At 40.9% G+C, this 72,089-nt stretch overlaps 2 protein-coding genes across 5 annotated transcripts in view; one reads left to right on the top strand and one right to left on the bottom strand.

Moving 5' to 3' along the window:
- The window catches only part of rmdn3 (regulator of microtubule dynamics 3), a 49,968-nt gene extending 44,726 nt beyond the window's left edge, over positions 1–5,242 (bottom strand). The window contains exons 1-4 of the mRNA XM_030405040.1: positions 4,624–5,242; positions 3,126–3,315; positions 1,854–1,997; positions 60–402 (exon numbers count right to left, since the gene is read on the bottom strand). Of these exons, the coding sequence (XP_030260900.1) occupies positions 60–402; positions 1,854–1,997; positions 3,126–3,315; positions 4,624–4,819 (873 nt within the window). The 5' untranslated portion in view covers positions 4,820–5,242. The remainder of the gene's footprint in view (positions 1–59; positions 403–1,853; positions 1,998–3,125; positions 3,316–4,623) is intronic.
- Positions 5,243–13,716: 8,474 nt separating this feature from the next.
- LOC115574058 (uncharacterized) lies at positions 13,717–69,165 on the top strand. Of its 4 annotated transcripts, XM_030405254.1 has the most exons (23): positions 13,717–14,113; positions 14,390–14,476; positions 15,020–15,143; positions 15,235–15,337; positions 26,761–26,874; positions 26,956–27,072; positions 35,451–35,611; positions 35,723–35,869; positions 38,006–38,108; positions 40,636–40,764; positions 42,929–43,111; positions 43,947–44,200; positions 44,971–45,882; positions 52,935–53,031; positions 53,168–53,275; positions 54,621–56,048; positions 58,898–59,020; positions 59,102–59,230; positions 64,960–65,152; positions 65,379–65,503; positions 65,986–66,176; positions 66,821–66,954; positions 67,085–69,165. In XM_030405254.1, exons 1-23 carry the CDS (start codon positions 14,002–14,004, stop codon positions 67,315–67,317), a joined length of 5,307 nt encoding a protein of 1,768 aa, XP_030261114.1. In that variant the 5' UTR covers positions 13,717–14,001; the 3' UTR covers positions 67,318–69,165. The 4 variants fall into 4 exon arrangements, with proteins under 4 accessions (XP_030261114.1, XP_030261116.1, XP_030261117.1 ...); XM_030405256.1 differs by lacking the exon at positions 26,956–27,072; XM_030405258.1 differs by lacking the exon at positions 44,971–45,882 and having other exon boundaries at positions 13,719–14,113.
- The last annotated feature ends 2,924 nt before the right edge of the window (positions 69,166–72,089 follow it).

Genomic DNA, 72,089 nt, shown 5'->3' with positions numbered 1-72,089 from the left:
GTTAGTTTTAGCTCTAGTTTAGCATCACATAAACAGTCAGTCTCCATGGTGTCCCTCACCTCTGCTTTGTTGTCCAGCAGCAGACGGAAGCCCTCAGCCTTTAAATTGGCATCTCCTGTGTGAAGGACATCACTCTGAGCCAGGAGGAGAGCCAGTTCCCCACTGGGAGCTTCAGTCACCAGCTGCAGCCTCCCCTCATCTTCCTCCTCCTCATCTTCCTCTTCCTCCTCTAGCCCCCTCTCCTCCACCTCCTCTTCCTGGGAGTCCTCCTGGCGCAGAGTAAGGACAGTGGCACAGCTTCTGTCCTCGTCTTCCTCTGACTCATGTTCAGGCTCCCGCTCACCCTCCTCTCTGTCTGTGTCACGGTCTGTGTAGTCCGACTCCGCGTAGGCCGTCGAGTACCTGCAACACACATGGAGGATCGGTAGAGAATCATGAGTTGAGGTGGATTCTTACAGCACTGAAAAATACTCTGCAGGGGGCTATTCTTCTCTATGAAACTATTCAAAATGTTTATGACACAAGCTGAGGTCTTACCCAGACCCTCAGTCTCTGAATCAAAATCCATCACAAAAGGCGAGAGAAATTATGTATTTTTTTAAGGATGCACAATCAACCAAAATATGATCAAAACTGCATCATGGCCAAGTGCAATATCCAATCTACAGAAGCTGTAATTTTTTGATAAAGTGTGAGACAAACAGCATTATAATAAAATACTGTAGTGCTGCAGAGACGTCCACTCTGTCGAGTTAGAATAAAATTGCAGTGAAGAATTAAACATATGAGTGCTCCCACAGAAACATGATCGAGTTGACATCATCACTGTTTGAAGAAATATTTCAGTTCAGTGGGGGCACCAGTGGGCTGAAAAAATTCAAAAGTTCCGCAGAAACATTTAACCTGGCTCAACTTTTACTGCAGCGCAACGTAGCCTTGTCCAACAACCACACACATCCCATTACATGGCTATGAGGTGAATACTGCTACAGATTACCTCAGGATCTTCAAGACGAAGGTTAAAATAGTCCCATTATGATGACTGTCCAGAGCAGAAAAAAACTTCATCACATTATTTCAATTACTTTAAACTCTCATAAGACTTCAAACTCATCGATCTGTTACTCTAGTCGACCTTCGTGGATTGTATTTCAACCTGAAACATGCCAAAACCAACTGAGACACTTGGGCGTATTTGTGTTCTAAACACTAAGTCAGTCAGTCAGTCAGTCAGTATTAGCCACACATGGCACGAGTTAACAGTCTATAATTGTCTTAGCAGGGATGATCTGATGGGGCCTGTTAAGAAGTTTTAAAATGACCATGGTTGTATCAGACCTGGACGTGGTCCTGAACACTGTTAGATCACTAATGGACTCTTCAGTCTGCCTAATTTTGGGTATTAAGATGGCAGAACACTACTCAAAATGAGTTAGGGATATTCAGATATGGGTGCATATATGCATTTGCATGGATATGCAATAAAAGTCTAATTATATTTGTCGCATCATTTTTGGGGACCTAAGATATTCACAAAACACAAAATAAAAATTCAGAAATGTCACAGAAAAAACAATCAAGTGATCACAAGACCCTGGCTTTACTGCTGAGCCATAGCTGCCCCTATATCCCTCAGTAATTCTGAATAGTGTATTTCCATCTCCCACAAACCAAAGACACCAACCGCAACAACAACAACCCTTTAAAATGTTGATGAGTGCAGCTTTAAAGTGAGATTGGATCAAATGACTGTGAAACAGGAAAAAGGACACATAATATTAGGTAAACTGCTGACACAGCTTTCTTTACAGAGTGTAGTATAATGTATGATATGGTGTCTCAGAGACACTTACCCTCCTTCGCTGGTCTCTTCATACATACTGGCCATGCCCTGACTGGCTGTGAAGTAGATGGAGCTAGAGCTAGTTGAGTCGGTGCGCTCCCTGTGGACAACATGGCGGCGTCTACGAACCCGCTGACTTTCCTCCACTCCCTTCCTAAAAATGAGCAACAAGGAACAAACATCAGCCATCATGCATGGAGCCAGGCCCACTTTGAATGTTCACTCTCTACTTTTTGACCAGGTGCCGGTTCAACGCTGCACTCTCCTTAGACAGGACATGCAGCTGCTACAGCTGAATCTGTGGCTGTCAGTCAAAGACTTTAAGGAGCTCCTGTAGACGTGCAGACTGAGACTTATCAGTTCTTATTGTGTTAGATAGTAGCAGCCATATTTAAAACCCTGCAGCCTGGTGTAATTCTATGGCTTTGTCATTTGAATGTAGTGTTGAAGCTACACTCCAACTTACTTATAAGCGGTTGCACCATATGATGCAGTTACATTTTTAATGTAGAGAGATATTCACCTGAGCAGATTAAAGCCGCTCCTTCTTAACTGTGGCCATGATGGAACAGGAGAGACTGATGAGAATGATCTGCCATATTTACATGTGTGCACAGTCTGTACAGTTACATCCTGACACTGACGTACATGCTCCTGACTGTACTGTACAGTTACTGTTAATCATACCAGACTTCATTCTGCACTCACATGAGATGGGAAATCCTGCAGGCTCGAGATGCAACAGAAACATTTTCCGATTCTATTTATCTGAATCTATTCATCTATTCATGGCCCATTCTCACTGATGGTCTTTTCAGTACGTAGGCCATATAGAGTTATCAGCATTAGACTGACGCCGGTCATAACCAGTTTGTGGGGTATTTCAGTGTAAACCACCAGACAAAAATATTTCCCTTTAAATACATTAAAGAACAAAACAACCTTTGGTTTGTTCACCAGTGCTTTCAAATGTTCTAGTTACATACAAATATGCTTTAAAATAAAAAGTCCATAGTTTGACCCACTCTCACTGTTTGGTTCGTTTAGACATGTTTTAAAGATATATCATGATTATATTGATAATGCATTTCCGAGTGATTAAGCCTAATACAATTTCAATCACTTGAGTCACAAGAGTACTGGGTTTAGAATCATGTTTGTCCACACAAGATGATTCAGTTATGATGCCCCCCAAAATGGATTACTATTAGGTTCAGTACATACTGTGTCAAGGTTCAGTGGGGCAGATAAACGCTCTACAACTAAGCACACTCTCACTCACTTCACATCCTGGATGATCTGCACGGCGATGTCCTGCAGTCCGCCCCTCAGCTCCGCCACTTCAGAGCGCAGGGAGGCCACACAGTTCAGCACCTGGTCCAGTTGGTTCCTGAGCTCCAGCTGCTGTTCTGGGGACAGGCCCTGCACCACCGCCTCTACCGCTGCCAGCGCCTGCTGCTGGACCTCCAACTCTGGAGGAAGGAACAGCGCCATACAGCATGTAAGTCATGTGAGAACTGAGACTTGAACTAACCCCAGCAGGACAAAGACACAGCTCAAACAACAGTCTGGCTTTAAGCTCACTCAGCAGTGGAGAGAAGATGGCAAGTCTTAGAACAAGTTATGATGGATGTAGAAGCCATTTGAAACTTATTTGAAGAGTTTATATTTAAGTCAGCAAATTAAGGCTTTAGTTTAAATGATTAATCATAGGGATAAATTTTGTTTAAATGTATTAATTTTAATATAAGTAAGTGGGTTGTTTATGTTAATTCATAGATTTATCTATACCTGTCCGGAAGATGTGTGGCTATGGGTGGAGTCTTAGTTATACAGGTAAGCGAGCGCAGGTGCGCAGCGCGGCCTTTGGCTTTTGTTCAGGTTGAGACAAGCCAGACGCATAATGTTTTTTGACCGTGAAATGAAGAACGTGAACCCGGGATAAGTTTTTCTTGTGTTGATGTTAAATTATGGAATCCTCATCAGCCAAAATAAATGGGACATCAACTGCAGACCTTTGAGTAATGGAGTTATTTAATGAATGAAAGTGGACACGCGTCAGATCTCCAGTCAAGCTCGTATCATTCAGGTGGCTTTTGAAACACTGGAAGAGGAATCTGCCACTACAGGATTCTATGACAGCAATAAAAACTTTGGAGGTGAAAAGGCTACCGCTCTAAACTTTCTTTGGGGGGGCGGGGTCATAAATAATAAATACCTGCGATAACAGACATAAACATCTGTGATGTCAAGGCCATGACTCCTTTATGGATGATCTGGATAATCCATCATCTACCTGCAAATAGCTCAAGTACATGTGTTTTGCTTATGATACTGCCGAGAAGACCCATGTGTTAATGGGTTAACACAACAGGTGATAACAGGTGATAATAGGTGATAATGGTTTTGGCTCAACTTCTGAGGGGGAATCAGGCCCTTCAAGATCTGGGTCTCACGATGCAGGGAGACATACACACCAAGAGACCAGGATTACACATTATAATCACATTTTCCCCCCTCCTATTTACAGACTTGATTATTTTTGGTGCTGAAAATGACTCCTTGACAGCGAAATAATTACATATTTTAACCTGAAGTGACCATTTCCCCCTGAGCCTGGGCCCAGGCCTGATTATCAGTATAGTCCTAAAATATCGTTCTGCAAGTCCCCTGCTTTCCCTTTCCCATAAATCACCGCCCCTTTAATTCAACTGGATAACACACACACACACGTTCCTGATAAACTGGTGTCAGTATCAGGCGTAGCAGAGTTAACCCACCCTGAGCATCAAGCGTCTCCTGCAGCAGCGCTGCTCCGTCCGCCCCGTCGAACAGCCGGGCAAGTGTCTGGGCCTCCAGCACCACGCTCTGGGACTTTCTCCTTCTAATCTCTCGGTAGATGATGAAGGCGATCAAGCCCAAACCTGCTGTGGCTCCTACAGCCAGACCGATCAACCCGTTCCTTCCGAGCGACATGTCTCCACACTCCGCAGACGGACAGCTCGTTAAAAAACGATCGTTAATGTCACTTCCTTGTAAATACCACCTTCATATGTCACCAACCATGTCTGCCGTAATGCCCCTCAGGATGTCATGGACTCTACGAGCCTCTTCAGTTTAACGGTCCTGCTTCGGTGACAGCAATTAGCAAGTTAGCCTAATGTCATTAGCCTTTCGCTCCAGCGCTCAGTGGCTAATAACACGGTGCTAACTGTTAAAGAGCGGAATGCTAGTGTTTAATGTTGTCTTGACCTTCACCTTATATTAAAAAGACGACACGCTGTAACCAATCTTAGCAAGCTTAACATGGAGAAGCGAAGGTGTCGTCGGCTGGCAGAAGTGATGCTGTTAAACATCATCTGTGCCAGGCTATGTGAGGCTGGCGCAAGGGCACTGTACTTCCGGTTCCTTACAAAATAAAACGTGAAAGTGGACTGTAGCGTTTGTAGGACCATTTCCGCCACGAGAATGTGTTAAGCATCATAATAAAAATACCTCATTCGTATTTGTATTGTTTTGCATTGATTTATTGCTATTGACATTCATTAATATTACTAAGGAATGACTCAGTAATGACAGAATGACATGTGGCGCTGTGACTATGACTGTATATTGGCCAAAGTGTTCAGGGCTGGACTCTTATCAAACATGTGAAGTTTGGTCCAGATAGGAATGAGGAAGTTGTTCTTTTATGACTTAATGGCCTGCTCCTGCTGGTATTAAATAATGTAGGAGACTCTGGGGTAAGTTGAGCCAAAGGGTAAACTTGAGCCAAGTTGTTGCTGGGAAACGGTAAAAAAAACATTGATCATGTGACCAAATATTTAGGAGGAAGGCATCATTTCATAGAGTCTGTGAAGGTAAGAACCACATGGGTACAGTGGTTTGACATTTATTTCCAAAAGAACATTTTTCATTCTTGAAAGTGAATTTAGTCTATCATAAGTTTCATGAGAAATGTGTTTTATACATCAATTGTGTCATCTATGAGCTACAACATGAGGTCATAAACCTAGCATAAAAGTGCACCATTTTAGCTGTGGGGACTAATAAAGTCAAAATGGTAGCTCTGGGGTAAGTTGAGCCATTTGGCCAGGGGTAAGTTGAGCCACCCAGCAGAGGTGGGAGATGGATGGAACGAGGGAGAGATGGGGAGAGATGGAACAAGAGGAAATTCAACGAAGATGGAGAGGAGAGGATAGATAGAGGAAGGAAGGAAGGATGATGAGAAGATGAGTGTGTCAGTTTAGATTGTTCAGATGTGTTACTTGTTTATAACTGACCTTACTTTCAGCAAGGACACCAAGAAACTATGATTCTGGACCAAGAATTCAGTTCTTATGTTTTCTTCCCAAAAACACAGCTGTTAATGTTCTCTTCCCAAGCGCACTTTAAGGTATTTTCATGTTAATATGTTTTTTTTTTTTTTTTTTACAAAACAGCTGTGCAGTGCCCGTAGGAAATATGTATTCCTATAGAAAAGTTGGAGGTAAAGTAGCTTTTTTTTAATGGATGGCCAAATGAGGCTGTGTTTGAAGGTGGGACATCAGGGATATTTAGGTTTGTTGTGAAATCCGATATTCCAGGTATAATTGGCCGTGTTTGACTATTTTTGATTTTGCCATTAAATTTCACCTTAAAAACTATTTACTTGGTGTCATTATCTTCAGCACAACCTCACATGTGTGACTGTACAGTTATTTTTTTATTTTGACATACTGTATTAACACAATGGACCTAAAACTACAAAAAAACATAAAATCTGAGTAGAAAAAGTTAGATTTTTTTACTGTGAAAACCACAAATATGTTTAACAAACCATTTTTTATTACTTATAGTGCAAATATAAATAGTAAATACGGCTCAACTTACCCCGCTCCTATGCTCAACTTACCCCATACACAGGGTAAGTTGTGCCACAAGACCACTTTTTTTGGACATGCTATATTATCGAAACAGTTATGTTTACACTAATTCTGTTTGTTTGAAGGGATGCACAACATCCTGAAATATATGCAGATATATTAGTTAGTGACAAAACAATGATTGCCTTGGTGTAGTGATCCTAAATATGAAAAATGGCTCATCTTACCCCAGTCTCCCCTATGCTGTAGTCCGAATAACTCTCTGCAATTTACATAAAAACAAAATGGACTACAGGTGAAAAATCCCTTAAACGAATTTGTGGTCAGTTGCGTTTTGATTATTGATTGGCGGCGATGCTGTCAGAGGGTGTGCTCACCTTTTAGTTGCATGTCATCTTGTAGTGTAAAATATGGAGGAAAAACCTATAGATGTCATGTAGATAGGATACTTGTCTGAATTCCTGTGTCCAGTTGGTCACACTATGGATATGACACAGTACTGGGCGACATGTATTCAGGGCGACATCATATACATGTGTACATTGGAAATTGTATGTTAAAGTTATAAGGACTTGATGCTTTATGGCGAAGCATGAGAATGGACCGCACCATGACACCCACCATGTATGATGTAGGCAAAAGCTTTTGATTACTTTTCATGTTCAAGGTCTGAGGATAATACTGAGTGAATTGGAAGTCTGCGCTGTTCAATCTGTAGGAGTTCATTTAAGTACGAGGCATGGAAATGGAACAAAATGGGGGTGAAATGGGAACTTTGAATCAAAATAGCCGACTTCCTGTTGGAGTGACAGTTTGGTACCCCTAATTTTTTTGTGCGATACCCTATATCACCATTTGTATCATATTTAATACATACGTTTCTGAGACTTCAATCAACACAATCAGTACTTTCCTTAAAAACCTGTTGTATATCACCTGATACATGTATTCTACATGTACACTGCAGGCAGTGGAAGGGCTTCTTTTGGCTTTTAAAATGGTCGCTGTCATTAAATCATTCACACACTTTTGTCAGGAAAATCTTTGCTAATTTTCAAGAAGTTACAGTAAGAATAACATTTAAATTGTAACTAATTTTTTCAAGTAAATATTCTGTATTGAATCGATGCAAAATTACTTAATGATTCATTCCTTATATTGCAGTTAAACTGTTAAAAATGTGTGTATCAAATTCGATACTGCAGGTATATAAGGTTATTATCCCTGAATGGTCATGTCACATTTTTGTAATGTAATCTACATCATGCCTACCACAATACAAGCACACACTATTTTGCAAGCACTGCACCAGCAATCACTTCTCACATGTCTACTGTAAAGTTGTAAGGTGCATCATTGCCTGAACAAGGACAGAAAATGTTTTTGTGCCGACCACAAAGTGAAAGAAAAAGGCTGTGAAAAGTTTTATGTACAAAAAAAAACAATGAGAGAAACTGCCTGAAATGTTCTATATTTTCAAAATGTTATTTGCGTAATTTGTTTTGTATCTAAAATCAACAAAGCTGTGAGCAAAAAGTTTATGTATCAAATGTGATATGAAAAAATATAGCATAGACAAAATGATATGGCTAAATTTTTGGGACTGATTTTGGTTTTATAAACATCCCAGTTCCAAAAAATGTGAATTTTCTGGCAATTTTTTGATGTGTCAAGCTTTACAGGATTAATATTCCAGGGGGCACTATAGAGTCCGGTGGTAACCTTTCGTCAGCTTTCGTCAGGAGGGCACTGGCAATAATTGTACCAAGTTTCGTGTTAATCTGACCTACCAAAGTGGAGATATAAAATAATTAAATCCAAAGAGCGCCACCAAGTGGTCATCGGCCAGAATTTTGCACAGAGCCGCATGGATGTAAGGTTTTTGAATGTGCGATAAAGTATATGGGAGTTATAAGGCAAAACGCAGTTTCCTAGATTATAGAGCCATCTAGTGGTGAAAATTCACAATGACAATAGGTTATAAAATCTTCCGGCAGGTTTGTTGAGTTTTTGGGTATGTTCAGGCAGTGAAAAATGCAGTGAAAAATGCGATCATTTGGGACAAAATAGTCATCACTACAAAAACAATAGGGACCTCACTGGTTGAGACCTGCCTGGGCCCAAATTATTGTGTTGTCAAATCTGTGACCAGAGTCAGGTTGGAGTACAGAGCAAGTTAAAATAACTATTCAAGTCACAGCTTCAGGTTCGGCAATGCATCTTAAGGATCTATATAGGATGTATATTGAGGAGGTTGTCAGTGTACTCTTTTCCACTGCACATCAGATTTGCGTGAAGTCTGTTGAGCACCTTCATGCTGGCCTTTCCTTTAGTGCCACTTACAGGACAACAAGGACCTAATACATTATTTCCCTCTCACCTTCTGTTGATCTACTTTCTACTTTCTTTTTCATATGATCTTCTTCAATGCCTCAGAGTGGCTTCTCATTTCTCATTTCTGCTAGGCCCTGTTTCCTCTTTGAAGCTGACCCAGTACTGTGAGAAAGAAAGTGGCTGAAAATGAGTTTGTTGGTTTTTGCTGCAGCTGAAGGAAGCCTGCCAATAATGTGTCCAGCTGAAAAAACAATGTAATTCATGAAGAGGTGAAGTCAGCATGACATAGGCCTGCAGGGAGGTCACAGAAATCTTCAAGAGTCAAGGTGTAACACAAAGTTGAGTCTTGAAACTTAGTCTGAATCAAATTGACCACTAAACGATCAGAGTGCGCATATAAACCTCAATGATCGCTGATCTTGGCTTTGATGACTTCAAAATTTAGCTTAATTTGTACTCAAGTGTAGTTGATGCTGTAGTAAACTGAGATTTTTCTCTTTTCCAAATCCCTCAACTACTCATGCAGTGTGAAATATGCTGATTTAAGACAGAAGGCAGATAAACATGGTCTCTGTAAAGCCATTCAGCTATATGATTTAGTTTAGTTGAGTACATTGAAGATGAAAGTGATTTTATTGAGGTCACTAAAGGAATAAAATCAATGGTTGATTGCAAATGAAATATCCAATTTCAACATAGCAATACTTGACTGATCATTTTGTAAGTTAAAAACAACAGTGTCCCTTATACTGACACTTGTGTCATCATATTTAAGAAGTGAAAAAGACGTGTTGACACACACCAAATGATTCTGATAATGTCTGTTTGATTACATCAGACGTTACAGTGTACATCCAGATGATTACTCTGGTTTTTTATTATGACGTGGGATCACACCAGTCTATTGGATGAGCTCTCTTAGCCTTGCAGTCTGAATAAACATGTTGACCTCATGAATCATAGTCAAGTTAGAGAAGCTCAGAGTGAAATCTCTCTCTTTAGTCTCTAAAAAACAAACAGATAAAGTATTGATTTGACACATCAGGGCCAAAGTTAAATAAAGCTTCTGGGTTAGAATGCAGTCGGACCAGTCGAGAGCATTGCCAGAGTTGACTGGCTGTCCCCATACAGGAAATACCTGCTGCACAGGTGTACTCCAGACGCTTTGTACTGCACTCCCAAAAGGTTGTGAGAGACAGATTAATAGGGAATCAAAGCAGCTGCGATATCCTGACTTTAAAGCTGAGCATGGATCAAATTCTTAAATACTGCTTCTACAATTACCAAAATGCAAATCACATCACTCACACAGTAACAGATTATATGACAGTCTCTGTTGGTTGCCGGAAAAATGGTGAGCCTTTGTAAAGTTTAGTTTGTTTAGAGTTCTCCTTATATTGCTCTTTCTGCACAAAACATGAATAAGTGTATCTACATGTAAATGAACCTCTTATTGAGTTATATATGTTCTAGTCAGGACATATGGTTGATTAATTGTAACAAATCAGCTTTAAGTTTATTTATTCATTTTATGCACAAAAAAGTGTCAATTACAAAAATTATGCCATAAATTTCCTGAGAATATAAAGCCAGGTCTCAGGATCCCTCAGATTACATAAGACCTTTATAGATAGAAAAGGCGGCACATTTGCTCAAAGGTAAGGGCGGCAATGTGCAATTGGGTCTGTTTTGGTCCGCCGATTTGCTGCCTAGGAGGGTACACTTATTTACGCCTCGCCTGCTATCTAAAAACGAGGCGGCAATGTGCCGGCCCCTGCGTGAGGTGGGCGGAGGTGTCGATGACGTGCACTGTTGTGCGACCCACAGCCGGGGAGTTTTAAAACCAAGAAACAGCTGATCACAGCAGTCAGTCCATCATTTCATCTGCGGACATTAACATGAGCAACTGGACAGCCGCTGAGATCCAGGAGATGCTAGCGTCTCCTCGGTCTCTGTAGCTGTTTGTTGTGTTAGCTTGTTGTTGTGTTGGCAAGCTAAGAACGGTCGCCACTTTCAAATTAAAAGCCCCCCGCTAAGAAAGTAAGAGCTTTACATTGGACCCCATTGGAGTTTAGAACTGCGAATTTAGCGGGGGGCTGTTAATTTGAAAGTAGCGACCGTTCCTAGCTTACCGCTACAACAACAAGCTAACACAACCAAACAGCTACAGAGACCAGTGGCTGCCCAGTGCAGGTCATCGACACCTCCGCCCATTTCACGCAGGGGCTGGCACATTGACTCCTCGGTTTTAGATAGCAGGCGAGGCAGACCACCAATTTGCCGGCCTCTGTCTAAAACCGCGGACCGAGCCGCCAAAAGGACGGGCAAATTGGTGGCTTGCTGCCCTGTCAAAAATCAGCTATAGTTTATCTTCTGCTTACATGTATGGAGTTATTAGTTGTCATAACATTTAAAAAATAAACTGCCACAAAAATGTTTGCTTGGGGTGTTGACCGAGGATGATATTCTTTCATACATGATTAATTTTATCTGCACACAAACCGATAGGAAACTTTACACATCAGGCTTCTTCTGGTGATCATAGCCTTGTTCATTTTGTGAACACAAGGTACAGGACTTTAATTTGTCAGTGTTCCCTGGTCCTGCTAGCAAAATTCAAACAATGTATTTAGACTTTTGTGTTGACAAATGAATATACAGAAATAGTTTAATGGGCTTCTGGGCTGCCACAAGGGATCTCAGCATGAGTTTCAATTTGTTCCACCAGCACACTTTCCAAAAGGCGTTTTTTCGATGCCCTGCCCCGGTTTCCTGTTTGAGTCACAGCTCACCTGTTTTTCTTCCATTTATGACACATTCTCACACCTTCCCTCTTTTAGTTATCACAACCTGTTTGCGGTTCTGTACAGGGTGAAGTCCTTTGCTGCTGCACCTCATCCTTCTCAATGAGTGAGAGAAAAAGAAAAGAGAAAGAAATACTGATGGAAATTTCAGATATCCTTGAAAGAATAAGAAGGATTCCCATTTCTTACAGAAAGTTTTCAAGGACAGAAGCATGCCCAGATAGCAAAATACATGTGGCCCAGATCAGGTCCACACCAGATACATTCAGGCCATTGCATGGCCAGATGTCAGTCAAGAGTTTTGAGTCCTGATTGGCTGAATCCCACCTGGGTCAGATGTTGTTTATCTGGAGCCAGGAGCGAACTGCCATCATTCCACTTGGTATCTGGGTGGGATGAGGGTGTCTGGTCAATTTTACTATCTGGGTACTGCGTAAAATCTGCCATGCTGATGTTGTTTTCTGATGATTAGCGGCAAATTACTGAATGAAAATCGATGAATATTAGTGTATGGCAGAGTTTCAGACAAGGCTAAAGTTAATATGCTGACCAGGTAGCCATGGTCCGCCCTGGTCCAAAGCTCTGGTGCTAGCAGGGTTAACACCAACACTCCTCCAGTGCTTCAAGCTCCCAGCCCGGATGCCAATTACATGGCTAATTGAGCTAGCTAGCTAACAACATCTACAGTTAGCAGCAGTGAGCGGGTATTTGACAGGTAGTCAATTGTTTCATGTTACATCTTTAACAATACAACTAGTCATTTTTGTCATTAAGTTTCAGCTTTGGCTCTCCAAGGGAAAAAACTCAGGAGGACCCCTTACCTAAATAAACGTTTAACATATAAAATATGAACAACCTTATGAAATGATGTGGTGAGGACTGCGCTTTTGGGAGACCAGGGGACCACACATTGGAGGTGTATGAATCGTGACTCATTAGAATCTTTAACTCGAGTCATTGAAATAACCTGTGAGTCAAGTATCTCTAGTCTCATTAACTTGAATCACTTGAGTCCTACTATAATCACATCTAAAATTATATATAGCGTCACGCAGAGCCGCGTACATAGCAAGCTCATAGCCCACTAGCCCCGGGCTTGCTACAAGCTTGTTACAAGCTTGCTACAAGCTACTAGCTTCGGGCTTGCTACGGGCTTGCTACGAGCTACTAGCTACGAGTGTTACCCCCACTGGCTTTTGGGGGGCAGCTCTTGAGCCTTGATGCCATCTTGAGTGTTTCTGCCATCGAGGCTCGCAAGCTACGAGTCGGCTGTGTTTCCAAGCTACTGTTTATCATAGCAGTAGCTTGCGAGCCGCGATGCCAGAAATGCCCGTGACTCAAGTCAAAGCAGGATAGTGCAAACAGCCGGCTACGTTCTGAATGAGTAGCAGACGAGCGAGTGAAGTCTCTTCCTTGAGTCTGCGTGAAAAGCACATCCCTGTCATAGTACAACAGAAGCCATTCTTCCACTTCTGAAATAACCTTCACAATGTTCTGCAGGTAGCCTAGGCTACTGTAGGTTTGGTGTATAGATGTAGCATAATAAAATGAAATTAGGTCACTCGATCTTTGCGAAATAAAATAATTCATACACAAATATTATATATAAATATTAAGAAGTATATTATAAGTAGGCTATAATTATCTCTATTTGAGAACTTTATCCATTAAAGGGATATTCATGGTGTGTTAGACCATGGATTAAACTTACACCAGAATATCCCTTTACCACCGTTCCTACCTCAGTACTCTATTATTTATTTGTTTTATTTTGTTTTATTTTATTTTAGTATCTCTTTTATTTTTCCAATCATTTTTTACTACGTTAGTGGTTAAGAGAGCTAGGAATGAGCTTCCATGGTGATTAGGCAATACTGACTCAAGTGACTGAAGTGACTCGCACAACACGGTTCAATTTAGTGAGTGCCTCATAATGACTCGAATCCTTAAAAGGAACCGTATTCACCAGCTCCGTCCCCCTCCGTGGTTTCTCCGCCCACTCTGCTTCATAAGTAAGCTGAACAACATCGACACAGCGGATTGAGCTCACACAGCGAGACTGGGTGGACGCAACATGGCGGAGAGAGGCAGCGAGCAGTCGCGGTCCCCCTGGTCCTACCGGTCCAGGTCTCCAGCACCGCAGTAGACATGTTTAATGTGGACTCAGGTCTGTGGGAACAGTGAGGCGACACTACGACACCACAGGAGACAACCTGCTGTGAAACGAGCTCCTGGTGAAGAACCAGAGATGAGCCGATACGCAACAGGTAAGACAAGTGCAGCTGCGCCTCCATCTTTTTCCACACTGATGTGGCGGGAAACAGGTTGAAATCAAACCACAGCTCCTGCTTCATAGTCTTCATCACTCCAGCAGGTCACAGCTGTAGCCTTTATCAGGTCACAACTATAGTCTTCATCAGTCCACTGTCCGCAGCGAGGAATCTTCTTGACCAGTTCCTCCAGCGGCCACACAGTGACCAGTGATGGAAATAGTTTTTGGGTGTATTTTCAATCAAATTAATCATTTCCCTCAAACCTCTCAGGCACCCAGGAGCCAGTGCAGGAGTGTGCTCCCTCCCTGCTGCTGCCTGCAGATCATGTGCTCACCTCTGGAGCTGTGCTCTTCCCTGGTAACTATTACTCCCACTACTCTGCCTCTTACACAAGCTTTATGTACAACAGTGGATTACACTGCAGGCAGCTCAGGTGTGGTCAGGAGTACGAAGTGTTAGTTGAAGGAGACATTCACCCAAAAATGAAAGTTCCCTCATTATTTACTCGTCCACAGACACGACTGGAGCTTCACTGCAAAACAGCACTGCCGCATTCTCCTAAGCATTCAAACTCAGATTGTAATATTTACAATATTAATGAGGTTATGATACAATTTTTTTTCCATAAGTGAATAAACAAGCTGTTCTCATGGCTGCATCTTAATTTTTTGGTGAACTGTTCCTTTAAGAGTTATTTGATGTCAGCTGGCGTCAGCCCTTTAGTGTCCTTGTACTGAAGTGACAGATGGTGAGAACACTTCATGATTAAAGTTTTTAGATAGTCCAGACTGATATCATGTGCGAGGCTTCATGTTCTTAACTCTGTATCGATTCCAGAGTTTGCTGAGAGTCCTGTACATGTGACATGATTGTGTGATGATCATGATTCTGTCTGTACAGGTGCTTTTGATCAACATGGCTTCCCTCTGATCGTGTTCCCAGTGGATGGACAAGCCAAACTCTCCTCAGAACTCAGCAAAGCAGAAGTGGTGGACTTCATAAATTACTTTCTCTGCCTGCACAAGTATGTAGAGTCAGACTGCTCATTGTGTGTGTATATGTGTGTGAGCAGGAGTAGACTGTGTGCTGATGGTTGGATCATCTCTCTCTGACAGTAAGAAGCAGGAGAAGGACAGTCTTGTGTCAGTGGTGGCTGATCTGAGGCATGCCTCGCTCCAGACGACCAGGTTCATCTCTGAGACTCTGATTCTTCTCGAGGTACAGTTGTGGTGGCAGGCACTGTGTGCTGGTGCTGGAAATGTTGCTTGTAGCATGTTTGAAATTTGTTCTCAAATTAGATATCCATCAGGAAAGGATTCTGAAGGCCTGCCTCTTTACCATCACTGCACAACTACAGCTGAGCATGAACAGTCATCTTTCAGCTTTACCATCTGTACTGCTGTGTACCTACATTATGCCATCTGTTACTTACTATAAGTAGGCCTGTCACGATAACACATTTTGCTGGACGATAAATTGTCCCAGAAATGATTGCGATAGACGATAATATTTTCGTTTTGAGACCATTTTTCAACTAATATAATGATAATGGCATAATAATGCAAGTACACCCTTTCAAATATCAACTTTTATTTCTAAAGAATATTTCACATTGGAATGTGAAGAAGACATTTTAAATATCCAAAATAAATGAACAAAACAACCAGAAACAATAAATAAAAAGGACTCTGTTAGCAAAAATTGCCCTTGAATTACACACAACCAAAAACAATAACCCTATCCCTTTAGTATGTCGTCTTTCACGCTGTACAGTTCTGGAATTGCCGTTTGTGACACGCATGTTCTCCCAGGCAGTTTGTACTGGCTGTCAAATGTTTGCTGCATTTGTTGAAATGCCGGCTTTTCGACGGTATTAAAGGGCTGCATCTCTTTAGTGATGTAGCAAACTACACTGTCTGTGAGTGCACTAGTGCTGCTCGATTATGGCAAAAATCATAATCACGATTATTGAAGATGATTATTCATTGATTTGAGAACAAGCACTTATTGAACTTTGAACTCTGGTATTTCTTTTAACACGATAAGTTTGACTTGAAAAAACAAGAAAAATTTAAATTTTTTAAATAAATAAGAGAAAAATATATCAATAAAATTGATTAAACAATACGTAAAAATAAACACTATCTCGGTGCAGCTCGACCATAGGTCTGTTGTGGTGGCAAAATATAATGCTGTTGACACTTCTCTTGCAACTTGTCCACGACATTCGTCATAAAGGGCAGGCAGCGCAATTCTGCTGATATGGTGACGTGATGGTAACACATACCGCTTGTCCAATGTGTTAATCAGTTTATTGAACCCCGGGTCACTAAAGGTGTTGACAGGGAACATGTCTTTGTCAATCATGTATGTGACGGCATCCGTTATTTCTTTAAGCCTGTGGGAGCTGGGTGGATATGCGGTGGCATTGTAAAGTGTGTCCTTAATTGAGGACTGTGTGGTGGTGGCAGGTTTTCATTTTTGAGTTTTTTTGTTCCTTCACTACTTGGTCATGTATAACACTGTGTGTGGACTTTTTAATGGTTAAATAAATTGGTGGTGTTCTCTTGAGATGCAGACACGGTCGGTGACATATCTTGCACAATATCTTCCTTTGTTCCGAGTCAGACTCCTCGAAACCGAAGTGTTTCAACAACTCGGTTTGAATCCGAAGTGCTCCCACGCTGCAGTTGTCGTGTTCAGCTTTGAAACCAATTCCATCTTTGTTTTTATTCCGTCAAATCTCAACTAGTGTTACATCTGGCTTGCTAATCCTCACGGGGCTCTCATGCTGCACTCTTATGTCAGGGTCAGGGCCCTGCCTCCCCACACAGAGACAAAGAGTGACTGACAAGAGGGTTCACGTGGGAGACACGAGGAAAAGCATGCAAATGGAAATTTATCGAGGCCGGCAAAATTATCGAGCTCATTTTTATTTATCGTACGATTAATTGATTTATTGATTATCGTGACAGGCCTAACTTTAAGGAGACTTTTTAAAGCTGGGAAGTTTATAAGATATGGCCAGAATTTTGGTTTAAAACATTCAAAAGAACAACATTCTCAGTGTGAAGAAACGACATTCCGTCAGAGACATCTCTGTACTGTTTCGCAATACTGAAGTTGGCATACTAACCAGCTAGCCCAGCACGCCCTGTCTTGTAATATCACTTTGTACCTCAAGAGGCTGGGAGATGTAAAAGCAGTGAGTTTGTCACAATAAACTCTTAGAATGTCAAGGACACCTACTTTCCTTAGTAAACAGAAAAACACGACCACACACCGTCTGAATTCAAGTTTCTTTTTAACAGATCTGAGACAGGCTCTATTTTCTCATTGAGGCATCGTAAAACAAACTTCATTCAAACTCGTCATCAGTAACATAATACTGTCATCGTGTTTGCTGTTCTTTTGGACTGTGAGAATATTTTGATACCCAATGCTTTGGCCCCTCATACATGAAATGAATTGAATTGAAAAAATGCTATAACGGGCAACAACACGCTGCCATCCAATGTTTTTTTTTTTAAATAAATCTTTATCCACTTTCAAGTGATCAGTGTTCATATAAATATTTTTTTTTTTTTCAGTAGTTACTTGAAATGGTCACAGGGCCATCTGGCATCAAGATGAACTGAGTTACTTGATAATGGCAGCTGGTGAGCAGTTTGCTGCCCCCTTCGGTTTTGGAGCTAGTTTCAAATTCTGACCATTTGTTATAGATTACATCTTCAAATGTGTGCTTTGTGGGTACACCACAGCAACACTGACAGTACGAAGAAACCATGGGGCAACATTTGAAAACCCAACTTTTCCCAGACCAGACAGATGTATAAAGAGAGACTGTGTGTACATCAGACATACTTCAGACCTCATGTACGCATTATAATCTTTTTAGTTTTGAAGACATTTTAGAATAGAATAGTCTTTATTGTCATTGTACAGGAGAGTACAATGAAATACAACGTTCAGTAAGAAACTTCATTTCAAATGAATTGAGTGCAGAACTATTTAGATTTAATTGAAACCATCCCTTCCTGCTCTATAGATTAAACTGTGATCACTCCTCTGACATGGATGATTAAGACAATACGATGGTTTACATGTGCGGGGGATATAAACAGATATGGGTAACGGTCACACATAATGACGGGTGTTTTGATGCTGTTGGAGTCATTGGCTCCAACAAGGAGGTTGTTTTCACACAGTTGGATGTTTGTCCAGTTGGATTATACAAAAACTGCTGAACAGATTTGAACGAAACTAGGATGGAGCATGAATCTCAGCTCCGAATAGACCCCCATTAACTTCAGGTAAGGGTCCAGGTAAAGGGATGATTGCGGGAACTGGAGCTTTTATGAGTTTTATCCATCTGGTCTCTGATGCTACACAGTATGGTTAGTGATCCAAAGAGCTCTCTAAAGTGACATTTTCAGCAGCTGCTCAGTACAGAGACAGATACAGACTCCCTCTTGTCTTTTGCAACCATGAAGCTTGCAGGCAACTTTGTTTTGATTTTATCGCTCAGCTCTGATTGGCCCGTTCCCTCCTACTCTTCCTCACAGTAGTGGAAAAGAGGTTAATAAATCATGTGATGTTTTTTTCTTATTAATGTTCTGACCAGAGAATTTCGAAGATGTTGATAGTGACGATCAGCTTTTCCTATGTGTTGTTTAAAATCCTTGAGCGTAGTTGGGTGCTGTAGAAAATGACTGCAGTTGTTGGTTAGGACCAGGGCTGTAAACTAGCGGTCGCCACTCGCCAAATGCGACTAAAATATTCCCCTGGCGACTTAATTTTGGAGGGATACATGCCACGGGGCGGGTATACTAAGAATTTCTGGGGAGAACCCTGTAAATGTTTGTCCCGATGGTCGTGCTCGCAATAAATTATGCATAATATAGCAAAACATTGTAGTAGCTGTTAAGTGATAAATTATGACGGTAGCGAACATTAGTGCTAAACCAGCTATTTGTTGTGTGTCGCACTGTAGTAGCTCCCCCGACGTCACCGCTGTAGAAAATAGTTCCCCTCAAAAGCAACGTAGCGTGCGCGTCACCGCTCTTTAAAAGTTTGGCGCAGTGACTGTGATTCGAGCACAGCAATGACGACACCTCTAACTCATGAGCTGAGGGAAGTTGTACTTAAGTATAATAAGATAATTAGGTTTCAGTATGATAATCAAGTGGCTTAATATGAGAACAGTTGTCACGTCACAAAACGTGTAAAACCTCGGGTCTATCAAATCCAGTGTAAATGTTATTACGGTACAGTCGCCACTGACAAGTCTATTACAGAGCCTGATAGTTAATTAATGAGTGTTTCCTTTGTCAAAGTTTTGCACTGTTCAAGTTTTTAATCTGCAATGTTATGAAATTTAATTAATAATATTAAAATGTATTTCTAAGTAATACTTTGGCCTCTTTTCTAAGCATGTATTGGTATATAATACTGTTATCTCCATGAAAAGTACTGAAACAGATGTATATGCAACAAAAAGAGGCAATTTATTAATTGGCTGGTAAAAAATGTACTTGGCTGGTAGATTCTTTCATCTACCGGTCCCCTTGGCAGGTGAGCCAAAAAGTTAGTTTACAGCCCTGGTTAGGAGATTTGAATTATATTTCTCATTTTTTGCTGCTGGGCGTCTTTTAATGAGTTTGTGATTATCCCTCTGCAGATAAATGATGAATGTCGCAACAAAATGATCCAGTGAGACCTTCTTTCATGTTTTTAAAGGTTTTTTTTTTCTCAGAAAAGTTGACAGAACTAAGGGGGGGGGGATGAGCAGTCCCAGTGCAGCTTGGGTCTGTCCGAGGTGTGCATGAACACAGGTTGAAGTTGGTCCAGTGCACTCAGATTAGTGACGCTCTTAGCTTGTGATTGCCCTTTTGACTTGCAGAGCATTTTCTTGCAGTGTAAGGTTGTGCAACATTTGTGATGTTGATTCAGAGAGCTGTAGTCTGAGTTCAAGTACAATACCAAGTGCGTCACATCTGTGGTCATTTAATAGAAAAACCTCCAGGGAAATGACATTAAATGAGGGCAATTATGCTGCATTTTTGCATCCAGATCAGCAGCTCCACATAGCTAGTTTCTGTGGACTGGTTTGCTAGTCTGGTGTCAACATGCATACCAACATGTTTCTGTATGATAATTTGTGATTACAAACTGCTGGACAACAAACCTCCCACATAACTGTCACTCTGTCTTCATTTATGTTTGTACTGATCCAACAGAACTGAACATGACTTTTGTGTGATAGATTTAGTTAGTTACATTTCTTATTGAACAATGACTGACAACATGATGTGCAGCTGCACCATATCAGTGAATTCATTTGGTAGCAGTGCTACGTGTCATGTTTTCTGAATGTCAGTGTTTTGTTTTGTTTTTGTAATTAAAATTTTATTGGCATTTTCAAGTTTCAAAATTGAACACTAAACACAAAACAAGACAATAAAACAAAAACAAAAAGGGATTGATGGCACATGGCACCCACAAACTCCCCAAGCCCCCTCCGATCATGGCACAGACATCACAAGACATGGCACATGAAAATCCAATGACAAAACACCCAAATAAAAATACAAACATACTGTCCACATGTAATCCAGTTCACAGTGTCATGGCATAAAGAATAAAATCGTCCCTCACTGAGGGATCTCAGTCCTTCCTGAGTTCTGACCAGGGCCTTCCTCAGTTTTTATGTGTCCAAAAGCAGCCCCAGGAGGTGGTCCCATCCTCCAGTTTACCTTTTAATCTGTTGTGTATAGACTCATAAAATGCAGTCTCGACCACTGCGTCCACCCACGCTTTCATATTTGGACGTTTAGCTGTTTTCCAATGTCTCAAAATGATTCTTGATGCAGTGATTAAACCGACCATAATAACAGAAAAGGCGCCTTTTGAAATGTTAGGTATTTGGGATTTGTCCCCTAATAAACATAATTCAGGGGTCAGAGGTATCGCTGAACCGAGCCAGCCACTCAAAACCTCTACAACTTTAACCCAGAACGGCATCACCAGGACACACTCCCATATACAGTGTAGAAAAGTGCCCACTTCTGTTTTACATTTCCAACACAGGTTGTCATTCATCAGTTTCATCCTGTGAAGTCTCGTCGGTGTGTGGAAATATCGATGTATAATCTTATACTGTATGAACTTTCCTCTTGCCTATCTCACATATTTCCCACACTCCTACAAAATCTCCAACCATTTTTCCTGTTTAAAATCTGTTCTCAAATCCCTCTGCCACAACAGCTTCACATTAGATTATTCACCACCCAGTTTATAAAATAGTGAAGCTGTATGGCATTCATGTGGCCTGTGATCCAAAATTTGATTCTCTATGATTTACTTTAAATTTAAAGGTTACACAATTTCTCATCCGTAGGTATCTCCAAAAATGTTGGTTGCCTTCAAGAGTGAATTTACGAGTGAAGTCAGCATAGGACATGAACACACCATCTCTATACAAGTCTCCTATAGTGTGTATGCCACATAAATGCCACTGATTCCAACAAACGGGTGTTTTTTCTATATAGATGGCAGGATTATTCCACAAGGATGCGTACTTTTGTACATTTGCTTTATGCACTTTGGTCCGTACTTCGCCAGAGTGGATTTGTTGTGTTGACTTGCTGAGACAGTCTCTCAGTCGGATTAAATGGTGAACACAATTTTTTCTCAATATCCATCCAGTCAGCTGTGTCCCCTGTCTCTTCCCTATATTTGGCTAATTTGGACATTTCAAATGCTAAATAGTACAGTCTTGGATCTGGTAACCCCATTCCCCCTTTCCCCTTTCCCCTTAGGGCCACATAATTTACTCAATTTAATTCTTGCTTTCTTCCCTTCCCAAAGAAATGTTTGATCATATTGTCATACCTCTTAAAAATGTCCGGCAGAATAGTAATTGGCAACATCATAACCAAATAATTAAATTGAGGGGCAACACTCATTTTTACAATATTTACCTTTCCCCACAGAGTAAGCCTGAGCTTCAATTTTTCCTAACACTTGGTTAAAATTCAGTAGGGGTAGTTCATCCAGATCTTGGCTGAGTCTAATTCCTAAATACTTAAAACCTTTAGGGACGAATTTAAATAAAAAAATTTCCACCATGTATGAATAGCATGATTTAGTTAGAGGCATGGTCTCAGACTTATTGGAATTGATTGTGTAGCCTGAAAATTTAGAGTACAATTGAATGGTGTCCATCAAATGTGGTAATGAGGTGAGTGGGTCACTCACCACAGCCAAAATATCATCTGCATAAAGCAATAGTTTGTGTTCCTGTCCTCCAACCTCAACTCCCTTAATGTTTTTATTCATCCTAATACTGGCTGCTAACAATTCCAAGAAAATTATGAACAGTAAGGGACTCGGAGAACAGCCCTGATGGGTCCCTCTAAGAGGCCAAAAAATGGTGATATTATCCCATTAGTTATCACTGCAGCTTTTGGCTCCTTATTTAATATCTTAACCCACCTGGAGAAGCATGGACCGAACCCGAGATGCGTCAGGGTGGAAAATGGGAATCCCTACTCCACCCTGTCAAAAGCCTTTTCGGCATCTAAGGAAATTGCAGCTATTGGTACATCTTTTTAATGACTCAACCGCATTGAATGTAGCAGTTTTCTCATACTATCTGTAGAAGATCTGTTTTTCATAAAACCTGCCTGGTTAGGATATATAATGTTGGGCAGGACTTGTTGTAAACGTAGGGCCAGCACCTTTGTTAATATTTTACAATTTAAATTGAGCAAGCTAATGGGTCTGAAATTGGATGGATCTGTTATATCCCTATCTTTCTTAGGAATGAAAGATATTAAGGTTTCGTTGAAGGTAGGTGGCACCTGTCCCTTCTCAAAAGCCTCCTGATATACCTTCTGCAGAACCGGAGCAAGAATATCTACAGGGGCGTATTTAGTCATTTTTTCGTTCAACAAAGTTATTGCACACATTTGAAAACGGTCAAAATGACCGTATTGGCTGTCTAGTGTTAAAATCCTTCTATTCTTGAGGATTATTATCTAACAAGTGAATCATCTCAACGCTTTTACTGTAATTGATAAGAACATTTATCAACATTTAATATAGTATACCATTTCGACCGCTTTAATACTCACATCTTTGTGATGAAAAGTGTCACTCTCCACTTCATCTCCTCCTCGGCTGACACTGACGGGGTTCAAGAGCTCCTGGCTCTTGCTGTTGTTGAGTATCTACGGCTACATTCGGTGTGACTTGGAAAAAGGTTGACACCTTTGGTAGTTTTGATAAAAATCTGTTTGCTTTCCTCGCCTTCTCCTCTTCTCCGCTCCATCATCGTAACTAGGCTTAATTTTTCTCAACTCAAAACTAGTTTGTTTTGCTACCGTCTTCCTGAATCAAGCCTGCACATGCGTAGTAACATGGAATACTCCATTGCATGAGAAGGGAGGGGGGAGCAGTCGAAACGATCATGATAGATTAAGCATTTTTATGTATTGTAAAAGCGCGCGAATTAAGACTAAAACAATAATAATTGCATGGTTTCCTCCAGGATTTTTTTTAAACCGTGGGGGAGGTCTGCCCGAGTGGAAGAGGGGGGGTGACGACGACGACGACATGAATTTTGAAATGTGAAATTATGACCATTTCAAACTGAATGTTTTTCTAAATACATTATTTACTATAGGGTTTCCGGTACATAACTTGTAGTTAAATAACTAAACTAGTCTATACTGAATACCTCAACCTCCTTCTCTGCCTCTCCTCTTTTCTCTCCTCCACTCACCCCCTGCACTACTTCTGCCTGTGCTCTTATCTAATATAATATTGGGAAGTGTTAAATTCGTTCACATCACCAATACCACGCAGGTAATGTTAGGAATATTTAAATATTACACTTATCATGGTACACATTATCATTTCTATTGACTTGAGGGAATAACATCACGACAATAAGTCAAGAACATTGAGCCTCTCCTTTATGTAAGGTTACCTGACTCTCTTCCTCTGGAACCTTTCTCTTCTTTTGAAAATAGTTTAATATACTCATCTGAAAATGTAACCAGAAAAGAGTCATGGCAGAAAATTACCTGGGCATTACCTAAGCTAACGTTATGTCGTGCTGTTCAAAACGTGTATCTGAAACGTAACAGGTTTCCTCTATCAATAGAAAATTAAGTTTTACAGTTAAAAATTAATCTACAACAAAATAATATCTCTCTCTACTGTATAACCAAAGACTCGACATGCTTTATAGGCCTAAAGTAATCTCTCTTTAACAAGTGTCAATGGTACAAAAATAAACTAAAAATAAGAATCTCTCTGAAATAATGATAGAAATAATACGTATCCTGTATTAACCAAACAGTAACACATTTATCAGGATTTTTTCTGTAGCCTAATCCATCTATACATCAGGGTCGTTTTCACTGGTTTGAACAAAACTGTATGTATAGGCCTATAAAAATATATAACCTAGCTTAGGTACCTTTCTTTCACCCTTTTCTCTCCCTCCACGTCGGACTGTTGTCTCTACTCTCTTCGTCTTTCGCGCGCTACAGCTAGACAGGCAGGTGGTGACTCCGGTGTTGGTTTTTCAAAATAAGGGTACACTATTTGCAGCGTAGCGTCACATTTCACGAAAAACACCATGTTTTGTGCCAAAATCACATTTCATACAATAATTTACATTAATATAAACATAAAATAACGTAAAAACAATGTTTAAAAAAAACAAAACATTATTCTGAAGGTGTGGCGGCTTTTATTTTGCCGTGGCGGTGCGCCACAATCAATTACATGTAGAGGAAACCTTGAATTGCTTTAAATCAAAGACAACTTTATGAATCAGTTTTATGAGATGATGAGTTTATGAGATTACGAGTTTATGAGTTTGGGGGCCCCTGGAAATCTCGGGGCCCCAGGCAATTGCCTGTGTTTGCCTAATGGTAAGTCCGCCCCTGAATATCTATATACTCTTTATAATATTCCGCCGGGAATCCATCATAACCTGGTGATTTCCCAGTTTTCATTAATGAGACTGCCTTCCTTATTTCGCCCTCAGTTATCGGAGACTGTAGTTTCTCTGCATTGTCAGAAAGTAATTTGGGCATGTCACTGTTGGAGAAGAACATTTCCTGCTCCTTTTGGTAAATGCTGTTACACGCTGTTAATGTATACAGTTTCTCATAGAATTGTTTGAATACCTTTTTGTATATCTTTAACTGAGGTAACTAGGGTATCCCCCTGTTTAATGGCTGGGATGGTGTTCGAAAAGTCCTTCTGTTTTCTCCCCGCCCTCCATAAAAGTTAGTTTTTATTCTGAACAGTGCATATGCTACTTTTTTGTTATAAATTTCGTGCAGCTGAAATTTCAGCTTACAAAGTTCCTGATATTGTGACTCCGATTAATGCTCAGATGATTGAATTTCCTTTAATTTAATTTCCTTCTCCAAATCTTTGATTTTGTTAAGGCAGTCTCTTTTTTTTTTTTTTTTTTTGAGAAGCATATGCTATCAACTTCCCCCTTTTTATATAAGCTTTAGACACTTCCCAAGCAGTTTTAATTTCTTTGTGCTTCCAATATTCGAAAAAAGATTTTTGATCCTTACCCAGCAATGTCTTGAAATGTTTGCAGTTAAGAACAAGTCAATTCTGGAATAAGATTTGTGACAGTGAGGAAAAAAAGGTATATTCCCTCCCATTGGGGCTGGTAAGCCTCCATATATCTGTTAGTCCCATATCTTCGTTTAGCATGTGAATTGCCTCTCTATCTTTGGTCCTCAATGGACCCTTAGACCTGCTTTTATTCAGTCCATTACTTCATTAAAATCTCCTGCTAATATTACATGCCCATCCATATCTCCCAAGACCTTAAAATACCATGGAAAAAATGTGGATCCCCTTTGTTGGGCGCATAGATGTTACAGTCTAACCTTCACTCCCACTATTAATGCTTGTACACATACCATTCGCCCTTCTGCATCTTTAACCTCTTTCAATAACACAAATTGTATATTCTTTTTAACCAGAATCATTACACCATTACGTGCATTCGACAGCGAACTGTAAAATATATGTCCTATCCACCCTGTTTTAAATCTGACCTCCTCTCCCTCATTTAGGAGAGTTTCTTGTATGAAACTGGGTTTCCACTCCCATTAATATTCCAGGACACATATTTAATACACTTCCCTGTCATATTTACCTGCATGTATTGTTGTATCCATGTCTGTTATACTATTAACACTAACATATATCTGCCCATGATGTCTGCCCCTTCCTGAGTTATGATTTGCCAATGCCATGTGCCCCGTCAAAACATAAACATAAACACAAATACAACGTGTGAAAAAGGAACATTTTCAATACTGAACACATAAGGAAAAAACAAGTTATACCAAACCAAAAACCAGCCCGCAAGCTGCCTGTCAAAGTGTTTTGGTTATTTAATTTACTTTTGTGGGAGTGGATCAATTGTTATTGATGTTTGACCTACCCTGCCCTCTGCTGCTTTGATCTGGACCCTTCTTTAATCCATCTCAGTGAAATACTAAACTGTTGGAATGCTCCTTCAATCTGATTGAGCAGAAAGAGCAACAAGTCATTTGGTTCAGTGTTAATGTAAGTTTCCCTTCTAGCTTCACAGGCGGACCGTCCACGGTGTGTACATAATTCAGCCCAAAAAGAAAGACACTGTGAAGCTGCTGCTGAAGCTCCTGGCTCCGTCCAGGTCTTACACTACTGCTTTTAAGGTAAATGAAACAAAACACGAACTGTAGCCCTGGGTTTGTTTTAGGTCTGACTTCAGTAACACTCATCTCATCCTTCTGCAGAAAGTCCTTCTGAAAGAAATCTCAGAGCTCTCCAACTACATTGACAGAAGCCAGCTAACAGTTCCACTGGGTGGCTACTTTATTTACTGTCACCGGAGTTGGGCTGCCTTCATTAAGGTACAATATCCAATAGCTATACTTTTAACCGGCCTCCCACTGGGGGGAATTGTTCAGCAGAAGTTTTGAGTTGAATTACGTTACAGTTCTGAAGTTCTTCACGGGTGATATTTCTGTGAATGAAGCCCTAGGCTTTACATGTAGAACTGATTATGCTAAAGAACACAATTCTTCCTGATGTGCAGGCGTTCCCAGTTAACACCAACTTTTTTCACCAACTACTTTGCAGATGTCATTTCAGATACTCACATTTAATGTAGGGCTGTTATCTCCTAGTCGACTGGTCAATTTTTTTTTTTGTCGATGCGTTCTGGCTCAACCAAAATTCTGATTGGTCATTTTTTTCGGCGTGTCAATTACATGCTGCTGTTGCAGTGCGTAAACACGCAGCAGGTCCTCTCCATCCCAATGCTGTGTGTCCTGTAGGGCTGCCCCCAAATAGTCGACCAAGCACTGGTCGACCAAAAACTCATTAGCTGACCAAAATTTCGTTGGTCGATTGGTCGCAGGAAAAAAAACAAAAAACATTTGGAGCCGTGTCTTGTCAAAATTAAGTCATGCGCACTTGTAAAATTAAGGCTCATAATTTTATGTTATTCAGTCGCTGAGGCTAGTATATTTGGGGGGGGGGGGAATTAAAACACACACACACACACACACACACATCAATCGATCGACTAATCACTCTAAATGACGACCACTGGTCGACCAAGAAAATCCTTGGTCGGGGGCAGCCCTAGTATCCTGCATATGGCATATTTGACTTCATCAGGAGGAAAGTACCAAGTGCTAATGGGGGTGTTTTCAGAGCACCCCTGTTTCACAGGTAACAGTGTGTCTTCAGAACACCCCCCTTGTTTTCACTATTTTGGATTAGCCCAACCCACTACAGACCAACAACTCAAGGTCCGGTGGTTTGTTAGATATCTATTTATTTTTAAGCGTTTCATTTACAGTCATTCCTATTCTACCATGTCAAAGACATCATTTTATAAAAATAGAAAATGGGGAAAAAAGTCGAATGCAAAGTTTGCAAACAGTTTGTATATCACAGCTCGACTACAAACATGGCATATCACCTAAAAACGGTAAGCTGACTTGATAGTGTCTGTCAATTATTATAACATGACAAAAACAATTGTCTAAATATTCCTCAGCAGTTCTTGTGCTGATATCACCAGTTGACATAGTGTGAGAAAGCCAACAAGCTCAGTAAAATAGGACGGCAGGGAGATGCCAATGGGTTGGACAGCAAACAGGGCAAGTAATGGTGAGGGTTGGATGTTGGCAGATGTGATGGCTGATAGGGAGTCAAAAATGCACGTCCAGAAGGGAGCAAGGGTGGGGCAAGACCAGAGCATATGACTGAGATTGACTGGTCCTTGGTGACACTTGGTGTCACAGTTTGGATTAATGTCTGGATAAATACGAGACCGCTTACTCTTAGACCAGTGAACTCTGTGAATCACTTTGCATTGTAAAACTCCATGACGAGCACAGACAGATGATGAGTAGACCCGACTTAGAGTCTGCTCCCAGGCAGCAGGACCCATATCCTCACCAAGCTCTGTACACCACGCACTGCGTAAAGCATCGGAGATTGTCGTACGACTTTTGAGAAGAGTATTGTACAGTAATAAAATGGAACCTTTGAGATTGGGGTTAACTGCAAGTATGGTGTCAGTGAGGGTAGAGGGAGGGAGGGCAGGAAAGCCAGGAAACCATTTGCAAACAAAATCTCTGACTTGCAAATATCTAAAATGTGTGGGCTGCAGACTGAAAGCTTTAGTTAACTGGTTGAAAGAAGCAAATATGCCACTAATATAAAGGTGTTTTATTGACACAATCCCCAGGTCCTTCCAGGTCAAAAAAGCTTTGTCAATAACTGATGGAGTGAACAGAGGGTTACAATGTACTGGTTACAAGACGGGTATTAATGTAGTCCAAAGTGCCTCCTGAACTGATTCCACATTTTAAGGCAGTTTTTCACTACAACACTGCTTGAGTGTGCAGTCGGTGACGAAGTAAGGGTGAGGCACAACAGACATCAGAGAAGGGGGGACTACATGAGGTTTCCTCAATCTGAAGCCATGATGGAGATTGGCTATTGGTGCAGCACCAGTGCAATATTGTTCTAATGTTTGCAGCCCAATAGTAGAGCATAAAGTTGGGTAGAGCTAGGCCGCCCAACTCCTTAGGGTTTTGTAGAATTTCTTTTTTTGTTCCTAGGGGTGCTTTTGTTCCAAATAAATTGTGAGATTGAGCTATCAAGTGAGTGAAAAAAAAGGTTTGGGGAAGAAAATAGGAATACATTGGAAAAGATACAGGAACTTGGGCAGTACATTCATTTTAATACAATTTATTTGACCAGCAAGAGACAAAGGTAAGAGAGACCGCCGATGGATGTCTTGGGACAGCCTGGCTAAAAGGGGGGAAAAGTTAGCTTTAGATAATTCTGAAAGGTTTTTAGTTACACAAACACCCAAATATTTAAAGTGCTCCAGAGATGTTCTGAATGGTAATTGTGAGAGAGGATCTTTGACTGGCACAAGTTCGCTTTTATGAAGATTTAATTTATAACCTGAGATATGGCCAAATTCTTTCAACACATTTAGTACTAGGGGGATAGATTTTGGTGGGTGGGAGAGAAAGACCAAGAGGTCATCCACATATAAGGATAATTTGTGTTCTATGCCACCTCTTGAGATGCCCTGCATCTGACTGGACCTGAGAGCTATTGCTAGAGGTTCAATGGCAAACAGTAATGGAGAGAGTGGACAGCCCCGTCGGGTACCACGTTCAAAGGAGAAATGGTTAGAATAGTCATTATTTGTGCGGACACAAGCAAGCGGGGGTGTATATAAAGGCTTAATCCTTGATTATAAACGTATTGCCAAAGCCAAAACGTTTCAATGTGTAAAACAGGCAAGGCCACTCCACACGGTCAAATACAGAATATCAAATGGTCGCCTGACGTTATGAAAGGAATGTCTGTTCTTTACAAACTCTGTTTGGCCTGTGGCAATGACAGTTGGAAGGGTACACTCCAGTTGCCTAACCACCATTTTAGCTAATAGTTTGACATCTGCACAAAGCAGAGAGATAGAGCGACAGTTACCACAGGACAGTGGATCTTTATCCTTTTTTAATTTAAGCATGATAGTAGCCTGACGTAATGTGTGAGGGAGTAAGCCATTTTGCAATGATTCGTTAAACATTTTAAGTAATAGTGCATCTGAAAACATTTTAAAAAATTCGACAGGGAAACCTTTAGTGCCAGGGCATTTCCCATTCTGCATAGACATTAAAGCACTCCTAAGTTCGTTTATTGTAAATGGTGCGTCCAGACTAGAAGCCACCTCAGAGTTGACAGAGGGGATATCTAAGGAACTAAAAAAGTTTTCATACTGTGTTTCGTTATCTGGGCTCTCAGAGGTGTATAATGAAGCATAAAGGTCTCTGAACTGCTTGTTAATGGTTTGAGGGTTAATGGTCATTCCAATATCTGTGTTAATCTGGGTGATGTACGTTGATGAAGAGGACTGCCGAATTTGGTGAGCAAGCAGTTTACTTGGTTTATCTCCAAACTCATAATAATTGTGGCGTGTTTTTAACAGTGACTCTGCTGTCTCATTGGAGGCCAGAATGTCATATTCTGCCTTCTTTGTGAGCAATTCTTTGAAAAGATCAGCATCAGGTGTATCCACACACTTCGACTACAGCTCTGATATATCCTTGGAGAGAGGGACCTTCTTTTTTCCTAGCAATCTTTTTCTGATAGGCTGAATAAGATATTATTTCTCCTCTTGAGTAAGCTTTACATGACTCCCATATAGCTGCTGCAGACACATCTGGACTAACATTGGTAGATATGAAAAGATCTATACGACTGTTAATTGCACTAATAAAGTTTGTGTCAGAAAGTAACAACAAAATAAAGCGCCAGTGAGAGTGGGAGAGGGATCTGCCGGGAGGGAGACATCCATAACAACGGCTGCATGGTCTGAAATAACAATGGTATTGTAGGGATACGATGTGACAGAGGAGAGGAGTTTATTATCAATGAGAAAGAAATCTATTCGTGAGAATGTGCCATGGACATGAGAAAAAGAGAATTGCTTGGTGCTAGGATTAAAAGCGCTGGATGACTTTAGATGATTTAGATGGAACACATGGCCTGTGAGATGAACCATCAAGCGAGGGATCAAGACAGCTGTTGAAGTCACCACCAAGGATAAGCTGGTGAGTATTTAGGTCAGGGAGAGAGAAAAAAAAAATCTTAAAGTTCTCATTATCCCAATTTGGGCCATACACATTTGCCAACACCAGATCATTGCCTCCAATTTTACCTGTAATAATTATAAGACATCCATTAGGGTCTGAAATGACAGTGGACACTGAGAAAGGGAAAGACTTATGAATTGGAATTGCCGCCCCACAAGCCTTACTTGAGAATCCCAGAGGAAACGAAAAGGTTTGTAGCAAACCTTGTACAGTTCCGCCATGGAGTTTTTGTACTGTAATCGTCGTAGAGTTGGATCTTGTGCAGGTCACCCCATCTGCGAGCCTCACGGATGAGCATGTCCTTTACTTGGAAGCGGTGGAGTCGTATGATGACAGGTCGTGGCTTGTCTCGTGTAGCAGGCTTGGGTGTGAGGCTCCAATGGGCACGGTCGAGCTCGGGGGGGGGGGGGGGGGTGAGGAGAGGACTTCCATGCCAAAGACATCCACAAGTAGTTGTGAAAAAAATGTGGTTGGTATTGAGCCTTCAAGCGACTCAGGCAGGCCGATGATCCTGATGTTTTGGCGCCTATTGCGACCCTCCAGGTCAGCTAGCTTAGCTTTCAGTGACTCGTTGTCGTGTTGGAGAGTTGGAGTGGAACATGTTGTCTCTAGTTGTTGGAGACGAAGGTCCACCTCATTAGCGTTTTCTTTCTTTTTGATCCGCTGCCCGTGGTCTGTAACAGTTGAGTGTAAGCTGTCCAGCTTGGTTGTCAGTGCCTCAAAAGATGACTTAAAGTCTGCAGACAGTGCTTTCCTATGCTCCTCCAACAGAGCGCTAAGCTATGGCATGGTGATGCTAGCAGACGACGAAGAAGGTCCGTCTTTACCTTGCTTGCCCTTTTGTTTTAGACATAACTGTATGTGAAAATAGTCAGCACTAACATTTAGCCTATTGCACACAAAACAAAAATAATGAAAGGAGAGGTTTAAAAGGTAGAGTAAAAGTTCAGTCGTGGGAGCGAGCTGTGGCATGTCTACTACGCACACCTCATACCGGAAGTCCAGACCTAATTAATTCATTTTAATTACTTAATTTCAGTGCAAAATAATAAGGTCAAAAACGATTTGATATAAAGCAAATAGACTACTAGTCCTTATGTTTATTTTTAATTAAGTGGAAGGCTACAAAGTCTACCAAGTACATGTATTAACAGACACACGACATAAGTACATAACGCAATACAAGTGCAAGTAGCACAGTGAGTGTCAAATATATTCCACCCTTCCCCCTCATCATACCCCCACCATATGGCCTGGTTTTGGAGATTCACTGATATGGGGATGAATGAGACTTTATATCTGTTTGAGGTATCTTCTCTTTTATTTAATTGGGACCCTGTTATGTCAACCGGATGGAAGCAGCTCACATTGATTGTACAGGACATGTGAGGGGTCAGTACTATCTCCTCAAAGAGCTGGAGGGCTAGCTAACCAAACCAAGCTGCCATTCCATGTCTGAGTATACTCTCACACAGCATGATTAAACACCAACATCATATTCTGTTAGACTCTAAACACCGCAAGTCTTTGCAAAAAAATAAAGCTGCTCTCCTACTGCACACCCCAGGACAGATTCATTGTTTAATCACACAATTAGTTATCTGATGTGCAACGCCACAGCCAAATGTTTCTTCCTGCTACATTTAGCATGCATGTGATTAAGGCTGTGCTCCACTCACTCGGTCAGGAGATGTTTTCATTTGTGAATCCATTCATGAGATCCGTCCAGGCGGCCTGCGTCTATTGTTCGTTACCTTGGTGAAGCTTGTGCAAATGCCTCTCGTAATCATCTGACCCTATTAGCAACTGAAAGGAGCCCCTCTTTCCAATACATTATACATTCAGTCATGTTCAGCAGGGTACATGACAGTATTCATTAACCACTGCAGCCCTCTGCCTCTAACAGTTCTATTTAGGATACAACAATCGTCTCCACTAGAACTACGCTACACTAGAACAAGATGTATTTAGCATCACCTTGATCCATCATGAAAATGATATTAAGACTCTAAAAGTAAGTGCGAACCATAGATTAAGCAGCCATGTTTTAAGCTTGTCAAAAATAAAGGATGTAAAATGGTAACGGTAAAGGGTAAAGGTAAAATATGGGCTATAACAACATAAATGGGTCTTTCCATACCAACTCGCCTAAAACTTCCCAGTTCATGTCCTGGATTTTCTCAAAGAAATCCCTGTTGGAAATTCTATTGATGGGACCTTGTAAAATCCTAAAGCTGTACTACAAATGCTTTTAAGTTATGAATTTCTTTAAACCAGTTAATGAACGCCCCTGTTTTAAGGTTCTTTTTCCAAAACGACATACCGAAATTAAAAGCATGACAGCTCCCACATAGTTTGAGACTCAGGGATGTGCTTGTGCACCATTGGAAAGGTAACCCTCAAGTTTTTTCTAGAAGTGTAAGTGTGATTCTATGACATACTGACACAGAGTTACAGAGGTTGGAACACAGGTTTTGGTTTTCGTCCAATTCAGATGTCAATAAACTGACTAAGATATAAAGGTTCAGGTATGTCTATGGACACAGCAGATACAATTAGGCCATAGCCACAGGTCTCAGCTTGCTACACTCAAAATTTGAAGTCAAAAGACTAAAAAATTGATTTTTCACAATTTTTTTTCTAAAGGCATGTCTGTGCGTTTTGCTTGGGTCCTTTTTTTTCCAAGAGCACCTACTAAGATTCAAAGGCTTATAACTTGAGAACCCCTTTACCTAGAAACATAATCTTGGTCTCAAATGAAAGCTAAGACCCTGGGGTTTCTTGCTGGTTCAACACTTGTAGCTAGTTTTGGGTAAAATGACATGGATATTCCCATTCTATGGACTCTTGGCGAACTATGAAAAAAAAATTGTGGCATGATGTTGTAGCTGTGGAAAAAGGGATAACTCTGAAGGTATGTAGGCATTCTTGCTTTCCTGCAGTAGAGGGCTCTTTCTAATGTTGTGTCATGGTGAGTTTAGAAGGCTATTACATGGTCTGGAAATAACTTTTTTGGGCTTAAAATAATCACGACAGTCTCAGCTTTCCAACAGTGAGTATATACTGTTAAGATCTGATGCTTAAAACTATTAGCAAAAAAACTATTAGTTTTTACGAAGGGTGTTCGTTTAGTGAAGGGTGTTCCTATGTTCGAACGGTGTTCCTTAAGTGGTTAAGTTTGGCCCTCTGAGCTAAATTGTAGCATTTTTGTGATTCTCTGTATGTATATTCAGAATTTAACCAATTTTATACTGGGCATGAAGCGGCCAATTTGGCTGTCCTTTTTGCGGCTAGGTCCGTTGATTTAGACAGAAGGCGGTGAATTGGGGGTCTGTTTTTGGTCCGCCAATTTGACGCCTTGGAGGGTACACTTTTTCCCCACCTCCATTGCTATGTAAATCCGAGCCGTCGTTGTGCCGACAATTGCGTGAGATAGGAGTTGTCGATGACGTGCACTGTTGTGCAAACCACAGCCAGGGAGTATTAAAACCAGGAAACAGCTGATCACAGCAGTCAGTCAATCACTTCATCCGCGGACATCAAGATGAGCAACTAGAAAGCTGCTGAGATCCAAGAGATGCTAGCATCTCCTCGGTCTCTGTAGCTGTCTTTGTTGTCCGCTTGTTCTTGTAGCGTTAAGCTACTAACGGCCGCTACTTTCAAATTAAAAGCCCCCTGCTTAGAACCCAGCTCTAAACTTCAATGGGGTGCAGTGTAAAGCTTATTTTGAAGACAAATTCAACCTGCTTCACTGTTCACACCCAGCTTCGTGCTATACCTCACGTCACATGTTTGTGCCTACCCCAGTGGCGGCCAAGTGGCTGCTTTTTGGAAAAGATGGAATATTACACCTCCCTTTTTAGATAGACAAGGCGGCACATTGCTACCTTTTCTATCTAAAAGGTGCTAATGTCTTATTTTTTACTTGATGGGGTGACATATTTCCTGATCATCCCAGCGACCATTCATTAATTTAAATAGTTGCTGAATCAAGTTTTGGGTGAGTTGGTATGGCAAGACCCATTATTAAAAAAAGTTTAACATTTTTTTTACTTGAACCATCCTGCTCTATGACCCTCTGCTGCTCCTTGCAGGAAATTGACGTGTTTGTCCAGGAGTTCCTGTCTGTGGTCCAGCGGCTGCCCTCATGTATCTCCACCCTTCATGCTCTGTCCAGGCTGCCGATGCCCTCCACCTTCAGTGAGCTCCAAAACTTTTGCTCCACCAACGAAGCCAAGTTCCAGCAGCTCAGGAGGTCAGGCGTCTCTGTCTGTCTGTCTGTATGTCTTGCGTATCACCACTCATCCTGACAACAATGACCTATGACAAACTGTATGAATATTTCTCTGTATGTGTTGGTGAGCAGAGAGCTGGGGCTGGATGAGCTGCTGAAGCACTGTGAGAGTGTGGTGGAGAAGTTGCGTTACCCTGAGAAGGATCCGTGCTACCAAGCAATGGCTGGCACCGCCCTCTTCACTCACACCGCCTTCGATATGCTGCAGAACCACAGCAGGTAGTGCAGGCAGTTGGCTCCTCCTGTGCTCATGCAGAGGAAAGACTAATGTGCTCACATGTCTTCACCATAATCCTCTGTAATAACACCTCCCACACATACCATACAGCAATGTTGCAATGGTCCTCTGTTGCACAACTGCTACACAACATTGCAAATATGAGTTCTAAGCTTTTAGTAGGCTGAAAAATGTAAATCTTCACAATTACAGCGGGCATTTATGCCAACCTAGTTTGAAAATTGTTGGAAACATTTGGGATAATGTAAGAACACAACAAGGTTTAGTCGTTGTAGACATTTGTAATACAGAATTCAGTTTTGGGGGGGAAAATGCTCAAATGAACAACATTCATTTTATGAGTGTAGGAGGTGGAGGGAGAGTCTGTAACCATAACTGTCTCTCGTTTCCACGTGATTCTTCACTGCAGCAGTAAATCAATGAGTAGCAGCCACACATAGCTAACAGTTAACTGTTAGTGAGCTTTTTCTTATTCTGTTGTTGTATGGTGGCTTTAATGCCACCTTCTGTGAGAAAGAGAGCAGAAAGAAACAAACGATTTAAGAGGCACTGGATTATATACACAATATTATGTCTATTATTAACATGATATCAATATTTAATTTTTGGAATATCAGATTCCTATTGGCGCCATCGCTAATATTAATGAGAGAGAAGTTTACTTGTGGTAACGGTGCATTTCATTTGGTCGCCTGTGACTAACTTCCAGGGGAGGGTCAGAGTTGGGAAGGAATTCATTCAATGAGACAAAACGTAATAGGATAAAACTAAAACATTACCTTGTCTGTCAATATTTTGTCAGACATTGAGACAAATTTAACTTTTGTCTCTAAAGTACATTTCACTCCAGCTCCAGTCAGCAGTTAAAGTAACAAAACATAAGAACCCAGCAATGTAGGTCACCTTCGCGGATCACTGCTGCAGTCACGCTGATAAAAAATTCAGTGACGCAAGAAACATTTATTTTAACAAATTCAGCTCTTTAATCTCAGATTTCAAAGAGCTGAATGACCAATCAAAACTAAATATACTCCTGGGAGAAGGAGACAGGGCACATCTTGCTGCCCAATATATATCAGCATGCCACAACCTAAGGGACAGTGAGTGACCGACACACACACACACACACACACACGCACACACGCACACACACACACACTGTGTATATACTGTGTATATATAATTAATGTAAATCAATCTTGATGTTGTGTTGGTGTTTGTGTTATTGTTTAAGTTATTATTAATGTCCAAATGTTTAGAAAAAATGCTTTGAAAAAATAATAATATTGCCAAACTTTCATGCCAATAAAGCCCCATTGAATTGAACTGAACTGAATTGAATTGAATTGAGAGAGAATCGTGAACTCCACCATGCACGTAGATGAGACGTGACAGTGGAGCGATTTGAACCTTTGTGAGTTATAAACCCATTAATATAACTTCCTTGTGGGGGCTAACAAGTCGCCTTCCACATATTCAACATGCTTAAATATGACTCATATTTCAGAAGAGCGCCCATTTGTGCTTGTTAAGCTAACTGCTGGTTAATGAGAGCTAAGAATAATCTGACAGCTGTCTTTGTCAGCTGTTTATCTGCCACACATCTCAAACTTCTTTCAGATATTGAGTTTACTGTGACTTAGCTGTTGTAAACATGCTGTTCCTACTTACAGTAGCAGTCAAAGTAGTCACAGCAAGTAGTTAGCTTTCTATGAGTACTTTGTTTATGAATTTTACATTAATTAATCTACATATTGTGTTAATAAGGCGTGAAAAAAAAATGAAATTGGTGTGCGCGCACACGTACTGCCCTTTCCTTACTTTGAGCCCCTGCCCCTCTATAATCATGTGCACGTCCCTGGCACCAACTCTCCTACAGAGATGGCGGTTCTGATCAGCTGAGCAGCACCTCTGCTGGCTCTGACTACTTTGATGGACCAAAATTGACTTGCTCTGGAGTTGTCTGTTGCATATCATACATACAGATGGAAACATCTTTGCGTCTAATATGACCTAGTTTGAGTTATCACAAGTCCATTATTTTTGATATTTGAAGTTGTTCAGGATGAAGGATGATGCCACCTGTAAAGAAAAGGTGTTTTGCGTGTATTTTTCAGGATTACTGCAGGTGTGGACAAAGTGGAACTGCTGTGGCAGCAAGCCTTTTCCAAGGCCCGTCTCCAACTGCAGGTGTTCCAGCTGCGAGAGGATGCACTGCAGGTGAGTCAGCGGCCTAACCTGTTAGGTGAGCAGCAGTGTTGCCACAGTTACCCTGAAAAAGTAATCTGATTACTGATTTACTCCTTTTAAAAAGTAACCAAGTTACTTTAATGATTACTTGTTTTTAAAAGTAACTAAGTTGGATTACAAGTTACTTTTAGTTACATTCAGAAGTTGCCGACAACAACCTTGCTGCCTCAACATAAAAATGGCAACCGGTTTCTGCCAATACTCATTTTATTGGAAGCAAATTTTTAACAGTAACGCCAAGCACGGCATTGATAGTAGTGGGGATCTTGTTTATTATGGCACCAAGCGAGGGCGAGTCAACCGTGTTTAAGGGCAGCATTTCCTCTACAACATACCACCCGCCCAACTTCTTCAACTCTCCCCCACTTACTTGTTTTGCACTGAAGTCCAGCTTTTGTTGTTTGGGTGGTGGGGGACCTCCTGCAGAAGTCGAGGCCGTGGCTTTGTTCGCAGCTCTCTGCTTAACACCACCTGGTGGGACTCGCTCTGTAAACTTAACTCTGCTGTGTCTGTGCTGCGACTCCAAATGTTTCTGCAAATTTGACGCCGTGTTTTTGAAGTTTGGTAGTTCTTTGTCGCCAGCACAGAGCATACAACGAACCTTAATATTGTCATCTTTAGCTGACACAAACTCAAAATAATGACTATTTCCAGCCAAGAAAACGCGCATCTCTCTCCTCCCTCCATTGTTTGTGTTTGTGTCGCTGCGGGTGTTACACATGAGTTATTCTCATGCTGAAAAACGTGACTTGTCGCATACGTGACATCACTCCCGAGACGCATGAGGAAAGCAAAAATATATATGTTCTTACTAAGGAAAATGACAAAAATAATGGTAACGCACAATGACTTGAATAAGTAACTTTAATCTGATTACTGGTTTGGAAATATGAACGCGTTAGATTACTCGTTACTGAAAAAAGTGGTAAAATTAGAGTAGAGTAATGCTTTACTGGCATCAGTAGGGAGCAGTATAAATGACCTGCAGTGTGTTGGTTCATTTGAGCCCATGTCAGGTGTGCTGCAGTGTTTTGAATGGACTAACCGAAGTATTCTATGATGTATATGTATCATTTTGGCTTGACAGTGACTGTTTCAGAAAGCATTTCATAAACCTGTCAAACAAGAAACACAATGAACCTGAAAATAAATAGTTACGCCATATGAAAACCCAGAGCAGTATGGTTTAAACCCACATCATATGTCCACAATTCATAAATTAAAATCATTTGAAAACACAAGCAAGAGTACTAACATACTTTGGACGTTTCAGTTACAATGAAAGAGCTACAAGAAAAACTGTGATCTTAAAAATGGAAAGGCTCTTGGTGTTGATGTCAGGACAAAAATGTTACAACACAGTAGCACTATATTTATATGGCTGGACTAAGATTATTACATTTGGGATTTAAAAAGTGGCATATATCCTGAAATTTCGAACAGGGTCTGATTATTTCTACTTTTACAGATGAAGATGATTATAGAGGAGTCTGTGTAAATTCTAATTTGGAGAAACTATTTTTGGAATAAATTTAATTCAAAAATACTGTCCGACCTGATGAAAATGCCAAGTATTCCCCAAAACATGTCAACTCTCCATACTCTAATCCAGAAACATGTAGATTAAAGTACACAGGCTGTGTTGATTTCAGGAAAGCGTCTGATTCAATGTGGTCCAAAGGTCTTTTATGTCAGCTACTCTAAAATGGTATTGGAGGAAAATTATGACGTGATTAGATGTAAATACTCTGAAAATGTGTGTCCTGTAAAAGTTGGACTAAGAAGAACGGACTTTTTCAGAGCATGTGGTGGGGTCCATCAGGCCTGCGATCTGTTGCCAACACTTTTCAATTTATACACTGATAATTTAGCAAAATTACTTAAACTCTCCAGCCCCAGGACTTGATGCTGAAGGAAAGGAGGTGAAGTTACATTTTTTATGCAGATGACTTATTATCACAAACTGAACAAGGCATGTAAACCATCTGAGCATCCTCCATGAGTACTGTGAGTAATCAAAGTAAATCTTTGTAAACTTACGATATTTCAAAATAAACTACTTTTAATTTGGAGGACACAAATTAGGTCATACTAGAGTATACAAATTAGTATGACATGATTAGATGTAAATCTAAAAATATTACTGTTCATGCACAAGAGGCATGTGTGTGAACAGTGAGAAGAATGTTTACATGTGTAAGAAAGGCCCCACCTAAACATGGAATTCTCCTATCAATATGTTATCATTGTTCATAAGTTTTGAGTCACATTCTTCAGTAATGCTCATAACAATCTCCACCTTTTAATCCAAATGGTGCTGATTAAATTTATTTTATTTAAAGAAGAATAGAAACCAGAAGCACAAACCAAATTAAAAAAAGCATGTTGTTTGAATTTAATCAGTTATTATTTTCTATATGTTTCGAGGTATGAGGTGTTACCTCAGATGTGTCAGAATGTCTCGCTGGGTCTGTGAACTGAATGTGTTTACTTACAGATCACAGAGCAGATCCAAACTCTTCAAGAAGACAAGCTCCAGCCCTACAAAATGGAGATTGCCAAGGATGCTGCAGGGGCAGTGATGTTGGTGTCTGAGTTCGAGGTGTCCATTCACACTCCTGCTATGGTACTGTAATGGTTTCCTGAACATCTATCAATTATTAATCCACTCCAGTGGCGTCCTTATGCTGTTTTATTCAGGGCTAAAGCCCCGGATGTTTTTTAATTGGCCCAGAATATTAATTTTCCCCCCAAAAAAAAAAAGTTTTACACAAACGCTTCACTACAGTCGTTCTGTGTCTGCCCTCGCTGCAGCTGCCTCCTCTCCCCCTCCCTCTCCTGTTGCTGCTTCAAACATGACACCGGCTTTGGGACTGACCAGCTGATGATTGGCTGTTCTGCCTTAAGTCCCGCCTCTCTTGTTGCGTTAGATTTATTGTTCAGCTCGTGCTGATGAGGCGGGAACAAACGTAAAATACCAAATAATAGCCGGGTGTTTATTTGTTTCAATCACTTAACAGACCAGGTGTTTATTTGGGACAGGCGTTTAATTCCTTCCTCTCAAAAATCCGGGATGAAAATGTCACAAACTTCGCCAGCTTCTCTGTGAATTCTCTGGCATCCTTCTGAGCAATAGTTGTCTTCTGCAGGTGAAGTTGTTGCGGCGGAGGAAACGATTCAGCCAACCAGCACTCGCTGCAAACTCCTCATCTCTGCTGTCACTCACGGTGGCGGACATTTGTTTCTCTATCGCCCTGATCATTTTACGGGACACTCTCTCGTGGCGTGCCCGTTTGCTGATAACTAATTCCCGCATGTTTATCTCAGGCTCCTCACTAGCCTTCTTCCTCCCTCCAGCAGGCAGCCTGGCCCTCTTTGGGTCGACAGAGAAACGTCTAGCGTCTGCTTCTCCCGAGTTTTCCTTTGTATATTTTACGACAGAAAGTTTGAATTTCAAGTCGTACTTTTTATTGTTTTGCTGCACCAGAGCCATGGCGATCATCAGTGTGTTATTGACTGACAGAAAGCAAGCATATGTGAAAAAGGCGAAGAGGAAAAACGTGCAGTGTCATTGGTCACGTCTTCTTCCTTGATTTTTTTTTTTTTAGAAAAATAAATAAATTAGACTCGACATTTATTTGGAACCGGCGGTTATTTACTGAAATATACACCTGTACCTGGAGTTTAAAGGGGACCCTGAAGTTAATTGATTATTTGGTAATTTACGGGTAGCTAGGTTCATAGTTGGCACTGGCACATATATCCACCTAGACATATAGAAGCCTCACTGAGCGGGCTGTGTTCAGTATACAGGTCGACACCAAACCACAGGATGTGTTTGATAATGTTTTTATGTGTTTACAGCTGCTAATGAATGTAACGCTGTTACTGTGATGATACATGACAGTTAAATATTGAATCTGTCTATAATAACCAGATCCTGACATGTAGCCTAACTGTGATTTTTGATAATCTAAGTACTAATAATAACAAGAATGACAAAAAATTAACAACACTGCAGATCACGATAAGAAGCTGCAACTGGCAGTGAGCTGCTTTCTTTTCTGTCAGCAGTGAAGTGATGTACTCCATGACAGAACATTATAGAATATGATAATGCATAAAATTACATTTAATGGTAAAAAAAGTACAGTTGCAGTAGGCCTCTATTATAAATATGCAGCATATATATAGTTTATTATTATTATTATTATTATTATTATATTATTATTATTATTATTATTGTTATTATTATTATTACTATTTTTGTGCATATTCTTGACTTTGAATGGGAGCTGCTGTAAAGTATTTATGTTTCTGATTCATATATTATGCAGTCAGTTGTCCATATTTTAAGTTAAATTAAATGAATCAAGACAGATGTCACATTTACATGTCAGGGTGTAGTTATTATAGACACAGGTTCAATTTATCATCATTTATCATCACAGTAACAGCGTTACATACCAGCCCCCCGCCCGCCCCAAAATTGTTTTCAAAAAAACACCACCACCACATCCATCCCCCGCACTTTTGAAAAGCTTGCTACACCCCTGCCTGTAGGCTACGTGGACAATGTCTCTATGTCTAAACACTTTTCATTAACTGACCTGCTATGGGCTAAGCCCCGGATGTGTCAGAAACCTAGGAACGCCTCTGATCCACTCTCTCCCATACATATGTCCTATTACCAGTACTGATGATAAACAAATATTCTGTCATGGTCCCTGTGATTAAATGTTTTTTTAAGTACTATGGCTCACATGTATCTTGAACTAACTCCTCTCCAGGCACTGGTTTGGTGTGCTGAGGATGTGATCAACACGTGGGCTGAGATCCTGCCATGTGACGGTCAGACCAGGGAGCCTTGGGTTCTGGATCTGGAGAGGCTGAAGGAGAAACTGCGCTCTGGTGTACACTTCATTCTCCAAACCCTCAGAGCAGTTTCCACCTACCATCACAACTACAACAAGGCAAGTTATCGGTGTCTGAGGAAAATGAAAAGAGCTCAGTGCTATCGTCTGAAATTGCCCATCAGCTGCAGCGTCAGTTTAGTCATCGTCGTGAAAATTGTGTTCACTTACAAATTGAAGCACTTAAAGCAGTTGAAGTGTAAACGCGGTCAACAGGGCTGAAACTTGAGACACCTCAGCTCTTTACAAACAAGCTGTTCCCAGCCAGACCTCGCATATATATCACAAATGATATTAAGGCTCAACACGTATCGCACAAATAAGATATTGAAATCAACACAGTACAAATATCTGCCGATGAAATAAAACCACTGAATGTAATACTGCAGCCAGTGAAAAATATAAAAAAAAGTCTATTTTCCTAAAATTATGAGAATGATAAAGGAGTAGCATGACATCATTACTATCTACATGCAACTTAATATTTACAGTTGACTGTAGATTTTACCAAGGAGGATTATTTTAATTTTCTTGACAATTTCTAACAGTCAGGAGAATGTTTCTCATTGATAATATGCAGAACCAAATAACTTGTAAGAAGTGATAGAATTCCATTAATACGACACAGAAACAAACATTGGGACCTTACTGTAATGCTGTGTTTTGAAGAGAATCACAAAGAATATTGTGAATCTTGATTAAATTGGAAGGAAAGAAAGGCAGATTCCTGTTCATGAAGTGTCCTCTGGTAAGAGGTCAACTGTCAGAAGAAGAATAGCATGGTTGGTGTAAATGAAGTGTTTGAGAAGAAGTTATGATGTCTCTCCCATTTAAATAAGAGTACAAATTGTGTGAACATGTCAGAATAGTGTAACGCATCCTGCTTCTGCTGCAGGCCAGTGGCTGGTACAGTCTGGTCCTCTGTGAGAACTTCCTCCAGGAACTGCTGTCAGGAGTTAATGGAGATGCTGCTCCAAGCCAGAGGCAGAGGAGTAGCTGGAGGATGATCCCTGCGTGGAGGCACAAACTCTCCTCTTTCCTTAAGAAGAATCCTCCTCCAGATGTGGAGCAGCTGGTTCATTTGGCTCACCTTTCCAACATCATCCAAGATGATGGGCTCCAGCAGGCGGGCAAGCAGATGTCTCAGCGGTGAGAGAGCAACGAGGTTATCAAGATGGTGCTCTTTGTTTTGTCATCTCAATGTGTGAAATATTTGCAATATTTGCATTTGATGGCTGCCTAATTTTCACATAATCTGTAGGGGCTCCTTAACAAACATGGTCATGGCTGATACAGTAACTCCTCATACATGTTGGGTACCTGCTCAAATGGAGGAAAGCATTGATTTCTAAAGAAATATATACATGTATGCTGCCCACTTTAAATGTTTAGAATATAACTCGGAAGTAAGATAAACACCTTCCGTTCATCAAACCTCTGGAGACAGTGATCAGTTTGTCCACAGGTTTGTTGACTAGAAAAGAGTGAAACTGAGAACAGACAACAAGGAAACATGCTTGGATAATATGCTTCTTAAACACAACATGTTTTCAAATCTTGGTAACAAACTGTAACATACTTTTATCAGAAATCAAATAACTTTTTTTTACTTTTTAACTCGCTCATGCTTACATATGAATTGCCTATTTATTGCTTTAATCTATCAATAAAGTAACCTGTTGAGTTTAAATGTGTTGTCACTAACACTATTTTCCTTGTCCTATAAACATACCATAAACGAATCTGCGAATTAGATAGTTAACCGTTTTACGTACAAAACATCCAATGAAATAATATTATCCTTAAATTCACAAACGACTCTTAAAACATGATACATGATCACCATACATGCAACAGTATGTGACAGACATTGTTTAAGCTTTGTCAGACAAACACTACGTCTGTTTTTCCTCCATCAGGTGCATGACTCTGAGAAAACTGCTAATTTCTTCAGGACCAGTGGCAGTTGCTAACCTCCAGTTGGCCTTACAGTGGCAGTATGAGTTGTTGCGGAGCAGCCATATAAACCATTCCTCTGCTGAGGGAGCTACAAACAGAGCAGATAAAGGTGTTGGCAGGGAGGTGGCCCATCTTCTGGAAACGTCTCCATTGGCTGCAGTTTCTGGGATGTTGTCAACTGAGGGCAAACACCCGTCCCTTAGCTCATTCGACTCAGGCTTCGATGGAGCAGCAAGCTGCCAGCTGGAGGCCTGGGGAGGGAGGGAAGGAGTGGAGGGTCTGTCTAGATCATCTGGGACCAGCTACTCTGTGGATCTGAAGCTGGCCCAACACAGCTCTCATAAAGAGAACACATGCAGTGTTTCAGACTCTGAAGATCACAGACAAGAGTTTGAACTTGGTTTTGTGGGACACTCCTCCAGGATCCAGATCATTCCCAGAGTGACCGTGGAGTCGCTCAACTTTGAGATCAAAGTGAAGCGCTCAGCTGCTCTACCCAGTAATCCATGGCTCAGCCTGCCAGTAGATGATCTGGAGAACTCCTACACAGTCACCATTACACAGAACCCAACACCACAGAACAGAGACTTACCAGTCCACGATCCCTCAGAGCCCTGCTCTACTGCCAACCATTCGTGCAGGTGTCGAGATCAGCCCAACCAGATGATGGGATTGTCTCGAGGGCCACAGAGCACAGACTGGACTCAATCACAAAGCAGTTTGGTGGATCCAGAACTAAGTCCCATTCACAATATGCTGTCCAGCACTATAACAGATGGAAGAGACCAGTCCCTGTGCATTACAGAGGGGGTCCCCACTCTTCTCTGGGATTCTTACGACCTCCATGACCAAGCTCAGGATTCTGCTGATGGGTAAACATGGATTTGCGATGCTGTCACTTTCTCAAAAAATCCACTTCAGATGAATTTGAATGCAACCTACACATTTACTTCTACCTTAACTGTGTTGCTATGGTGCTTCCATTGTGACACTACAGTCAGTGCGTTTACATGACACTCAAAAATCCGATCATAGTCAGACTAACCCAGTAATTCGGTTTTCAAGATGCATGTATACACTTTAGTCTGACTAAAACCGGATCGGATTTCTCCTAGTCGGATTACAACATCTAGATTATTCAATTGATAGTTGCATTACTCCTGCATGTATACGTTCTATCAGATTGGATCGGATTATGCGTTCTGTGCAGGCTAGAAGTTTTTTTTTCCTGGGGCCGTGAGCTGGAAGTAGTAGGACGGCGGCGACGGTGTCTTTTAATGTCGTCACGATACCAACATTTTGACTTCGGTACGATACCTGCCTAAAATATCTCGATACCGATACTGAAACGATACCACGGCAGAAAACTAAAACATCATCAAAAGTAATGGCATAAATTTTAGATGACAGAATGTGAAACTTAAAATTATCTGTATCCAAGGAGACAAGTGTCTTCTTGTTTTGTTCATTTGTCTTGTTTGCTCTCAGAGATTATTAAATAACCTGATTTTTCATTAAAAGCTCAGTGCCAGTAGTAGAAAAAAATTAAAAGCACATTAACTACAATTTTATTCAGCATAAAAATAATGAACATAAATGACATTATCTGTAAGTCTGGCAATTCATAAAATAAGACAATACTTAATTCGTCCCACAAAGGAGAAATTTGCAATTTGCATTTCATTATGATAAAGTTCAAACCCTGGATGATTAGCCTGCAAACTACATTAGTGCATTAAAGTACAACACAAATGACCCAGACCTGGTGGAGGTCTATGCTCTAATCAGACCTTTTTATTTTTTTGTTAACAATTTTTTATTTGTTTTTCATGTCAACATATAGCAAAAAATAAAAATCAGTATAATAAAGGGGGAGAAAAAAAAAGAACATACAGACCATTCAAGTGTATTCCCTGTTGGCAAACAATATACTATTGACTGTATGTTAAAAAAACAAAAAAAACAAAAAAACAAACAAAATAAATCCAAACAACAGCGACAAAAAAAGAGAGCACACACACAAAAAGAAGAAACAGAAAAAAATATATACATATATACACACACGTACGATCACATATGCAGACGCACGTGTGTGTGTGTGTGTGTGTGTGTGTAAGTCTGAGTTCCATGGAACTCCATAAGTCTTCATGGCAGCATGGAGCTGAAAATATAGAAAGCGAGAAAATCGACATAAGTTATACTGTTCCTTCAAAACTTCGAATGTGCGGAGACCATTAGAATTGAATAATTGTATATGGATCCCATTGTTTGACCATATAGGGTAGGCTGCTTGTCGACCACCTATCAATGAATTATGATTGTAAAATATTGGAGTGTGAAAATGCCATTTATTATTTGTATTAGTGTACTCGGTCACCAGTCTCCAAGTTACCAGAACATTTTCAATAATGGGACCAAAAATTGTTCTGGCTTGTTTGATAGGAATATCTGTAAAGATTAGATCCTGTAATCTGCATGGATGTTTTAGCTTTGCTTCCAAAGAGCGCCAAGATGTGGGATTTGATGGGTCTAACCATGATTTAATAGTACGTAATACAAATGACCAATGATAAATTTGCGTTGCAAATTTGATCCTTGTTTTTTTTTATTCCATATAAATTCACTGATCAAACTCTGCAGTCTATCCCAAAATCCCTTTGGGGGGTTCAGAGGAAGCATGGAGCTCAGGAAGTTGATTAAAGGCAATATCATCATTTTTATGGTTGAGATCCTGCCATCGAATGATATTGGTTTTGCCATCCACTTGCCGAAGTTGGTTCTGATCTTATCTAAACATACAATATAATTATTCTCAACAGTACTCTCCAAATTAGTAAAGATGTCAATTCCTAAATATTTGAAATGATTTACCAACGGCACCTTAAATTGAGATAGTTCCTCTCCATTATCTTTTAGAGGTAAGAGTGCCGATTTTTGCCAGTTTATCTTATATCCAGAGAGATTGCTAAACTCCCTGAATAAATTAAAGATATGAGGAAGCGACTGTGATAATTCACTGATAAAGAGGAGTACATCATCTGCATAGAGATATATGATGAATAGTGGACTTTATCGTAATAGAAATGATATTAGTAGACTGGCGTACTTTTTGGGCTAAGGGCGCCAGTGCTAACACAAATAATAAAGGGGACAATGGACATCCTTGAAGTGAGCCTCTATGAATTGAAAAAATTGAGGAGCATACATTAACTGCCAAAACAATTGCTCCTGGATTCGCATACAGAACTTTAATATAGCCAATGAATGATTCTCCTAGTCCTATTTGCTCTTATAAGGCCCAGAAGTAGTCCCATTCAAGCCTGTCGAACGCCTTCTCGGCATCAAGAGTTAGGATTCCATATGAGGTCAAAAGGTCAGAGCAGTCTTGGGTAAAATGTAAAACATTTAACGGTCTTCTTAAATTATCTGAACTGAATCGGCCTTTCACAAACCCAGTTTGATCACAATGAATTAGTTTTCTTAAGTATTTATTAAGACGGTATGCCAGTACTTTAGCATATATCTTCATATCTGCATTGATTAGAGATACTGGCCTGTAACTGGAACACAATATTGGGTCTTTATGTTTTTTAAGCAGAGGTGATATTAAGGCTGTGTTTGTTTGTTTTAATAAAGAGCGTTTTGCAATTGTTGTAGTTATCATTTTCAGAAGCATAGGGCCCAGTTCAGGCCAAAACTTGATATACACTTCAATGGGAATACCATCTGGTCCCGGAGATTTATCCAAATTCATCTCCTTTATTGTGTCCCATAGTTCTTTTAAAGATATACCATCTCCCAAGTCTTCTGCTTCTGAACTAGGCAGTTTTCCCAAATTAAGGTCACTAAAAAATTGTCTGAACTCATCTGTACTGAATGAGATTTCCGAGATATAAAGATTTTTATAGAAATCTAAGAAAACTGTATTCATTTCCTCTGGAGTAGTGCATATCTTGCCTTCTGCGGCTTCTATTGCAGAAATGCATGCTCGTCTGTCATTAGTGCGAAGGCGCATGGCTAACTCATGTGACGGTCTACTGCCATTGAAATAATGATGTTCTTTGGACCTTTTCTAAGAAGTGCATTAAGTTCATTTTTCACCCGACCAAGCTGACCTGCTTGTATAGCACAGAAGGAAATTTAATCAGACCATTTTCGAATAATATAAATTATATTTAACGTTATGTTATCTATCGCTAACCTCCAGCTCTTTGAACAAGTCCGCATGTCTGTCAGTTGAAAGTGGCATAAGTGCTCCTCCTGACCGTCCTAGGCTTGTTGAAAAAGCAGACACACGGAGCGAAATATGGAAATATTTCGTTGGCGACGTTGCCGACAGTAAGGGCAAGCCCACGGACACCACAAAGCCCGTCTGTAAACGATGCTTTACATCCGTAATGACCAAGAGAGCCAACATGTCTGTCTCGCTCTGCTCTGTGACTGTCTGTCACTGTGAAACCACGCCCACTCTGTCTGCAGACAGTGAGGAAGCAGAGAGAAGCTGCACACAGTAGAGGTGGGATTTATGGCTCTTTGAGGGGAGCCGGATCTTGGTGAGCCGTTCCTTTCAAAGAGCCGTTCAAAAAACTGGACTGATTTTTATCTTAAGTTTTAAGAAGCCAGCCTGGTGGTAACTCATTTTATCTTGGAAATAATCACTGGGAGGTATGATGGGGTGAGACTTGGAAAAAGTACTGTCCTCCTCCTAATTAAGACCGCTGCAGCTATGGAAGTTAAATCAAGTCATTAATCAAGAGCATAGATTTTCAGTTTGAGAGCATGATTTCATTCCTTTTCAGTGACACAGCTCCTTCGCGTGCTCAGATTTTTTCTCCTCATGCTCACATTTTGTGCTTGCATTTAAATTTCTTCTGCTTTCTTTCAAAATGTCTGCTTAAAGTAAGAAATCACATGCCTGTGTTCACATTTCTCCTTCTTGCACAAAAAAATTTTGCTCGCATTCAAATGTGCCCTCTGCGCGCTCAGATCTAAGTGCACACACTCAGAACACACACCTGCTCACAGGTCAAGTTCTGCTCTCGGATCTCTCCTCTGCTCACGGATTTTTCTTGTGTACCAACACTGTCAACCAATAGAAGGCCGGCTACTGTTGACCAATCAGATTATACCCGCTTCTTTGCGGATGCGTTCGCTGTACTTCAAGGAGCGTCGCATACGGACGGGCACTGTTTCTACCGGGTTTATCTACTTCGGTCCTCCAGGCTGTTAAATGTGGTGGTTCCCTTTATTTTATGACGACTTTTGGAATAAAATATCAGTTAATCAATACACGAGCGCCCGTGCTTTTCATTACAATAGCTACATACATCAACATAAAGTAGAACAATAGCGGCTATACTTTCACCATATTAGCCAATAGCCAGTTACCCAGGCAGCGGGATATGTTATATAGTATAAATGGTGAGAAATGAGCGTGATTGTGACGATAGTACAGCGGTTAAGAACTCCTGTTCATATTACTTTTTGCATCATGGGACGCTGGTTCGCATCCCGGCCCGGCCGGCACCCTCGCTCGTGTAATGAATGAAAAATACTCTATCATCATAGCATATTTTTCATTACACCTTTTTAATCACGTATGTTTACCCACCATCTCTTGTTAAGCGTTTGTCAGGGGGCCCATGAAGGAAGAAGAAGAAAAAAAGAAGAAACAAAAAAACAGCTGTCCAGAATTGCCACAGGCCCTGTTTTTGTGAATGAAATATCTGGGGGCGGGTCACCTGCCTGGGTAACTGGCTATTGGCTAATATGGCGAAAGTAGAGTCGCTATTGTTCTACTTTATGTTGATGTAGCTATTTTAATGAAAAGCACGGGCGCTCGTGTATTGATTAACTGATATTTTATTCCAAAAGTCGTCATAAATAAAGGGAACCACCACATTTAACAGCCTGGAGGACCGAAGTAGATAAACCCGGTAGAAACAGTGCCCGCCCGTATGCGACGCTCCTTGAAGTGCAGCGAACGCATCCGCAGAGAAGCGGGGATATTCTGATTGGTCAACAGTAGTAGGCCTTCTATTGGTTGACAGTGTTGATACACAAGAAAAATCCGTGAGCAGAGGAGAGATCCGAGAGCAGAACTTGACCTGTGAGCAGGTGTGTGTTCTGAGTGTGTGCACTTAGATCTGAGCGCGCAGAGGGCACATTTGAATGCGAGCGAAATTTTTGTGTGCAAGAAGGAGAAATGTGAGCACAGGCATGTGATTTTTGAATTCAAGCAGACATTTTGAAAGAAAGCAGAAGACATTTAAGTGCGAGCACAAAATGTGAGCATGAGGAGAAAAAATCTGAGCACGCGAAGGAGCTGTGTCACTGAAAAGGAATGAAATCATGCTCTCAAACTGAAAATCTATGCTCTTGATTTATGACTTGATTTAACTTCCATATGCAGCTGCTCTGCTCTTCGAAGTAGGGGCAGTCGCGTTTTTCTATTTTGTTTTTTTTTGTTTTTTAGGCAAAGGCAGCGTGCACAACTCAGGTGGCGTCATGCTACATTTGCATATCTAATACGCACCGTGCAGCTGGGCTGCGCTCCTCCCCATGTAACTTCTCTGTCCAACTTAGTGGAGGAGCACACAATGATATATTTAAAAAAAAAAAAAAAAAAAAAAAGAACGGTTCCCAGCTGCGACTCGGTTCCCATTGTTTATGTTAACGAGCCGTTCAATAGAATCGGCTCGTTCGTGAACGTCACAACACTAGCACACAGACACGCTGCCCCGCTGTCGCACTAAGTTCATAAAGTACCGATACTAATAAAACGTGAAAAAGTATTGTTCTTAACGGCTGGGTACCGCGGTACCTTTCTTGTATCAGTTTACCGTGCAACACTAGTGTCTTTCCTCTGAAATAACTGCAAGCAAGAGTGCCATTGTGCTTCTAGTTTGTGTAATTATCATGTACACCATATACGAAGTGTACAAAGATGTAGCTTCATCTCACTCTTCGTACGCCATCTTTTTTGAATGCCGAGGCAGAGTTTGTTGTTTCACCTTCAGTATCGGATGGTTTGATGCAGGGTTTCCTCTACATGTAATTGACTGTGGCAAAATAATAATACATAAAAGCTGCCACACCTTAAAAATTCAGGCATAAATAAATCCAGTTTTAGAGAAAGGAAATATTTTACCGTCGTCTTCCACCGCAGTCTTTGACGTTAACTAGCATGATGGCTATTTAGCTTGATAATTAGCTAGCGGATTAAAATGGTCACTTAGAGCAGAGTCCTACACGGGTCACCGCATCTGACCCGTTTTCCGACAGTAGCACAAAATACATTCCGTACCCGAGCCGACCCGCTATAAATTGATACCGACCCCCGAAGGAAAATTGGACGGACGCAATTTTTAAAAGTGAAAGTAATACAGCGTGGGGAATGGGAGTCCAGGGAGGGCGCAAGCATGCATGAATGAGCTCATATGAAATATAAATGCTTTTTATTTGTGTCACTAATAATGACTGATGATAAATGACGCCTTGAAAATGGCAATCATAAAACCCGACCTGTCTCACCAGGCATCCGACCCGATCCGCATCTGTGCATATTTACAATATTAGAGTTCATGATGGCTGTGTGAGAGCATTATAACCAGAGGAAAAAAATGAAATTCCCTAAGTAGCCTATGACATAAGTATAAATATTTCAGTATGATGACCCAAACTGCACCACCCCCTCCAGCACCACAGTCTCAGAAAATCTTGGGGGAAACACTGTTTGATGTCCTTATTCACATTCAAATTTCAGGAAGCCATAGTTTGGTCTCAAATCTCCAATCAACAAATGACTTCACCAGTTAGCTCTTTACTATGGATGTCCCAGTTGCACTGTTGTAGAACTTGAATAATGTTTGTACTGGAAGATTGGTTTGGTTATCAAATGGCATTTGTCATGATCTTTGTCCAGCTCGAGTGATGTGTCCCTGAAGGACTGGGATGTGAGGGAGCAGGAGGGATTGAGGGAAGTGGAGCAGATCCTGCACAGGGCTGATGACATACTGGAGGTACGAAACACTGCTGTTGAGTAAAGGCATGGATGATGGCTACCATTTAGGACTGCAACTAGTCTTAGAAGTCTATGAAATGTCTGATGCCCATCACAAGTTACTTGAGCAGTCCAGTGCCTTTGTTGCTCTACAGAAAGAAGAACATGTTCTGGCTCAGGAAGCAGTGCTGGATGCTCTGCTTAGGTGTGAGGAGCAGAACAATCAGTGGCCACCATGGGACAGGGAGGACCAGCTCAGTGTGGTACGTCAAGAATCTGCAGATCAAATCAGGGATGTTTATAGTATGGTGTTATCACTGACCTGAGGATACATATTACAAATGGGACTCCTCAGTTGCGATCAGCATTTTCCTTTGCCAAACCTCCAGGTTGTTCCTCCGTCGATGACTTGCTCTACATTTTTGCTACCTCAAGTGTTTTTTGTCTTGAACTTTGCTGAAGGGCAGTGCTCTTTTTAATCTTTTTACACCTCTGGGATAATACCAGTTATTATTTTTCTTTAAATTCTTCCAAATGCAGAGTTAATTTCCCAGAGGCATTAAAGGGAAAGGCTTCATAAAGTGGTCAAAGGTCCGTTACTGACTCACTACCCTGGTTGTTAGTAGTTGCCAGTTTAAGTTCATGATTTTCAGTTTAATCTGACACTGTCGTCATTTGATTGTTGGTTTCCATATTCTTTTGGTCAACAAAACCTGAAGACACTTTAAGTTTTTGACAATTCAATTTAATTTCTTCCAATTTGCATTTTTAGATTTAATGTATAAGCATTACAAATCTTTGTGTAAATTACCAATGATTAATGTTCTTATCCATCACAAGATCTTCTCTTTCACAGCAGAAAAGATCATGTGTGCCAGTTTATAACAGGCTGTAGTACAATAGACTCACAAATACTTTAACATTAATGTTGGCTTACTTTTGTTGAAATGTTGGCGTGCAATGAATGATTTCCTGGTTTGCCTTTAGTTGTCACTTCTCCCTCCCATATCTCTGCTAAGGTCCCACTTCAAACTGATAACCTCTGGAGGTCAACAGGGATCTGTGCTGCGCCATCTACTTTTTGTTGTTTAAAGTGTCTACCAAGTGTGATACTGTCCATAGATTTTAGTGGACCACAAATGGGTAGAATAATGACTAAAGACACTGATGCAGCCCATATTCATTAATTAAAAAATTGTGCAAAATGTATGTGGACATGGAAGAGACTGCTGTGAGTTTCTTCACAGAAGATCACAGCCGATCCAATCATCCACTTCTAGCTATGTAATAGGTATATGAATAAAGAGGACTGAACTGATTAGTCTCTGAAAGGGGAATCAAACGTCCTCTCACTTGGTGCTGTTACACCGGAGGACACAGTGTGTGCTCTGTCTATTAAATCTTTTTAAATGGGTAGGGTCCATTTTGCTTAATAAAGGCTATTCTCTCTGCTCTGGATACAAACCAACAGCAGTCCTGATATAAAAGTCTGTTTTTATTTGTTCCCCTGTGCAGCTTTGTCAGTCACTGTGATAAATTTACAGTGTCCAGTACCCAGTGTAAACCTGCACTGTGTGTTCATGATGCTTTCTCTGTTCATTTTTAAAGATGTCTTCTAATGAGCTGACTGAGGCTGGTGTTGTTGGCCTTGAGGATTACCTCGTCCCTGCAGAGTCATTCAGCTTAAGTGAACCCACATCAGCTGCATGTACGAGTGAAACAAAGACATCTGAAGATAACGGCTGGTGCACTGCAGCTGCCACAGGAGCACAAACAGGAGCATTTCATGGCACGCCTGACCTGCTGACAGAGCTGAGTAATGTCCACGCTCTGGATGAGCTGATAGTGGAGGAGAAGCTGAAGATCCAAGAGCTCAGACGCTGCAAAGAAAATGAGGACTCCTCTGAGAGCAAACCCTCAGATACAAGCGGGCTGTTGAGTATCAGTAAAGACAGGGAGACTTTTCTGTTACAACTGGAAAAAGAGAAAAGGGAAGTGGATAAGCTTGAGAAGAGTTTGGGCAAAGATTGTGAAGTGAAGAAGCACCAGGACAGAGCAGGAAAGGTAAATTGTTCTATAATGGAGAAAGCTAGAAGTGAGACTACGGAGGACAGAGTGCTCTGTGATGAGTTTCTATCAGGGAGCTTCAGCAGAACAAATTCAACATCTTTAGTCCACAATTTTTCTCAGGCTCAGGACACCTGGGAAACTGAACATATGCAAGCTGAGGCTACACCAGAAGTCCTAGCTGCACTTCCAGATCCCCACTGTGAGGATCATTGCTCTGAAATATTGATGGCTCAGCTTCAGAGAAGTAACTTAACTATAACCTCTAATCTGAAGAAATTTTGTGGAGAGGAGGCAGTCCAACCTCAGGGATGTATTGATAGGATTGACACTGACGGACGTGCTGAAAACTCTACCAAACGCAAACCAGAAGCTTCTTTAACCACTGAGATGAGGCCAAGTAATAGAGAGTATGACCCCGGTGGAAGATCACACCTTCCTCCTGTGCCAGAACCAATAAAGGCTCTGCTTCCTGTGAATGATGACCTTGAAGAACTCGTAACTCCTCATTCCGCAGAGCTGAATCCAGCTCTGTCTGCAGTCTCTCAACATCCTGGTATTGTGCAACTTGATGTACAAGATAAACCACTCAATGCATTGTTAGAGACTGTGAGTTCAGCCAGCAGTCACATCTTGTTTATCAATGCAAATGTGAAGGAACACTGCAACAACAATAATAATAACCATGCGCTTCCAGAGCAGCGCAAGGTGTCGGTAGAGCACCTGTCTCAGACGTCCACTGAGGATGAAGAGGAGATGTCTGGGGCTCCTGCATGTTCTCTACGGACTGATTCATGGCCAGAAGATGAGATCCAGAGTTTATCTCCACCTCAGCAGTCAGCACCACAGCAGCCTCACCAGCAGCTGGAGTTGGACTCCCCTGGAAGAGATGAGCAGAATGATGGTGTTATGAGACCAGGCTCTTGGTCGGTTGGGATTCAGGCCCCACCTAACATCAGTCTGATAGAGGTACTCATCTATTGTAATATCTGGAGTGGAAGTTGTGTTCTCAGTTTGAGAGCCTTCAAACACAGTAGACATTTCATCATAACTCACATTCAAAAATAAAACCTCATTATTCCCCCCCATGCTGATGGAAAGTCAGGTGAAGTCTCATAGTCCACAAAACATTTCTGGAGGGTCACAGCAAACCAGCACTCACTTAAACAACTGAAATAGCTGGAGACTAGTTCAAAAATGGGGAAAAAAAACCATTACATGGCTCCATACAGCTCAAGTCGCCACATACCCCAAGAGGCCAAACTTATCTGAAAAGATGTTATTTACACCCTCAATGTGCAGGAAAGCTCATGCACCCACTTCACACTACCACTGCAGTCCCCAGCTAATTCAGTTGTGGGGGAGAATGCTGCAGCACTGTGATGTAGACATAAAATTCAACCTTTTAGATATATGCTTATTCACTTTTTGAGAATCGAATGCAAAAATGAAGGTTGTTGTCATGTGTGTGTATATTCAGCATAGTGTCAGGATGTTGTTAGCCTAGCATAGCTTACAGACTGAAAGCAGGGGAAGACTGCAAAGGACAATCCAGGCTTTGTCAATAGTTTAAACATGCACCTACCAGCACCTCTAAAACTCATTGATGAACATGCTGTACAAAACACATATATACATATGTTTTAGGGATCCCTTTATGAGAAACAGTATTCCAACTGCTTAATATTTGTGTGCAGCATAGGTAGGGTTGGGTACCGAACCCTGTACTTTTACCGGTACCGACCGAAACACGTCGGTATTACCGAGTATTGGTTCACGTAAAATTCAACGGTGCCAAATTTCGGTACCTGAACGCACCTTCACGGGCGTCAGTAAGAGCGGAAGTAGCGGCGTAAAGTACGTTGCATTCTCTGTCAGAAAGACAACAAATTTCTCTTCAAAATAAGAGCTTTACATTGCACCCGATTGGAGTTTAGAATTGGGTTCTTGGCGAAAGGCTTTTAATTTGAAAGTAGCGACCGGTAGTAGCTTGCTGCTACAACAAGAAGCGGACAACCAAGACAGCTACAGAGATTCAGGAGACGCTAGCATCTCCTGGATCTCAGCGGCTGTCCAGTTGCTCATCTAAATGTCCGCGGATGAAGTGATGGACTGACTGCTGTGATCAGCTGTTTCCTGGTTTTAAAACTCCCCAGCTGTTGCTTGCACTATAGACACATATATACATAGACGCCTCATTGAACGCTGGACCGTACGTCAACGTCGCCGCTATATTGGAGGAGGCAGCTCAGCCCCGTGGACTAATACGAGTCAATGAAGTGAACTTTATAAAGCTCACTTCTACAAAGTGCCATAAGTTAATGCTTCTCATTTACACATTCACACACGTACGGATATATTCAGGAAACGGATATGAACCAAAAACAACGTAACGTTCTCTGATGACTATAAACATGAACTACTTCTTATATGTTCAGTCTACAGGTCCGCACCAAACCACAATATGTATTTCTATAATGTTTTTACAAGTTTTTTATAGATGCTAATATATGTAACGCTGTTTCTGTGATGATACATGACAGTTAAATATTTAATCTGTGTACAATATCATGTTATAATGTTCTTTCATGGATTATATCTCTATTCTGCTGAAAAAAAGAAAGGTTTGCTGCTGCAGTTTCTTATCTTGATTTGCAGACTTTGTTAATTTTTTGTCGCCATGATTGTTATTATTGGTACTTAGATCATCAGAAATCAAGCATAACATCAAGCATAGTAACTATGGATAGACACGTCAACAAATATTCAAAATTCACAAGTTTTGACTATTTTTTTTTTTATATACAAAATAACTTTAATTACCACACATATCCGCAAAAAAGTACCGAAAACAGGTACCGATATATACCGGTACCGAGTATTGGTACCGTATCGGTTCAAATGTGAAAGGTACCCATCCCTAAGCATAGGGCTGGGCGATATGGCTGAAAAATGAATCACGATGTAAGTGTTTCATATCTGTCAATATCAATAATTATTAATTATTTTTTTTTACCCATTTGAAATAAGAAATTTTTTTAAAATAACCCTTTAAATAGTGACTACAGGTCAGATTTCTGAAAAAAAAAATCTTTTTCAAGATTTCTGAATAAGAATCTAAGACGTTTGACAAAATAGTGTAGAAGCTGCTTTTGTACTGCAGTGAACAGAGTCCAGACGCAAAGGGAATTTTAAGCACCTAAAACAAGGCCCACCTAAAAAAATGTATATTATTGCAAGTGTACGTTGTATAGAGAAAATTCACACCGCTTTACATAGCCGTCAGACCGCCCTTTCTTTTGGCACTACATTTTCTCAACCGTAGAACCTCCGTATCCCTACACATTAGCGCAACGGCCAAGTTGCGCTAATGCGTAGGGATACGGAGGTTCTACGATCTGTGTCTGAAATTGTTAAGTTTCGTTTTGATCAAAAGTAAACAGAGTTGCATGTATAAACCTCTCGTCCAGCAACTGGGCCTTGCACTGTATTTCGCTGCTCGCAGATCACCTGTTTCTAACGGAGTTCAGTGAAATTATCGAAAGTTCTATCGAACGTATTTTCTATTGATATTGATCACCTGTCTATCGCAATAGATATCATTATTGTTTTATCGTCCAGCCCTAGTGCAGCATCTCTGGCCACAGTGGATGGATCTTATGCTAAGCTATGCTGATCACAGCCTGATCCTGGCTGCTCTCAGACATAATTGGTTTCAGTCTTCTCTTCTCACTCAGAACAAAGCAAATCAAAGTCTTTACAGGAAGAAAAATATGAAATTATTGCAAATAGATTTTTTTTTCTTAATGTGACTGCAGCTGACTGATTTCAAGACCCCCATAGTGCTGGACACAGGCTCTGGCTTGATAAAAGCAGGATTTGCAGATCAAGACCTTCCGAGCATTGTATTCCCAACAATAATTGGGATGCCAAAGTATGAGGTGAGCGCACACGGAAGCATTCTGATTGGTTAGAACGACAAAACCTCACAGTCTGACTGATTCTGAGTTTTGTCTTGACAGGAAATAATGAATGGTAATCTTGAAAGGGAGACCTACATTGGACATGAGGCTCAGCACATGAGAGGAGTCCTGACTCTAAAGCATCCCATAATGAACGGAATCATACGTAACTGGGATGAAATGGAAAAGGTCAGTGTGTCTAAGAGCAACACCAATCTTAAATCAGACGTGCTTTTTACTGAGTGTGTCTCCTGGGAACGTCACCTTTAACGCTCCCGGGAGTCTGATATTTTCTCTATTTTCTCTTTTCACTACTACACACGATGAGATGTCTTACACTCTTTGCTGGTCATCACATGTCTTTAAGATGTTTTGACATTCCTGCCACATCAGATCATGCATTCTTCAAATACTGTAAGGTCATACTTTAAATGTATTCACTCAGATCAAGCATAACATTATGACCACTGACCGGTGAAGTGAATAACACTGATTACCTTTTCCTCATGGCACCTGTTAGTGGGTGGGATATGTTAGGCAGCAAGTGAACATGTTGTCCTCAAAGTTGATGTGTTGGGGGTTACTTTGACATGTACCACCTACCTAAGCATTGTTACAGACTGTGTACACCCCTTCATAGAACGGTATTCCATGAAGACTGCGGCCTCTTTCAGCAGGATAATGCGCTCGGCCAAAAAGTAAAAATGGTTCAGGAATGGTTTGAGGGGCAAAACAACAAGTTTGAGGTGTTGACTTGGCCAGAATATAACAAGAACATAAACCAATAGCAAAAATAAACCATCAAATTAAAAAGGGAAGAAATAGAATAGACGTATATACATATTTACATGATATAGTGCAAAATTAACAGCACATTTTTATACATAGATTTTAAATACAAATAATAAATATGGGTGTAAAGGAAATTGACCAGTTAGTGCAAAAACAGAAGTGAGTTTTGTACAGACTTATTGTACAGGGTGAGGTCTATAGGGAGCAGTGCTGGTTGTGCAGTCTGACAGCAGCAGGAAGGAAGGACCTGCGATACCTCTCCTTCACACACTTGGGGTGTATCAGTCTGTTGCTGAAGGAGCTGCCCAGTGCTGAGAGAGTGACCTGCAGGGGGTGGGACTCCTGCATCAGCAGCGATGACAGCTTGTTCATCATCCTGCTCTCTCCCACCACCTGCACTGAGTCAAGAGGGCATCCCAGGATGGAGCTGGCCTTCTTGATAAGTTTATCAAGTCTCCTCCTGTCTGCTGCCGCGATGCTCCTGCTCCAGCAGACTACTCCATAGAAGATGGCTGATGCCACCACAGAGTCATAGAAAGAGGTCAGGAGGTCCTCTGCAAATCAGTGGATTTCATACATACGGTGTTTGTTTCACTTCAGAGAGTTTTGGGATAGGGAGGCAAATGTATTGGGGTGAAAGACACACCTCATTTTGTGTTTTCCACGTAATGGTCTCACTGTGTACAGTGTGCCTTACATATTGGGGCCAATACCAAAAAACTAAAAGACAACCCTTTTCAATGTGGCATCAATTTCAACATTATGTGGGTATAAAAAGCTGGTATTGTCAGTAAGTCATTCCAAGTTCATCATTCAAACAGCCATGAACACACTTAACGGACGAGCAGCGCCACCTGGCCATAGCGCGCCTTCGGGTCGATGGCAGGCAGTCAGATGTTGCTCGTGAACTTGGTGTGTCTCAAAGTGTCATCAGCAGACTTGCATCAAGACACAGAACTACTGGCAGAGTTCGTGACAGACCCAGGAGTGGAGCCCCACGAGTGACAGACCGCAACGATGACCAGTACCTAAGGACCAATGCACTCAGACATCGTTATGCAACTGCCACACAGCTGCAGGCCCAGTTACGAGATGTGAGGGGTACTAGGGTTTCCAGACAAACCATTCGAAACCGACTCCACCGCTTTGGCTTGAACGCCAGACGACCGTTGCAGGTGACTCCACTGACACCAAGACACCGCCGTGAACGTTTGCAGTGGGCACAAGACCATGTGACCTGGACAATGCAGCAGTGGTCTACCGTCCTGTTCACTGATGAGTGTCGGGTCACCTTGCACGGAAATGATGGTCGTCAGCGTTGCTGGAAAAGGCGAGGTGAGCGATACGCCGAGGTCAACATGGTCCCCAGGGTTCCCTTTGGTGGAGGAGGTGCAACAGTCTGGGCAGGCATCACCAGTCAGCGCAAAACAGATTTGGTTATTGTAGATGGCTCAGTCACTGCACGTTCTTACCTCAGAGACATCATAGAACCCATCATCATCCCCCAATTCCGCCAGCACACCCCCAACTTTCTGTTCATGGATGATCATGCTCCACCACATCGTGCCACAATTGTCACAGCTCTACTTCAGGAAGTCGGCGTGCCTCATATGGTATGGCCAGCAATGTCCCCTGACCTGAACCCCATAGAGCACGTCTGGGACCAGCTGAAGCAGAGACTGGATGATCGTACCCCACCCCCATGTGACCTGGCAGAACTGCGTGTAGCACTGGTGGAGGAGTGGAACGCATTGCCTCAGAACAACATCATGAGGCTAGTGAGGAGCATGAGGTGTCACTGTCAAGCTGTCATTGCGGCAAATGGTGGAAACACCCGCTACTGACATTGTCAATTTTTGTTATTTGGGGCTATCCATTGTCTAAATTTTGGGGGTAATAAATATTAAACTAATGAAAATGGTGTTTCTTCTCATTCATTATTAGTAATATCAAAGGGAACTTTTACTTATTTCATTAAAATTCAGACCAAATAGGAAAAGCACTCATGTAAATAACAATTTCCCTAACTTATTGTCAGTTGTGTGTGTGTGTGTGTGTGTATAGTATGTATATATATATAGTATATATATATATATATATATATATATATATATATATATATATATATATATATATATATATATATATATATATATATATATATATATATATATATATATATATATATATATATATATATATATATATATATATATATATATATATATATATATATATATATATATATATAATATATATATATATTTATTATATATATATATAAATATATATATAACACCTCACAATAAGTAAAAAACATATTTGTGGTTTTCACAGTAAAAAAATCTAACTTTTTCTACTCCGATTTCCTTTTTTTTTTCATGATTTTAGGTCCATTGTGTTAATACAGTTTGTCAAAATAAAAAAAATAACTGTACAGTCACACATGTGAGGTTGTGCTGAAAATAATGACACCAAGTAAATAGCTTTTAAGATGAAATATAATGGCAAAATCAAAATTATAGCTGCTGCGCAGCGATGGGTCGGGTCCGTGCTATTTTTTGGCAAAATTAGGCAATTCTGAGCAACAAACAGGAAAATAGGAAGACAAGACAGTTGACAACAATGTTCACTTTGAACGACTTGAGGCTTGAACTCACAACTTCTGGAACCAAAGACTGTCATCTATCGCTCTGAGCTAATTGGCAAGTGGCATTATGACAGTGGCTTGACAAATTGATTAAGCCATTCACTGTTGTGCAGGCAGATTTGAAACCACTGTAAAAAATTCAGTTATCAAGACAAAAATCTGAAAATACACACATTGCAGCATGGAGATGTTGGTAATTTGTTTTTAAAAATGATTAATTTGCTCCATAAGTGAATAACTAATGTTTAAAAATGCTGCTTGCATTGACTGCAATTATTGACATGAGAGCAGAATTCAAAATGTTCTCAAAAATTCTGTTTTTTAGGTAAAATTCTGATATTTGTCAAACATCATCTACCATGACTCTAAAAAATGTTCTATTTTTTTCATGAACATTGAAGATTTATTTATCTATCTATTTATTTGCAGGTAGGCTATATGTTTACAGTAGTGTTCACAGTCAAACATTTTCATGCACTGTAGGCAAAAATTGTGGGAGGACTTCATACGTTTTACAGTTTAAAAAAAAACAGTGATGGACTTCATGATTTTTAATAGGTTTAAATGTACAAAAGTTTCTTTAGTACTTGGGCTACAGTTTGATGAAAGTGTGAAGTTCTAGCAGGTTGATTTGTTATGAATTTTCAAAGTTTTAACTTTAGACACTTGCTGTAGCGCAACCATCAGGACTATTGGCTTGGGTTTACAGCTGAAGTAATCTGGCATGAGACTGGACCTTTATGCAAAATTCGGTTAGCTTTCACCCATGGTCCTGTCCAAGCTATTTGTTTTTATTTAATTTAGAGGCTTGCTGTGATGCCACCATCAGGACAATTGTCTTGTGTTTCATATTGAGGACATCTGGATCTGTCATCATCACCCCTTGCTGGGTCTCGAACACACAACCCTTGACACCAAGAACTAGCTCCTAACTCGCTGAGCTAATTGGCTGGAAGTGAGACCAGCTGTGTAGCTGCATTTGTCGACTCAGGGACTCACTGTCCAGGCAGCTGTTGTCGAGGAAGATTTCAAAAATGGTCAAAATATCAGAAATTCTGTTACCTAAACAAAAATCTGATAATATATAAATTGCATCTTGACAGCATGGAAATGTTGGCGATTTGTTTTTAACTCTAAGTGTTTTGCTTCATAAGAGAAAATCTGATGTTTAAAAATGCCAGTCTTACATTGACTCCAGTTGTTCCCATGAGAGCAGAATTCAAAATGTTCTCAAAAATTCAGTTTTTGAGATAAAATTCTGATACTTGCCAAACTTCATCAACCATGACTCCAAAATATTCTCGATTTTTTTTCAGGAAGATTGAAAATGTATTTAGCAAGAACTTGATAGTATATGTTTACAGTACTGTTTACGGTCAAACATTTTGATGCACTGTAGGCTTAATTTTTGATAAATCAAAAATCCGAGAAACAAGTTTTGTGGAGGGCGGTCTGAAGATGCTCTCTTTTGGTGACAATTGAGCAAAAATTGTGGGAGGAGAAAACTGAGTGATTGACTTCATAATTTGTAATGAGTTTAAGTGGACTAAAGTTTCGGCAGTATTGGGGCTACAGTTTGAAAGTTTCAAAACTGTAGCATGCACTGTTGATTTTGTAGGTATTTTTAAATTTTTTAAATTTAAACGCTTATTGTGGCTCTCTGGAGAATGTATCTGTCGAAGCAAAGGGAAAGAACATCAGCTGTCATTACCTAATTTACAATTCCAAAGGCACTTGATTATAACATTTGTTTTAGAAAACAGTTCTTCTTTCTTCTGATGTGTAGATAGTAGATGCCATCATGCTTGACCACGGATGACTTGAGAGAAAGGAGTGCATCTCTTTCGGGGGAAGGAAAGAGAACAGATGGTGTTATCAGTTGTAACTGGGGAAGGGGAGTAATCTCCTGTGGCGTGTCTATTCGAATGGTTCATTACAAAGCAAACGTCTCCTCTCCTTGCTCTGTGAAGAGGTGATGGCATTGCAAGGCACCTTTAGAGAAACAGTCAACTTAAAGGTGAAAGGCTAATTAATGACAGAAACAGGCTTTCTGTGAAATTCAGAGATGAAGGACATGTTCCTACATTTTTTTTATTTATTTTTTTTACGTTTATTTGCACCAAAAAGCTAGATTACTTTACTGTATTATAGCCGTAAACTGGTGAGCAACAGCGCGCACAAAGGGTGTGTGCACGTTTGAATCGAGGTGAAGTCAGCAGTCATTACAGAACATAAACACCTTACAATGGAGGTCACCTCCACCAAATGAAAATGCAAATATATAGAAATGGAGTAAGCTGTTGTATTTACCTGCACATGAAGACAGAAGCTGAGATGCTCAGTAAGCACAAGGAAGAAAACCAAGGAAACGCCCCTGTCTGCTCACTGTACCTGCCAACATTTTAGAAAAACAGAATAAATCTGTTTGTGTCTGTAAATGTGTTGACTAACTTGTAACAGAGTGTTATGGTTTTAGATTTGGCATCACACATTCCAGCAGCTGCGCGTGGATCCTGAGAATCACCCTGTTCTGTTGACGGAGGCAGCCATGAACCCCTCAGAGAACCGTCAGCGTATGGTGGAGATCATGTTTGAGAATTTCAGTGTTCCCTTCACATATGTAGCCATGCAGGCAGTGCTGGCACTTTACGCAGCAGGGAGGTCCACTGGTAATGTGACCATTTTGTGAATTCTATTCATGCATTGTTTTGAAAAGATGCTCATGGCTGAACACTTAATGTCAAAAGTCCTACATTGGAAATGTTTGTTCATTATAAGAACTTATTTCTCTTTCTGATCAGTCTCATCTTGGCATGTTTAAACTGTAACGTGACAGTCATATTTTCCTCCTTAGATCTTAACTAAACTCTGTTGCTCTTGTTTTTGTCCTTAAAGGTGTGGTGTTTGACTCTGGAGACGATGTGAGCCACAGCGTTCCTGTGTTTGAGGGATACTGTCTGCCTCATGCAGTTCAGCGCTTCCCTCTAGCTGGTATAGATGTTACGATGCATCTTAAAAAGGTATTCACATCCTTTTTTTGTTTTTCACAGTTTGGGGCTATGATGTTATTGGGCAAAAAATCCAACCAGCAGGGTGGTTGAAGACAATTATTGTGAAAAATAACAAATAAATCTGGTAAGAAGAGAGATAATTTATTTTGATAGTTAGCCACTGTTGAGACAATTAACACGGCTCGATGTGTCTCCAGACTGAAGGGACAATCCTTTCCTGCTCAGTCCTGTTCTCCGGCAGCATCTCGCTCCCTATGTGGACCAGCTGCCAATGCGGTGCAGATGTCGTGGCTCCTTCTGTAAAGTCCTGTCTAAATAAAGTCACTGAGAACATTTAAAACCATCATTGTGTGTGTGAGGGTAGCTCCAGACACACTGTTGACCGTGAACCGTGGTGTCTGTTGCATACAGAGCATCGTGTCCTGTTATGTGCTGTCAGTTCACCTGCAGGCTCACATTGTACACTTTAATTGACCATTGTGCTCTCACAGCTGCTGCAGGAACAAGGCGTGTCCATGCGCACCACGGCAGAGACGGAGATTGTGAGGGAGATGAAGGAGAAGTGCTGCAGTGTGGCTCTCAACTATGAAGATGAGCTGAGTGCAGGGGGGTCGTCCTACACAGAGATGCATTACACAATGCCAGATGGACAGATTGTCACTCTCAGCACAGAGAGGTTCAGGTAACTGTCTGCACAACGTGTCCTGCTTCACTGGACACTCGATCCACTCTGTTTGGTCTTAAAGGAAATCAATATTAATGGTGGAAATGTAAGACCTGTTGGAATTCGCATTTTTTAGATAATTAATCTCAGTCGCTGTTCGCTAAATATTAAACATGCCAGACAAAACAAGGTTTATGAATTGGAGTCAGGTGACTCTTTAATTGGAGACATTGAAAACTGTTGGTAGTTTATGCAAATTAACAAGATCAAACTATCTCCATTTCTTTTGACATTTGTTTCATGCTCAGGATAAATTATTATCACTCTGAGCCTTTTTTCATCCAGCACCATTCTGCAGGTATGTGTACACATTTTAATATTGACCCCATGTCAATATTAAAATGTGTACACATACCTGCAGAACTCCTTATGTCTTGAGCAACGAGCAGCAATGGATTTGGCTGAATCTGATCTAAATGAGTTGGGGCTCACCAGTGTAGGGTTAAATCATTAGTGTCTTCCTGGCTTGAGTGTGGTTGAATACTAGAGCTGCTCCCACAGGTGCTGCACACATGTCTGTTCTAAAAAGGTAGTAGTCCTGCCTGGACAGTGAGCACTCCAAAGTCAGACTCCTTAAATACATTTCCTTTTTGTTCATCCAGGGCCCCTGAGATTCTCTTTAAACCGGAGCTGATTGGGCGGGACCATTGTGGGATGCACCAGAGCGTCTTCAAGTCGATCCTTAGCTCTGATATTGACCTGCGGCGCTGCTTCCTGGGAAACATTGTACTGTCAGGTACCAGTTGTCTTTACTCTGAGGGCTCAACAATGCTCACCACTATGCTTCATGGTTTGATTTTGTCATGTTTCAGTTAGTTGAGTGTTTTTTTTTGTTTGTTTGTTTTTGTTTTTATCATTTCCTGAAGGTGGGAACACACTGCTGGCTGGACTGCCTGAGCGGCTGCAGGCTGAAGTCAAAGGACTGGTCCCAAGTGACATGTGGGAGAGTGTACGTGTCACGAGCCCCAAAGACAGAGACTTCTCAGTGTGGAGTGGAGGAGCAGTGCTGGCCAACCTCCCCACCTTCAGTTCTGCATGGATCAGCCAGGAGGAGTATGAAGAGTACGGGCCGCAGATTGTCTACAGGAAGTGCTTCTGAGACGGACCACTGTAGGTGTGCACGCTGGACTCCAATCAATAATGAAATAAATATTGACTGCAATATGCCTCCATCTGTGATACAGTGCCATTGACTGGTCATTTTTAATTATGTGTGTCTTTTTTATGTGTAGATAATTCTTTTTTGTGTAGACAGTTTGGCCCTTGTCATCAGTGTAGATCCTGACTTCTGAGCTCTTACTTGACAACAGCAGGGTTATTTTGACCTGCTGCATTTTTCTCCTGTGATCCAACACCATGGCAAGGATGAAACGTGTGTGATTCCAACAGTCCTGTCTGTCCATGTATTTGTCCCTCAGGAAACTTTAACTGTGTCTAAAGTGTCCCGCTGTGGGAATGTTTTCCTGTGTCTTGAGGATTTAAGCACAAGGATATTAATGTTGGTGGTTTAGGGACCTGAATTGAAGCTGGCCTTTAATTGATGTCTGGTTTCCATAATAAGTAGATGTGTGACATAAAAAGAAAATCTTATCAACTAATCTCAAATTATGGTGTGTATTTATACGACATTTGAAGTAAATTCAGTGAAACAAATAATCTAATCTGTTGGACAGGGTGATGGTTGCATCCATGCAAATTTAAAGTGTTCACTTCTAGACTTCTTCTTGTTAAAGCAGCATGAAATTTAACTTAATGATGGATTATCTGGGCCACTGTTGAGAAAGAAACCCCTAAATGTTGTATTCATGCAATTTGCCATTTTTTTCTCACTCAAAATATTCTGCTTTTTTGAAAAAATGTTGACTCTTTCCCCTCAGAAGTACTTTTCTTTTCTTTTTTTTTTTTTTACCTTTTTCCCAAAATATCTTGAATTTGCAGTCATATTTGTAACTCGTAACTTTACAATTTCAAAAAAGTCCAGGAGTTTTTGTTTAGTTTTTCTTTTTTTTAGTAATACGACCTAATATACTCTTCTCCCACTCCAGCAGTTGCCTGAATAAAACATCACTGTACATGTTTGCTGCTGTTGCTGCAGTAATGTGAACTGTAGAGGAGAAAAGTGGAGTTGTGGATTCTTAGAATTGGTAAGTTGAGTTACTGAAGGTTTTTTTTGCAACATTGCCAATGATTCTCCACCTGAGCAGAGTTTTGATTAGTCAGTGTTAGCATTAGTTGGTTAATATTGAAGTCCACGCTGGTGGGAAATGTACAGTCCAGTTTTGGCCTGGTGATGCCTGTCATGAGCAGACGATGCTACTGCTGCAGGTGCAGTGTTTGTGTATTGTGCCAAGTTAAACTTCTCTCTCTCTATTTTGCATATTGTTCAGTGTCTTGCCACTAATGTTCTGTTTTCTAAGATATCCTCTGATTGTGTGGGAGTTTGTAACACTTGCACAGTAGTGTTGATGTGGTGGAAGGTTTTCCAGTTGTGTCAAACTGCTGCATTTATCTCATTACCATCACTAGTGGAAACCCCCTATCAGCCCTGTACACTGACACTGAGGGTACTTTCTAATGTTTTCTCTGCTGCATGGTATTATTGTGTTGCATGTCATAAAGTGTCGCCTCTTTGCATGTACTCATCTGTCTGCATGTTTTTTGAGTTTCTGTAAATTGCCTCTCTGAAGGCAGGGGGTTAATCATGTGACTGAACACTCAGCTCTTCAGTGGAAATCACCATAAATATGACAATGAGACCTCCAGTGTGTAAGGACAGAAATGAAGTGCTCAGTGTGATTTGTTTACTAGCTGCAGTTTTAAGAAAACAGATCTCCTCCTCTGAGTGTACTGTAACAGTCTGCACTGACTCCAGCGACTTTTCACCCAAACCATGCTATTTATTTATGGTCCTGTTTTGTTTTTTTTAAAATAAATATTCTAATCATCATTTTGTGTGATTCCACTTTGTTCAGTACAACTTGTGTATATTACACTGTAGCTGAAGTAAATGAGGAGGAAATGAATGGAACATACGCAAACACTCCTCCCATACTGTGCATCTAATGGCCAACAGTTTGCAAGTCAGTCCCACATTTGTTGCAGTTCATCAGGCCAAATCTCCTCATTTCCAATCGTCAACCAGTCTGCTCATGACTGTCCTTGGTGTTCCGTTGGGCAAGATGGTTTGCACCTAGCATGGTGGCCTCTGCCATCAGTGAGGGCCCTGCGATGAGCTGGCGACTTGTCCAGGGAGTACCCTGCCCTCACCCAGAGACAGCTGGGATTGGCTCCAGCAAAACCCCCCCACGACCCCATAAAAGGGATGAAGCAATAACAATAAATGTCATATTTCGTGTCACCTCTGTCTTCTCTGCAAATTCATCAGCAGACCGCTCAAGTTGTTGAATTTCTGACTCAGGTCGTTCTTTTCTTGTCATCAAGGTATGCAACATACCTTTGACTAGAACATGAAGTAAACATCTGAAGCTCCTTGGTGATGGCGACTTTCTCAATGCCACCACCAGCCCGGATGCTATCAACAACGACAACAATTGTTCACTGAAAACCCTCACTCCACTAGCTTGTCCATGGGACATGACCAAGAGAATTTGGATCACATCCCAAAGACTTCTCCATCCAGACTGAGGTGCAATGGTCTTGTGGAGCAGCACGTTAAGATGGTCAGACTTGGGTTCAAAATTAGCAAAAGCAGGAGATGCTGCTGCAACATCAAGGAATTCGCTGAATTCTTGTAACTGTCACAAATTGATGCACTTACTTGGCTAGCAGCAACCAGGGTATGAAGGAGTCCTTTCATCTTCTCCACACACAGTTCCTTTTTGGAAACCATCAGCCTAGGGTCAAGACACTGCGTATTTCTTACCAGCAGGTGGTTCACTGGAGCCTGTAGGAGTTTAGCCAGGAGAGTTGTAAGAAAGGCCTTGGTCTCCATTCTTATGTCTAGCACCTGCCTCCCTATGATTTTGCTTGTGCTTCTGAGCTGTCTGATGGACGTTTCTGCCACAAATCCAACGTCAGCTTTGGTATCATCCTTGTGGAGGGAACAATCAGTCTTTGAAAAGCCAGTATGGGCTAGACAGAGCATGTTCAATGTCCCAGCCACTTGCTTTGCACCCATCCCGGAATGCATTATGCATAACGTGTAATCCACATGATCCAATATTGTGCAGAGATTTGTTCACATCACCAAGAACTTCTTTCTGTAGCATGTCAAATATTTTCCAATTGACATGAGGACCGTCCATCGACAGTTGAACAAGATTTTTCACTCCAACCAAGAACGGGAATCATTTTGTCAGCAACATCACGTGCAGTTGCATGACCAAAAAACTCAGAGTCAACATCCGCACCTCGATGCAAGTCCATCTGTTTCCGTTGCAATTGATGGTTCCGTGACTCATCAAATAGCATCACATATCCAGTTTGTCTTGATATCTCTCTAACGAGGAGAGATTTTAAGTAAGGTGCAACACAGAACATGTTGAGATAGGCGGCCCCGACATTGCTGCAGGAATTGTTAATGATTAATGCGAATGTGCCACCTTTAGTGCCCAAAGTATCTCTGTGGCCGAAGTCGCGGTAGCAATGGGTGCTGGTATTACATTTAAAGTGCTTTGCTTAGCTGTACTGTTGTGACGTTCACGAACGAACCGATTCTATTGAACGGCTTGTTAACATAAACGATGGGAACCGAGTCGCAGCTGGGAACCGTTCTTTTTTTGTTTTTTTTAATATATCACTGTGTGCTCCTCCCCTAAGAGGGACAGAAAAGTTACATGGGGAGGAGCGTGTTATGGTGCGTATTAGATATGCAAATGTAGCATGACGCCATTTGAGTTGTGCACACTGCCTTTGCCTAAAAACAAAACAAAAAAAACAAACAAAATAGAAACACGTGACTGCCCCTACCTCGAAGAGCAGAGCAGCTGCAGCGGTCTTAATTAGGAGGACAGTATTTTTTCCAAATCTCACCCCATCATACCTCCCAGTGATTATTTCCAAGATAAAATGAGTTACCACCAGCCTGGCTTCTTAAAACTTAATAAAGATAAAAATCAGTCAAATGAGCCAGTTTTTTGAACGGCTCTTTGAAAGGAACGGCTCACCAAGATCCGGCTCCCCTCAAAGAGCCATAAATCCCATCTCTGCTTAGCTGTAGCAACCGTGCTCATGTCGGAGACAGACCCCGGTCCACTTGCTGGTCTTGCTGTGGTTTTTGTCGAGTTGAAAGACGCCTGGATTGGTAGGCCATCTCTCGTGGTCTTCTCATGTTGGATGTGTTTTGTCCCCTTTGCATAACTTGTGAGGGCTGCCTGCCCCATATTACCAACATCAAAGCTCTTTTTGCAAAGCTTACATCTCGCACGTTGGTCATTCTCTTGTTCGGTTTCCAACCATTGTATCGGTCTTTTGAGAGCCATGAAATATTTAATGCACACTTGCCCGGCACTATTCAAACATCATTTCAGCTAGCTGGCATACGTGGAGGGAGAAACACGCGGAGAAAGAAAGAAACATGACGTGATGTGCAGTTATCACGTTGTCACGTGTCGCCGCATATTGGAGCTAACATTACTTTAAAGGCAAGAGTAGGATTGTCCAAAAAAACAATGTATAGACTAAAAAAAATCCCTCTCTATCACTTATAAGCTTATGTTTACTTCTTAAAAATGTTTTGGTGATATTTGAATTATCATCTGCAGCCTCTCTGTGCTGCTCTGTGTCAACACAGCAGCGACACAGAGAGCAGAGGAGAGGGGCTTTGGTGTGACTGAACCCTCCTTTTTTTTTTAAAGATTTTTTCTGGCATAGACACCTTTATTAAGCAGTAGACAGATTGGAAATATGGGA

Source organism: Sparus aurata, chromosome 22 (assembly GCF_900880675.1).
Source record: "Sparus aurata chromosome 22, fSpaAur1.1, whole genome shotgun sequence".
Taxonomy (NCBI): Eukaryota; Metazoa; Chordata; class Actinopteri; order Spariformes; family Sparidae; genus Sparus; species Sparus aurata.
Note: the sequence above shows the minus strand (reverse complement) of the source record. Positions and strands in the feature narration are given on the sequence as shown.

Excerpts from the sequence above, each read along its gene's own strand:
- LOC115574058 (XM_030405254.1), top strand. The coding sequence starts at position 14,002 with ATGTGGACTCAGGTCTGTGGGAACAGTGAGGCGACACTACGACACCAC. Across the intron at positions 35,870-38,005 it reads ATGCTGCAGAACCACAGCAG|GATTACTGCAGGTGTGGACA; the intron begins GTAGTGCAGGCA and ends TGTATTTTTCAG. Across the intron at positions 43,112-43,946 it reads ACCATCACAACTACAACAAG|GCCAGTGGCTGGTACAGTCT; the intron begins GCAAGTTATCGG and ends CTTCTGCTGCAG.